This window comes from Mytilus trossulus, chromosome 12 (assembly GCF_036588685.1).
Source record: "Mytilus trossulus isolate FHL-02 chromosome 12, PNRI_Mtr1.1.1.hap1, whole genome shotgun sequence".
In the NCBI taxonomy this organism is placed as follows: domain Eukaryota; kingdom Metazoa; phylum Mollusca; class Bivalvia; order Mytilida; family Mytilidae; genus Mytilus; species Mytilus trossulus.
This window is the reverse complement of record NC_086384.1, coordinates 51,637,911-51,709,999: the sequence shown is the minus strand read 5'-3', so window position 1 is coordinate 51,709,999 and position 72,089 is coordinate 51,637,911. Positions and strand designations below refer to the sequence as shown.

The 72,089-nt window shown below is 32.9% G+C and overlaps 1 protein-coding gene across 6 annotated transcripts; it reads right to left on the bottom strand.

Moving 5' to 3' along the window:
* Nucleotides 1-20,873: 20,873 nt before the first annotated feature.
* Nucleotides 20,874-71,755, bottom strand: LOC134692799 (ATP-dependent translocase ABCB1-like). Of its 6 annotated transcripts, none has more exons than XM_063553348.1 (29): nucleotides 71,403-71,755; nucleotides 66,238-66,277; nucleotides 60,398-60,524; nucleotides 58,802-58,947; nucleotides 56,213-56,346; nucleotides 54,679-54,850; nucleotides 47,922-48,046; nucleotides 47,320-47,436; nucleotides 45,432-45,507; nucleotides 44,571-44,684; nucleotides 43,668-43,778; nucleotides 42,094-42,219; nucleotides 41,453-41,656; nucleotides 39,458-39,628; nucleotides 38,496-38,679; nucleotides 37,544-37,567; nucleotides 35,869-36,071; nucleotides 35,323-35,469; nucleotides 34,081-34,170; nucleotides 33,349-33,510; nucleotides 32,760-32,892; nucleotides 30,680-30,750; nucleotides 30,093-30,193; nucleotides 28,791-28,931; nucleotides 26,820-26,976; nucleotides 25,796-25,993; nucleotides 24,543-24,746; nucleotides 23,256-23,402; nucleotides 20,874-21,662 (listed from the first exon to the last, which is right to left on the bottom strand). In XM_063553348.1, the coding sequence occupies exons 1-29, from the start codon at nucleotides 71,498-71,500 to the stop codon at nucleotides 21,462-21,464; spliced, it is 3,924 nt and encodes a 1,307-aa protein (XP_063409418.1). In that variant the 5' UTR covers nucleotides 71,501-71,755; the 3' UTR covers nucleotides 20,874-21,461. The 6 variants fall into 6 exon arrangements, with proteins under 6 accessions (XP_063409418.1, XP_063409421.1, XP_063409416.1 ...); XM_063553351.1 differs by lacking the exon at nucleotides 71,403-71,755 and adding an exon at nucleotides 69,806-69,891; XM_063553346.1 differs by lacking the exon at nucleotides 71,403-71,755 and adding an exon at nucleotides 67,830-68,291.
* Nucleotides 71,756-72,089: the final 334 nt, after the last annotated feature.

The window sequence follows — 72,089 nt, the reverse complement described above, 5'->3', positions numbered from 1 at the left end:
AGCATCCCATCATTGTGTTTTTTGTATTATCCTTCATTTTTGCTTTGACCTTGTGACTTTTTGTGTTTCTTTGATACATATGACGTTGCTCTGAACGTAAACAACCCGCTATTTTGTTATTGTTCTATTATAATTTTCTTGTCTTTAATATTTATACTTTCAACGAAAAAAAATATATTTCCACCTGTGTGACGTTAACCTTCTGACTTCAAAGTCAATAAAACCACATATTTACCTCACCAAAAGACAGTAATTGTATAAGTTCAATAGGAATATAATTAAGAAACTACCTTATACCAAGAATTAATACAAAAAATTTAGAGTTCACTTAAAATTATATTCGGTAAAATGTTAAATAATCATCATCAGATGTCTGTAAATAAGCTTAATGCCTAGAACATTTCAGTCAATAACTTAATGCCTAGGCATTAGAGCTTAATGCCTTATTTCACTTATTGCCGCTGACAGGTCCGAGAACACAATTAATTCGCAGTGCATTTCTTTTAGAACATAAATGAAAATTAAAAAAAATCCCACCTGCGTTTTCTCAATGAAATATTTACAGTGTGTTGTACTACTTTTGGGACAAATTATATCAAAATTATAGAAAACTTCATCGTCTCTAACTCAAAATATGGACAATTTTGTGTTTAGGGTGTCTTGAAATCTTCTGACAGCTTCCGAAGTGCTAATTTTTAACCTTTTTCAGCTGGACCAAATCACTACTTTCCTGTAAAATTCTGGACCCAAATTATTTTACAGTGTTATTTCACCCCCCTATTTACAATTTGAGGCATTAATCATGGAGAAATAAATTTGAAAGGGGTATAAAAATTAATGGCAAGTAACCCACTGTTAACACTAAGGACTATATTCGTGAACAACGAAAACTCGGACCAACATATATAAACCATTTTGTGCTTCTGTGTTACATACTGTTTGTTTTAGTGATTTAGGTTATACCACAATGTTGAGTGCTGTGCCTCTAGTTTTGACATTTTTACCTATTATGTCTGGGGTTTTTTTGATCACGCATCGTTGTCATTATAATGGAATTTGGTGCGACTATTATACAAGTGAGAGGTTAGGCAAGCAATAAAACCAGGTTCAATCCACCATTTCCAACAATACCAAGTCAGGAGTATGACATTTGTTAACCATTCGTTTTATGTGTTTGAGCTTTTGATTTTGACATTTGATTAGTGACTTTTCGTTTTGAATTTTCCTCTGAGTTCAGTATTATCACCGTGTAGAACGCCACATGCAGGGTGTCGGCTATGTTGGACAAGGGGAGACAATTTCGAAGCAAAAAAAACTATCAAAGTAAGTTCAAGTATCAAAATGTCTTTTTTTAAGAACTCTTAATAACATATAATGTATTGTACGGAAGGAACTGAAACGTAATCTTTTTCCTGGAAGCAGACACAGAGCTTTTGATTTTGCCATTTTATAAGGGACTTTCCGTTTTGAATATTCTTTATTTTATGATTTTACTTTTAAAAAGTTATCTTTCAGGAAGAATAAAATGTTTTGTTTGTTATTACTATAGTCAGTTCATTTTATTGGAATTGGTTAATTATCTATTGAATTTTTAAGGCATAACTCTAAATGCAGCTGTGCAAAGCATGATTGTGAGTTTTGGGGATATGGGTGATCCAAAGGAAGATGACAAACGGCATAAAGATTTTAACGAGCAAGCATATGCTGAAAGAGAAAACATGTTTACAGCAGGTAGTATACTTTCTCGTGTTATAGTCAAAAAGATATACAATGTCACTTAATTTATTGTTTATCAAATAAATCATTGATATTGATAATTATTTTTCAACCAATAATCAATTCTATGCGTAACTGTATTATAGCAGACATTAGATCAAACCAGCATCAAATCATTTCACTTATATTTGAAACATTTCGGTTTTCTAAACTAAGTAAAGGATAGCCTTAACCATATTTGACAGCACGTTTTGTGATATTTGTTTTCAATGCTCTTCAACTCTGTATTTGGTCTTCTAATTTGTTTTTATTATAGCGCTATTGATGTATCTATTAAGACGCAACACGCGTCTGTCATTCTAAATCATAAGCCGAAACGTACTTCTAGCCAAACGACATGACTAAACCAAAATACTGAACAAACACAATTTGACGCTCGCTTTTAATATTGTGCACCGTATTACATATCATATTCTATAAAAATATAAGATTTATATCCAATCCAAAATGTGTCGTTTATTATACATATTTTACTTCTAAATGCAAGCTCATACAATATGATAAACTGCTAGAAGCAAACGTCATCAATTTCGCACAATAATCCTCCATCACAAAATTAACTAAATTATTTTGTATCACTGATAACATTTAAGGAAGACATGTACAACAGGGCATACGTCTTATTTTACATGACATTTATTCTAATATACAACTCGTATACTAATTCATTCAGGTGATGTCTTGCTATACAGACACTTATGTTTATGTGAGACATCACATTTTTTAAACCCGTCTTATAGAACCTACTCAAAAGTAGCAGAATGCTTCCTTTGCATAGGTGTTACTTTCACCGGACACATGAAAGTATAACATTGTTGTTTTCAATTAAAAATCATGAATAATTTGATTACTAAGTATTCTGGAATCACATAAAAGCTGAATGACTGGTGATCAGTGTTGAACTCTTTTTGGCCTGGGAAAGGCATAAGAAATATGTTTGGGTACAACATGATTACAAATGCTCCATCAGTCATAAATTTTGAACAGTGATAAGACCAAACTGTAAATATTAATTGGACCATCAACACAAAGCAACAAAAATGAAAAAAGTATCGATCTCAGAGTTTCGAAGTTACTAATCCGATTATAAATTGTTGCCAAATAGGGTTGCCACAGAATAAATAGCACATCATATGAATTTAAAGTAAATAAATATTCTATAAAAAGAACGCATGTGTATGTTGTTTAATATATTTAAACATCGACAAGATGAATCAAAATACCAGTTCATAGCTGTAGAGTTATAGTTTCTATTGCTTTAGAACAAACAGAAGACCAACCAAATGACCGTCAGCAAAACTTTGCTTCGGAAACAGAGGTAGAGGATACCAAGAACAAGACGTCTCCTAGTCGCGGTCCAATCTCATCAAAAAGCATAAACAAAGATCAGAGTGAGCTCGAACAGCCTTCTGAAATACCTTGCCTTCCATCGAGACAAATGAAAGAGAATCAACCAGAAATATCCGAAGAAAGACCACCGACAAATGATGAAGTTATTCAATTAATTTTAACGGCATGCAAGAGTGGTCAATACAAGATGAAACTGGTACCAATAGATTTATGGGATTTCGGGGGGCAAAAAATCTACTACATGACCCATCAATTGTTTATATCCAGCCGAGGCATTTTTATCATCATATTTAATGGAAGCAAAGATATAAACAAGGAAATATCAGATTTGTCATATCTTCCAGGCCAATATGGAAAGAGAACCACGGCAGGTAACATTAAATGGTTTTAGGGAAATAACTTGGTCGTATATTTTTTTGTAATTAATTATCCAATACTGACGTTCTCTTGTCCGTGCCTGCATTTCAGGGAATACAAATTTTGTGTTTATAACTATTAACATTGTTTTCTGACAGGGGCATATTCAATATATCTGATGACCTATATCTTCGTCTTCATATTTTAATCAAAAACATAAATGTATGTTCCAATCAAATTGAATATTCTTCTGTGGTAGTGAAAATGTTAGATAGATGTTTACGTTACTGTCACATTATTGAGGTCTATCCACCTTTCTTTGGAAACCCTGATACTGTTTGTTCTTATGTATTTCATCTGCCAAATTTTTTTTTATCGTTGTATAATGGTTTTGCAAGATAGCAATTAATAATTTGGTATATGTAAGACGCACACTTTTCTTTGTAAGAATTATTTAACCATAATATATGTCGCTTTTTTATTAGTTGCACTAAGGATTCCGCAATCCCTTTTAACTGAGTATCCATTTAGAACGTTTTAGTTATTTTCCTTTCTGTCATTGACATTATTTGTAAGTGCACCATATAAGATATAGAATTTTGTTATTGTGATTTGGGATCCCTTTTCCCCAAATTAAAATTGCGGTCGTTGTGGTCAATGGTCAACTAATGTAATATCCTTAATTTGGAACTTTCATTGGTATGGCTATTACTTAAAAACGCGATAAATTGTCGAATTAAGGTTTTTGTCTAATTGTAAATGACGACATGACACACCACCAATACATTTGAGTCGAAGTGCTCTGGTGATTTATATAGAAGTGAACATTAAAAATATGTGTTAACCATATTCATGAACGACATTCTGTCTTTTCATTTAAGATCCTAAAGCTATGACTTTCAAGTTCAGGTTATGGTTAAAGGTCGATTTGGTGTTGTAGATTTTTATCGTTGATTGTAACTGCTATTCAATTCAAACTTTAATGAACAGTTTTTTTTTAAATAAATCTAAATGTGACTGTCGGACATTATAGCATTTAGTCCAAACTTATTTCATGAAATGTTATAGGAGTTACTAAAACTGTAATACTAAAATTAATGAATAACTTGTTGCAGTTTTTAATTTCTACATGATTATGCCCTGGGGGTACTTTTGCATAATATTAAGGAAAATATGATATTCAAAAAGTTCAACTGAAAGTGATCTTTTCCATCCTGATTTACAAAAATCTTTTCTATTTCAATTTTCTTTTTTTTTTCATAATGAATTTTCTTTATTGTAACAAATAGACTTGCACAACATGTATGAACAAAGGTATACAGAATGGTATTTTCACACAAAAGAAGTATTTAATAATAAAACAGCAATTGAATATGTATGATGGTGCAATAATAGGTTGAACAAAAATAAATATCTTATAACATTAAAATCTTATGTGTTCTTGCAAAATACATCAGTTTTGTTTTAATCAAATTTAAACATTTATTATTTATTCAATGATAGGGGCCCAGGGACTCTAGTATTTGTTATATTCCTCTACAGAGAGGTTTTTAAATGAAATGTATTTTTCTAAATTTAAGTGTTCCTTTAAATAGTTTTTTAAAGCATTTAAATTTGGCACAACTTCTTGAAGTTTTGTTCGGTAAATATAGTATTTTGAAAGTAGAATAATCTTATTTTTAACAAAATTCTATTTATATTTTCATTCAAATCTTAAATCGATAAACAAGAGTGAATTTGATGGTTCAAACCACTTCATTTGATCCCTGGTCATTTTTTTTTGTGTGTTGAGTTTTTTTCGTTTCCTTTTAATTGTGTTATAAAATTGAAAATGACGCCTCTACTCTGATTTTTAATTTGTTTCAGTGTATTTGATGCATTGGGTGAATTCCATACTCACATACTGCAAAACATCAAAAGCAGGGTTTCCCAAAATCCTTTTTGCTGCAACTCATAAAGATTTGATCAGTAAGGTGAGTGTAAAAAAGAGGGACGAAAAATACCAAAGGGACAATCAAACTCATAAATCCAAAATAAACTGACAACGCCATGACTTAAAATTAAAAAGACAAACAGACAAGCAATAGTACAATAGTACATATTACACAATATAGAAAACTAATAATAATACTTTTATTCCAAAAGCAAGTACAGCTTATAGGATATACATTCATTTTTTGACAAATAGATTATACATGCACCATATTAAATAAACAGACATATAATAATAAAATGTTAACTACATTGAGATACATTAAATTAAGTGTATACAACAAAATTTCAGATATAACGCAGAGTATGAGATTCATAAAATTAATAAAAGTTAGCAGCGTAGTTTTTCCGCAAATTTAAAGTATTTACCAAGATTGTTCAGTTCTTTAATATTCTGTACAGATAACAATTGTATCAATTTATAAGTAGAGGGGTGTCTCCAATAATATTGTTTGATATGTTTTTCTCTAATGTCAGCATATTTATTACATTCCAATATAAAATGAAATTCGTCTGCAATGAAACCTGCTAAAGAATAAGCAACACGAACCCCACCAAAAACTAGGGGTGATCTCAGGTTCTCCGGAAGGGTAAGCAGATCCTGCTCCACATGTGGCACCCGTCGTGCTGCTAATGTGATAACAAATCCGGCAAACAGTCAAATTCGGTAGGTCACATTCATGAAAGGGGAGGGGATTGTAGTTGAAACGTTAGGAACATATCCGGTATCATTTGTGAAACGGTTATTTCATAACGGTCAACCAGCTCGTGATTTCATTCCTTGTGAGCAGCAATCCTCTATCAAGAAAATCATGATAGGAAATGCAAGCACGGGAATATCGTATCAATTAAGAGATACATACCCCGTATGCAGGTGCTGCTGGATAATGCTACTTAGAAATGGAAAGTTCATAATTGGAAAACTGAAATCATCTCTTATGTCGTAAAGTTATGTTTTCAACCGACCCTCATTGTCAATTTATAAATGTAAGTCAAGATATGAAGCCGACTTAACTGTATCTGTAGAATCCTTTATCTCTAGTTCGATGGGATAGATGCGTTCCACATAGTCACCAAATTTTGAATTATTTAGTGAAAGAACATCATCTATATAGCGGAAAGTAGATTTAAAGGATATTGCTAACTTCACATATTTCTTCTTTGGGAGTTCCTTTTATAACGTCAGCTTCATAATAATAAAGAAACAAGTCGGCAAGTAGAAGGGCACAATTTGTAACAATTGGAATGCCGACAGTCTGTTGAAAAACATGTCCTCCGAACGTAACAAATATGTTATCAATCAAGAAATCAAGCATCTTGATGATGTCAGTTTTGGAAAAAAATATGTTTGAATATTTGTTTAAATTCGCCAATCTCAATTACTTTAAATTCAGAAATAATTGTGATGATTTTATTTTTGCGAAAAATAAGACAGGGTTATAATCGCAATAATTTTACCTCGCATTTTTAAATTTGTTACTAGTATATGAATTAATCAGGATTTCCCTCAATATTCGAAATTAAAATCACATTTTAGTCTTAAATGACAAAATTGCAATAATAAATGCACGCTATAATTTTTAAATTTACAGTAAGTAATCGTGTTTCAATTAATTTATCTATTCCCAATTGAGAATGATTGTCAGCAAATCACACTGAATATATTTTATGCATATGTTATGGTTTCAGAACAAAAAAAAAAGTAATCAAATTGTTTAATTGGTTTTATAATTGATCATAGATCAAAAGCATTTATTCGTTAGTAAAAGGAAAGATGCCTATTTTAATATAGATTATCTGTATGCTATATGACACTCGTAATGCTGATGTTTGTAAGATAGTGTACAAAATTAACTTACATTACCTCATATTTCACAGGCTAAGGTCAATAAACATAAAGAGAAACTTACTGCTTCCATAGAAGAATTATTTAAAAATCATACTGGAAAAAATCATCTTCAGATCAATCCATTGTTCTTTGTCAATGCCAGAGACAAAGATGACCCGGAAATAGATCAGTTGCGCAAGGCCATAGTAGAAGTTGCATTTTCGCATCCAAGATGGGGAGAGTTAATGCCCACCGTGTGTGTTCCCTTAGATCTCCAGCTAATGGAGAGATCAAAAGAAGGCAAAAAAGTTATGGCAGTAAAGGAAATTGAAGAAATAAATGCTGCGAATGAGATGATGGTTCTGACGCAGTCGCAACTCACTACCTTTTTGAAGATACAGCACGCGCTTGGAAAATATATCTATTTCAATGAAGGACCATTGAACAAATTTGTTGTCATTGATCCAACCTACTTAGTTGAAGTCTTACGATCTGTTGTAACAGAAGAAGAGTTCTGGCCAAAAACAGAAGATATCAGAAAAATATATGTTTCTTTACGAGACAAAGGAATTCTAACAAAAACGGACCTATTAAAGTTATGGGAACAAGAAGAATATCGATCTTTGGAAGGCTATAAAGATTATATGATTAAAATGCTGATACACCTTGACATTCTTATCGAACCTAGATCCAGTTTTCTATCCGCGATTCAAGTACCTGAAAATGAGATATTTTATTTAGTGCCTTGCATGATCAAACAGCCAGCTAAAAGGCCAAATATCAAAGTAGATTCTAGTATTTACTTAGCTTATGCTTTCAACGAAGAAGTCATACCGCCTGCTTTCATGTACCGATTTCTTGGTAGCTTTATTTCCATGTGGAACATCAAATCTATGTTTACTGATAGCGCCATCGTTGTTGTTGACAAATGCCACGAATTGTTAGTATATGCAGACGGGAAAAGGCTGGTTCTTGAACTTGTTCACAAGACAAACAAGAAAGGTATCATCGCAACTGTTGCTTCTACTGTACAGGAGTGCTTGACTAGGTCTATCATAGAAATATCTAAATTTTATTGGTCGGCAACCAACAGCAATGCCTCACCTAATTCTGAGTCATCCAGTATGAAAACCATACCAGAGTTTTCATGTGTGATTCACGAGAAAAGAACGAAAGAACAACAGCGAATCATTCCATATACCATAGAGTTTGGTGTCAAATGTACTTCTGGTTTATGCTTCTTCCAACATAACCAATCAACAGAGAATCAAAACTACCGTTGGAAATGTCCACAACACAAGAAGCAACATGATACCAGTGATCTTAGACTATGGTTTGCTGAAAAGGGATTACATTTTGCAAATGAGGTACATTGATTTAGCAAATGTTAAGTATTGTTTTATGATAAGGAGCAACACCCATTTTTCTAGAGGTTATCAGAGGTTTGGTGATTAATCGCTCGAGTTTACATATAAAAATATAAGTTTAATCCTAAAAATTCTTGACCCAAACACATTTGTAATACATGTTTGTGTATTTTGATATTTTTAATGCTATTAAAGTCATATCCAAAACAATTAAAAATAAAGTTTCTACATACATACAGCTTTCATTTTATATTATTTTCTATCCCTGATTTTTTTCATACATTTTAACTAAACATGGCTATTATATAAGTGGAAGTTCCACTTTACAAGCCCGTTCAATATACATCTTGAATTGAAATTGCTTTCATATAGTGGAATATGTTACAATCAATTGCAAATGGTTAAACAAAAATCTATTTCACATTTTGAAACAGTTTATGTGTCTAATCTTATTACGACATATTCCTTTTCAAGATAATTAAAAAAAAATGAATGGATTAATATTTGTCTTAACGGTGTAAAACAATGATGAAGTTATATTTTTTCAGAATTGTGGATTGGTTTGTTCAAAGGCGTGCCCAGGTAAGACTTTGTATAATATAGCAGTACTAATTATCGAATGTAATATACATCATATTTTCATTTCTTATAAATAAACTCTTATTGCAGAATTATTATTTCCTTGTGAGAATCTTAAGTATTATATATATTCCTACACTTTTAAAGAAGAAGATACCATAAACTGTGGTTTTGTAAAAAATCTACGAAACTTCATTACAAGAAATCTTACCGAGCCAAAATAATAAACATATACATGAGCTGATGAGTGCATTGATGATTTAGCTCATAGGTAAATGGTACAAGCATATCAGGACAAAAACATGTTTATGAATATGTACCCTGTTTATTCAAGACCGTCACGCTGTGCCTAATTTTGAAAGTACTAGTTTAGAAGATTGGAGTCCGAAGAAAGACATGTTTCCCTTACTAGACCATTATTCAGATTCGAGTCGAGCATTCTTCGATCTTACTCCTATATTCCGCGTGGTTAGAAGAGAAGCAGTAAATAAAAATGTTTCTCAACATAAACACTTTTGGTAAATGCATATGAGGGTAAAGCCTTGGCTCATTATATTTAAATATTAATAATAACAAATCTCATTATTGAAACTATTTTCCCTCTACTTGACTGGTTCGCTTTCTCCTTGTATTGTATTTGAAAATAAAATTATGTAAAACCCATGCACTCTAACTAGTGCTATAAGCAGCTCGTGAATAATGAGAAAAAAAAGTATGCATTAGATACAGTGTGTTCATTCATGCAGTGAAATTTTGTTATTTTGAACTTAGCTTAATTAAATATCTTTTTTTCAGGTTTGGGAGAGTTGGAAATGGAACAGTGCCCTTCAGACCAACAAATTGGACGGCTTGTTGCGGGTTTAAAATTAGAAGTAGTTAAGGAGCTGTTTGTTCATCTTGGTATGCAAACGGATAAATGGGATGACATAGAACACAATTACCCAGGCTCAATAGACCTCAAAATTTTTGCTTTGTGGGAATGGAAACAAAAAGCAGAGAAGGCAACATTTGGTGCCTTGAAATATGCTTTAACTGAAGTAAATCAAGATTTCCACAAATTATGTGAAGTAAGTCAGTTAAAACGCTTTTTTATGAATATGTCATGGTGTTGTTTTGTTCATTATTACTACCTTAGTAAGTTAAACTTTATCTTGCCCGAATGAAACTTCTATCATCTAAATTAAAGCTCAACTTCAACTTGTTATGTGTAACTTGAAATCAAAAGAGTTACGCATAACACATTTTGATATTTTAACAACAAGCATATGAAGCAGTGTCCTTTAAAAGTTTTCTTCACTCTTTATCGTTGGAGTTGTTTAGGACAATATAAAATAAGCAAAGATTATCATGTTTAATCCATTATTTTCTTCAAACAATGATTGTACCAAGTCAGGATTATGAGTTATTTTCCATTCGTTTTGTTGGTTGATATATTTATATAACGCTTGATTTTTGTCACGTTTTATCGACTTTCCTCTTTAAGAATTTACCTTTTTCAAAATATTAGTATGTGGCATGAAATGTGGACGCTTCTTGATCTTCTCTCCTTTCCCCAGAATCAGCTATTGGATAATACTTTAAATAAAAGACACACATTTGGTGAAATGTTATCATGTCCATAATTCTATATTAACAAGTCAACCCTTAGGTAACGTTCTAACGATGTGCAAAGTATATGAATTTTGAATAAACTAAATATATATTTGCTAGCGACAAGAAACAAAAATAATATTTTAAGGTATGAATAATCACTAATTCAAAACTTCTTGTTGCATTTATACGAGTGAATGAGTGAATGTCTTTTCTTACATATGCCAATTCGTTTCGCGATGGGATATGGTGTTTATTTAAAACAGGAAATGAAGGAAAGAGTTTTGATAATGTACTTTTTTCAAAAGTGACGGTTCTACACAAGATACACATTTACACAAGACAAAAATTTGGTGGTGCAACATTTGTCATCATGTTCATAGTTCAATATACCCTAGTCAATCATTTGGTAGCGGTACAACGATGTCGATGTCGATGTGCAAAGTATACACATTTTGAATAAACTTAAGATTTTTTACAAGTGATGGTTTTTGTTTTTGGTCATATTTCATCTTTAAAGATGTGCAAGTTTTACATCTTTTCATTTATCAAATATCCTACTTTTTGGCGCATAGTTCGTAAAATTTGCAGTTCTCTTGGATTCTTAGACAAAACTTGGACTGTTATATACAGAATGATATGATCTGTTATAATAACTTTGTAAATAATTGTATTTTGTTTTCATCATTTTCATTTTCGTTAACGTTTCAAATTTTTAGAAAAGCTTAATTTTTCAGAAAATAATAAACATTGGACAATTTTTTTATAGGGTCAATATTTTAATTATCATTTGTCCCCAATAAGGTAATGTTAATGTGATTTAAATAGAGACAGATGAACCAGTAGTTTAACAATGTTTAAGAATATTTCCTTTCTAAATAATAAAAAAATAGTCAATGAAGAATCTGGTGAACAAATATGATAAACATATGTTTGTCAAAATACATTTCTAACGATATTACGGAATTTTATGGGGAACAAGACCGGAAGTAGCTATTGCATGAAAATGGTACTAAACCTATCAATTTAATATTTCAGGTCTTCAGAGAAGTGGAGATACCTTCTTGTAGTAAGTATTCGTTTCTGAATGGGTTTTTTTTCATTCCAGTTTTACGAGTATCTGTTGGATTCAAGAGTCCACTGAACAAATATGATGAACGTATCTCTTTCCAAATGCTTCATTTCGTTAATAAAGAATAGGAACTCATTCCTTTGTAAGTTCAACTGGCCCAATGGGCCAAGTGAGCTTTAACTCATCACTTGGCGTCCGTCGTTTGTCGTCCGATCACTTTTACAAAAATCTTCTCCTCTGAAACTACTGGGCCAAACTAAACCGAACTTGACCACAATCATCCTTGGGGTATCTAGTTTTTAAAAATGTGTCCGCTGACCCAACCAATCAACCAAGACGGCTGCCCAAGGCTAAAAAAAGATCAAAGGGGCAAAATGTAGATTTTGGCTTATATCTCTGAAAACAGTATTTAGAGTAAATCTGACATAAAATTGTTTATCAGGTCAAGATCTATCTGCCCTGAAATTTTCAGATGAATGGGACAATCCGTTGTAGGGTTGCTGCCCCGGAATTGGTAATTTAAAGGAAATCTTGCCGTTTTTTGGTTATTATCTTGAATATTATTATAGAAAGAGATAAACTGTACACAGCAATAATGTTCAGCAAAGTACCATCTACAAATAAGTTAACCATGACAAAAATGATCAGTTGAACCCTTAAGGAGTTACATGTATTGCCCTTTAAAGTAAATTTTAATCAATTTTTCGTAATTTTTTTGTAATCTTTTAAATAAATCTTCTCCTGAAACTACAAAGACAAATTTAACCAAACTTGTCCACAAACATCATTAGGGTATCGACTTTAAGAAACGTATCCGATAACCCCACCCATAAACCAAGATGGCCGACATTGGTAAAAATAGTTAATAGGGTAAAATACAGTCTTTGGCTCATATCTCTGAAACCAAAGCATTTAGAGCACATCTGACAAGGGGTTAAAATGTTCAATAGGTAAAGATCTATTTGCCCTGACATTTTCAGACCAATCAGGCGACCTGTTGTTGGGTTGCTACTCCCGAATTGGTACTTTTAAGAAAATTTTACAGCTTTTGGTTATTATCTTGAATATTTTTATAGATAGAGATAAACTGTAAACAGCAATAATGTACAGCAAAGTAAGACCTACAAAAACGTCAACATAACCAAACTGGTCAATTGACCCCTTAAGGATTCATTGCCCTTTATAAACAATTTTAACAATTTCATAAATTTTGTAAATTTTTGTAAATTTTTAAGGATATTTTCCCCGGTAACTACTGGGCCAAGTACATTATAGATAGATAATTGTACGCATTAAGAATGTTCAGTAAAGTAAGATCTTCAAACACATCAACATCACTAAAACACATTTTTTTAATGAATCCATCGGTGTCCTTTGATTAATATGCACAAAGACCAAGATGAGTGACACGGGCTCTTTGGAGCCTCTAGTTTAATTGAAACTAGAGGCTCCAAGCAGCCAGTGTCGCTCACTTGATATTATTGGATCAAAATATAATCTATTGTTTGATTTTATCTTCTTACAATCCATTTATCGTTTTTTAGTTTTCAAGGTAAAATAGTTTTGCTGATCATTTATTTCTGTTATTTTCTTTCTACCTATTATACTTTTAAGATATCAGCATAAAACAGCAGAAATTGGAAGAAATCGTCATAAAAGGGCAATACCTCAATAAAAAGTCGGCTGATGATTTCTGCCATGTTTTAATTATTTGGAGATCTTGTTAAACTGATCATTTTTATGTATTTAATTTTCTAAATATCTGTAATTGTATTCAAAATGATATGCAAAACAAAAGAAAAATGTCATTTAAGAGTAATTACGCAGGCAGGCCTGGGTTAATGGTAATTTGTAATTGTAATGCATTGTAATATTACATTTTTTAATGTAATGCAAAGTAATTTGTAATGCACATTTTCTGCATTACAATTACATGTACATGTAATGTAATGATTACTTTAGTTAAAATCAATGTAATGCCTCCATTACTGTACATTACTTTTCATTAAAAATTGGTAAAATACATAAAATGGAAGAATATTGTAAAATAAATATAAAAGTATTAACAAAAACAAAAGAAAGTATTGAATAAAATTATTGTCACAGTTAATTACTGTATTAAATAAATTCCATCAAACTTTAATACACACATTAAGGTAAGAAATATAAAATGGTGAAAATTATCAAGTCTTGATCTTGGTTTCTGATATATGTATAAAATGACATTGGGAATATTTTGGTGTTTGGTGGGCCATGAAAATTTTCGTAAAAAATTATTAAACAAAACTATATAGATGAATGGAAAAAATATGAATTCTATACACACCTAACATGTAATTCAATGAAAGATTGTATATATCAAACAACATTTTTACACCAAACTGTGGTTTGGGTCTGTCTGTGTTGTTATATCACCTAATTAATATCAAAATGTTTTTATTGCAATCAAATCTTCTCAACTTATGTTTGTCCTCACAGAGCCCTTAGGCATTTAACAAGATAATCCTTTAATGACACATTTATTATATCCCTTTGAAATTCCTTTATGATGTCTTAATGATTAAGTGATCAATGTTAGAAACAAAATTATATACATGTATAATATATATTTAATAATTTATTTATTTTTCACCACCACCTAAGAAACTTAAAAGTTACTTTTTCAGTTTCATGCCTCCTACTAAAATGACTACTCCATCAAAGAGTAGACGCAGGTTTGGTGCAGTACATGATGTTGACATTTACTTGTGTGAGCCATGTGAAGAAAATTTTAATTATGTCAATCAATCCACTGGAATACTGGGAGTCAAATTCAGTGCGCCTTTCTTCTTTGTCTAATACAGCTATCAAGCATTTAGCCATTTTCGCCACATCAGCTCCTGTAGAAAGACTTTTTAGTATTGCTGGAAAGGTGTACAACCTGATTGCTGTTCTCTTAGAGACAGCACGTTTGAAACACTTAAAGTGCAATGGACATGTTAATTAACCAGTATTTGAAGTCTATGTCACTTACACTGTATGTATATGTACATATACCCCGGTAATATTTATCAATATCTTTTTTTTGTAGTTTTTAGTTTTTATATTGAAAAAGTATTGTGTAATGTAATGCATTACACATGCAAAGTAATTGTAATGTAATGCATTACATGTGAGAAAAAATGTAATTGTAATCGTAATGGAAGAATCACAATGTAATTGTAATGTAATGCATTACATTGCAATGTAATGGCCCCAGGCCTGAACGCAGGTATAAGAAGTCATCTGGTCATGTTTACTTATTTGTAGATCTTACTTTGCTGAATAGTATTGCTGCTTACATTTATCTCTATCTATGATAATCTTCGAGATAATAACAAAAAACTGCAAAATTTCCTTAAAACGACTAATTCAGGGGCAGCAACCCAAAAACTGGTTGTCTGTTTTGTTTGAAAATTTCAGGGAAGATAGATCTAAACCTGATAAACATTTAGCACCTTTTTCAAATTTATTCTTTATGCTTTAGTTTCGGATATATAAGCAAAAACCTGAATTTTTTCCCCTATTTTCTATCTTTAGCCATGGGGGCAATGGCGGTTGGAAGGCAGAGTCGTCAGACACATTTTTAAACTAGATACCCCAATAATTACTGTGGTTTGGTAAAATTTGGCCCAGCAGTTTCAGAGGACAAGAATTTTGTAAAAGTTAACGGACGATGACTGACGGTGATGGAACCCAATTGATGAGAAAAATTCACTTAGCCTTTCAGGCAAGGCGAGCTAAAAATAGTATGATTTTCTTTTTTATTACTACATTCAATGCATTTGATGGTTATTTTATTACATATAGGTATAACAACAGAAGCATTGACAAACATTCCAGATGAATCTATATTAGAAAACATGTCAAACAGCATTGGGAATGACAACATGCAGCTGGGATTGGAACTGGGATTAAAGGGTGCAGAATTGCAGGACATTGCCTTCCAGAATAAAACAAGATTGATGGAACAAACAAGAGAAATCTTTAGAAGATGGAGCAAGCGTAGACAGCCATTGTCTGTTTTAGCAAGAGCCTTTATCAGAATCGATAAATTTGGCGTGTTTACCCGATGCTGTTCAAATTAGTTTTGAAGTTACTTTATTGAAGTTGTACAAATTACAGTAAAATTATTCAAACCATACATTTTGTAATCATATTGCTCTAATTTTCATGCTATTTTCACATTTTCTGACTGGTGTGAGAAAAATATTTCTAATCTCTAGTGAAAAATTTGTTCTCAGCAAATGATTGGTCGAAATTTTATTGTGACGTTAAATTTTCTTTGTTTCTTCGGAATTTTCCTATTGTGACGTCATGAAAAAAGGCGACCATGCCTGATGACGTCACATAAAAAGTACACAACTTTCTTCAAATCTTTGAAAAAAGAAGGATAAAAATCATTGGAGAAACAGATTCCACCACTATAACTCGTGTATTATGATATTTCTCCACTCTCGACAGTTAAATTTTAACTATTTAAAAAGCTCGACAAAGCCTCTCGCTTTAAATATTAAAATTTAACTGTCTCGAGTGGAGAAATATCCTAACACACTTGTTGCAGTTATGGGATCTATATGTCCTATAACACGTGTAACTTATATATATTATAGAAGATCGCATATAAACTTAAGGTATTCTATGTTGTGAGTTATATTTATATATATATAATAACAAATAATGTGTGTACAGCTAATTTTTTTCTTTTAATTTAAATGGAGAAATAGCAAGGAATTTAAGAAGTTATTTCCCTCTTTTTTGTGTCAACTGGAAATTTTCAATTTTTTAAGAAAATAAAATTAAAAAAAATACTTTTGTTTCCACATTACAAACAAAACACTATTTTTGTGTATGGCCTCTTTAATATAATGATTTTTTTATTTCAAAACTATGATATCTGCAAATATTGGGGTAATATAATAATTGAAGGACTTTATTATGCAAAGATTGAAGGACATTTAAAAAGAAATCGCATGGTGAGATATAATTCACTTGAAGTTTGGGTTACACCATTTTGTTTTCAAATCTAATGTTATGTTTTGTATAATGTAAACCTAGTTGATTTATACAATAAAACTTTATTCAACATTTAGTGTTCATTATAAATAGAAGAATGAGTTGTGGGGAAAACACCAAAGAGACAGAAACCAAACAATACAATCACCCTTAGGACATATAAGGGTCAACTTTCAATTTTCAACATGAACCTGATGTTTTTAACCAATTGTCAAGTTAGCAATCGACAGGAATGTGAAACAGTTGTAATAAATAAATTTTATAACCAATCTATCTTTTTAGCAAAATGTATATTCCATATCAATTTTTCTTTTCAAATTTCTAAGATATGTATTCTTTTAATAATCTTTATCAAATAAGACAAAAAATTAATGTGTGTTTTGTTCTATAAAAAGAGAACAAGAGTGCACATGCTGAAATGTCTCGCCTGCTTTACAAATCATAGATATTATTTTGATAGTCCTAAATATAAAGCTTTAATACAACTGTCACATAACTTAACATTAACCAAGATAACTAAACATTGACCAATGGACCATGAAAATGAGGTCAAGGTTAGATGAACAATGCCAGGCAGAAATGTACAGCTAACAATTCTTCCATACAACAAATATAGTTAACATATTGTTTATAGTTTAACAAATACAGACCAAAACAAAAAAAACTTAATACTGAGCAATGAACCGTGAAAATGAGGTCAAGGTCAAATAAAACCTGTGCAACTGACAAATAGATCATAAAATATTTTCATACACCAAATATAGTTGACCTATGGCATATAGTATTAGATAAAAAGATCAAAACTCAAAAATATAACTTTGACCACTGAACCATGAAAATGAGGTCAAGGTCAAATGACATCTGCCTGCCAGACATGTACACCTTACTACCATTCCATACAACAAATACAGTAGACCTATTGCATAAAGTACGAGAAAACAGACCAAAACACAAAAACTTAACTATAACAACTGAACCATGAAAATGAGGTCAAGGTCAGATGACACCTGCCAGTTGGACATGAACACCTTACAGTCCTTCCATACACTGAATATACTAGACCTATTGATTATAGTATCGGATATATGGACTTGACCACCGAACTTAACCTTGTTCACTGATCCATGAAATGAGGTAGAGGTCAAGTGAAAACTGTCTGACAGGCATGAGGACCTTACAAGGTAAGCACATACCAAATATAGTTATCCTGTTACTTATAATAAGAGAGAATTTAACATTACAAACAATCTGAACTTTTTTTTCAAGTGGTCACTGAACCATGAAAATGAGGTCAAGGACATTGGACATGTGACTGACGGAAACCTTGTAATATGAGGCATCTATATACAAAGTATAAAGCATCCAGGTCTTCCAACTTCTAAAATATAAAGCTTTTAAGAAGTTAGCTAACTCCACCGCCGCCAGATCACTATCCCTATGTCGAGCTTTCTGCAACAAAAGTTGCAGGCTCTACAAAAATCACAAAATTTACAAAATTGACAGCAAAGGAAATTTGGAAAAAATTAACAAAATTTTATAAACTTTCTTATATTAACATCTACATATTGATTTTTTAATTTGAATTTATTCAGATTGGTTAATTTCATCTTAAGAGAAAGTATGAAAAAAGTTTAATTGTGAAACTCTGATTTTTTTTCTCATGATATAAATAGGCCAAAAATGAGTAAAAAGTTATGAAAAATGGGAAAATCATCAAAATTTGGCACTTTCAAATGGCCTTAGCAAAAGAAGAAATGCACCACCATATGATTTTTTTTTTTTTTACAGTCATATAAACCCCCAAGATCAGATAAAGAAGATAAGTTTAATTCTAGAAAATGTTGACTCCTCAGAGGTGTACATCCTTAAGGTAATCATTATGTAATGGAGAAAAGATTGAAGAATTTTACAATATCTGCATTTCTTAGGGACAAGATAATAGTGCTTATCCCTTTTGTGTACATGATTGCATTGCTAGGTTTGTTCCAAGTTTTCTTATTTTTCCATTTGCCTCCATACTTCAAATCAGTTCAGAATCATTAAACAAACTAATTCTTTTACAATTTTATTCCTTTTCAATACACAACATTTATCATTATATTTATTATTACATGTACAGATAAAATCATAATTAAAATAAACAAGTAAACAATAGAAATGACACAATTATAATAATTGGAATAAGTTTTTAAAAAACCTTACAGTTTGTTCATTAGCACCTGACACATATATTGTCCAATCAAAGCACCAGACACATATATTGTCCAATCAAGATTGGAAAGTATGAAGAAGCCAAAAAACAAGATTTAAATGTAGTTGGAGGCCCCCTTGAAGGTTTTGTAGGCATCTAATACGTAAAACCCCATGGACATTTTGAAAAGTTGGCAGGTATGCAGCAGTTTTCAAGAATATCCAAATTGTGCTTTCTTACAATATTAAAAAAAATTAATATGAATAGGTGCATATACATATTTAAAAACACATTTGATCATAAAAATAGAACTAAAAATCACATTAAACCTCACTTAAAAATACCATTGAAGTATACTATCTGAAAAAAAGATCATTGATTATGTATTAAAACTTTTCTACTACCTTCTTAGGCTTCTAAACTTGAAGTGAAAAAAACAAACTTTTTGCAACTTCATTGTTTTGAGAAAATTAGTTGTTTGTGATTTATAAAGACATTACATTTCAAAGAAAGTACACAATACAGGTCACATTGACCTACTTTTGATATGTTTAGTAACTAATGGATACACAGTATGGCAGAACATAACTAATGGATACACAGTATGGTAGAACATAACTAATGGATCCACAGTATGGCAGAACACAAATGCATGCAACAAAATAAGTCTCTAATACCGCAAATTCAGAAATTTTTCTGAAGTTTTTATGACTGCAAGAAAACGCAACACAATATGGCTCCGATCATGAAAACATAATCTTATTTTTATATTTACACCTTAAAAATTTCATACAAAATATGTATGCATCATTTCCCAAAATCATAATAATTAAATATCTCATTCATTTGCATTGTTCAACAATATCAATAATAATTTTCTTAACTTACAATAGGTAATAAAATATCTGACATGTGCCAGCACATTTGTGTAGATTCCCAAAAATCTCTAATAATGCTTTAATTAAATAATACCCACTACCGGAGGGGTGAGCAAGGTAACAAATAAATCAAAACATTTTTTTTTTTTTTTATTAAAAAACTTATCTTAATCCAAACCATGCTTACTAGTATCTTTCATTGCTATCTTCCACTTTCTGTTTAAAATAGAATTCTGGATCTTCTAATTTTGTCATAATGAAACACCTTCAAAAAGTGGACAGGAGGACTTTCATTGGTTGATTTAATAATAACCAGAACAGAAGGTAGAACCCAAGTGTTGTCAGACCCTGGTAAGCAAAATGTAGACATAGGAACTGTATTTTAATGAGATCAGGAAAGGTTTCAACCATTATTCATTATTACAAGAATACCATAATTAAATTAAATAATTGATTGTATAACTTGAGAAACCTCGTTTTCATATGAGGTTGGAAATAGGATACCACTTATCAAATAACAACAAATCAAATAAGACCAAAAATAATTTTAAAAAAGTTGGATATTGCCAACCTACAGTTGTACCTACCCACGATAAAAGCTGTCTACGGAAATTTTTTAAGACAAATCATTTCAATTTTTTTTTTAAAGTCATTTCTTTTTTTTCTTGTATAAAACATGAAACATATGAGTTCTCAAGACATATTTGTCATTTTCAATCATTGCGTGATTTATGCTTATAGATTTCAATACATTTTATAAAACTTATGCAAACAATACACAAAATTTATGTTTTAATAACACGAACAACAAAATGCAGGATAGTGGTCATTTCATAAAACAGTTTTTAACATAATAAATATAAAAATAAGCCCATGATAAAAAAAAAAATAAAATTTCAAGAGAAACATGGCAATGATGAATAAACATTTTTACACTTTTGGTATTTAGCTGAATCATGTATCTAAATGACCTTAGATTTGCACCAATAACCTTCTGACATAGACCAATAATCACTTTTCAATTATCATATTAAATACTTTTAAATTGTGATGTCAAATATTACGGGAACTTGTATGATTTTAAGTAATGGTGGACAAATTTACATACAACTGTAAATACATCTATTTCATGGAGTTAAGTTTTGAAGCCTAAAATAAAAAATATTATAAGATTGTAACTAACAATACATATACAATGTACCAGTAAGAACAAAAATCCTGAAAATGAGGTCATGTAACCTTACTTTTCATTATATAACTTTTATACCCTTGTAGATTTTGAAAAAGAGTAGGCTAATGCCGCTACAAGGCAGCACTCGCACCTGCAAAGTGGAAAGGGATTTATATAAGTTGCAATAACTTGTTTCCAAATCCACTATTAATATATGTTTAAACTAACTTTTAAAAAGTACAAACAAATTAAAAAATCCTAAATATATCTTAAATACTATTTTATAAACTGCTGTGCACTAACTAACGAATTGTACACTCCTTTCTTCGCTAAGAGAGTCTGGTGGGTTCCACTTTCTACAATGGCGCCACTGTCCATTACAAAGATCACATCAGCATTCTGAATCGTAGAAAGACGATGGGCTATCACAATACACGTACGACCTTCTTGTGCTTTGTCTAATGCTTCTTGTACCAACTGAAAATAATAATATCAAAGTTTTTCTTATTTATATTACAAAAAAAAATCATGTGGGAGCTCGAGGGTGAGTAAGAAGGAACTTTAAAAATATCCGTACAACCAAGAATCATTTTTTAGATAATTTTGCATAAAGCTAAGAGAGGCATACTGAAAAAAATACCCATGACCCACATTCAATAATTAAACTTCACTTCTTACCCTCACACATACATTTAAATGGAATAGCCCTGATGTGATATTGGTTTTTCTCTTGTGACTACCTTATCAATGTTTTTTTTCAAACTTGAGGATGTAATTACTTTGAACTAAAATGCCATTTAAAAGAACAGTTAAAAGGATTGTTTATAAATCACAAGATGTGCAATAATTATCTTTCTTTGGTTTTTAGCCAATTTAGACTTTCCCATTCCACTTGATTCAATACTATTCCCTGACTTTCTCTCCCTCATTTCTATGTTCCCTTATCCTTGTATATTCTCCAACTATTCCAACAACCCTGACTCCTGACTTTCACCCCCTGACTTTTCCAACACCCCTGGGCCCTTACTTTCACTCCCTGACTATTCAAACAACCCTGGGCCCTAACTATTCCAACAACCCTGAGCCCTGACTTTCACTCCCTGATTATTCCAACAATCCTGGGCCCTGACTTTCACTCCCTGACTATTCCAACAACCCTGGGCCCCGACTTTAACTCCCTGACTATTCCAGCAACCCTGGGCCCTGACTTTCACACCCTGACTATTCCAACACCCCTGTGCCCTTACTTTCACTCCCTCACTTTTCCAACCCCCTCGGCCCTAACTTTCACTCCCTGACTATTCCAACAACCCTGGGCCCTGACTTTCACTCCCTGACTATTCCAACAACCCTGGGCCCTGACTTTCACTCCCTGACTATTCCAACACCCCTGGGCCCTGACTTTCACTACCTGACTATTCCAACAACCCTGGGCCCTGACTTTCACTCCCTGACTATTCCAACACCCCTGGGCCCTGACTTTCACTACCTGACTATTCCAACAACCCTGGGCCCTGACTTTCACTCCCTGACTATTCCAACAACCCTGGGCCCTGACTTTCACTCCCTGAGTGACTATTCCAACAACCCTGGGCCCTGACTTTCACTCCCTGACTATTCCAACAACCCTGGGCCCTGACTTTCACTCCCTGACTATTCCAACAACCCTGGGCCCTGACTTTCACTCCCTGACTATTCCAACACCCCTGGGCCCTGACTTTCACTCCCTGACTATTCCAACAACCCTGGGCCCTGACTTTCACTCCCTGACTATTCCAACACCCCTGGGCCCTGACTTTCACTCCCTGACTATTCCAACAACCCTGGGCCCTGACTTTCACTCCCGGACTATTCCAACAAAAACCAAAAAAAACTGGGCCCTGACTTTCACTCCCTGACTATTCCAACAACCCTGGGCCCTGACTTTCACTCCCGGACTATTCCAACAAAAACAATAAAACCCTGGGCCCTGACTTTCAATCCCTGACTATTCCAACACCCCTGGTCCCTGACTTTTGCTACCTCATTTCCATGTTCCCTTATCTCTGTCCAACCCCTCTTTTAAATTACCTTTTCACTCTCTGAATCTAATGCTGATGTAGCCTCGTCTAACAAGAGAATTTTGGGATTTCTAATCAAGGCTCTTGCTATGGCAACTCGCTGCTTCTGTCCACCAGACAGTTGTGTCCCCTTCTCACCAACTATTGTGTCATAACCCTGGAATAAAAAAATAACATAACTATTGTGTCATAACCCTGGAATAAAAAATTAACATAACTTTGTGTCATAACCCTGGAATAAAAGATTAACATAACTTTGTGTCATAACCCTGGAATAAAAGATTAACATAACTTTGTGTCATAACCCTGGAATAAAAGATTAACATGACTTTGTCTCATAACCCTGGAATAAAAGATTAACATAACTTTGTGTCATAACCCTGGAATAAAAGATTAACATAAATTCAAAACATAGGGTGCTCTATTAGAGATGAGATGAAATTCAAAACTTACGGTGCTAGATTACAGGTGAGATAGAATATGAATAAAGGTATTCATTTGTTAAACATTCATTAGACATCAAGGGAACAACACAAAATGACACATTTATGTCAACATTCAGTCTTCAAAATCTAAAGTTGTTTGGACTCTGGTGGATAACTGTCTACTTGGCAATCATACTATTTTATACATTTTCCCATTTGAATGGTTTTACACTAGTAATTTTTGGGGGCCTTTATAACTTGCTGTTTGGTGTTAGTCTTGGCTCTGTGTTGAAGACTGTACCTTGACATATAATGGTTTACTTTTATTAATTGTGACTTGCATGGAGAGTTGTCTCATTGAATTGGCACTCATATCATAACTTCCTATATCTATATCTTCTTATTTTCATAGAAAGGTGAATTGACAGCTGTTTGTAAACAATGCAATACTGACTGAAGCCAGATTCCCCTAAAATGTAAAGTTAACTGTGTCAGGATAAAAATGAAATTCTTTATACATTACTTAATGTGGTACCTAACACTACAGGGAGATAACTCTGTAAAATCAGCTAAACGCTTTAATTACGTTGTGTTGCTAAAAGAAAATTAAGCTTTTCAAAGGACAAAATAATTTTTTGTCAAACTGCTATATAACCAGTGTAATTTTTCTGATAAAAAGGTTGGTTCAAATTTTTTGAAATTTTTGTCAAAGGGTCAAAGTAAATACTTTGCCAAAATTTTAAGAAAATTAAACGAGCCAAATTAATTTTAGTTAAAGTGTTGGGTACCACCTTAAAATTTGAGGGAAAATTTCAGAAAAAAATAATAATATGGACTCATGGGGCTGTCATGAGACAGGCTAAACAACATACCATAGGCTGACTAGTGATAAACTCATGTATATTAGCATCTCGAGCAGCAGCAATAACATCATCCATTCCTGCTGTTTCCTCCAAACCGTAAGCTATGTTGTCACTGATACTACAATTAAACAGGATTGGTTCCTGACTGACCACACTAATAAACGACCTCATTTTGTGAAGATGTAGGTCTTTTATATCTATACCATCTATCATCTGTTAAAATAAGAAATAAGAAATATTGAGTTATTTCCCCTAAAACACATTTTCAGTTCAAGGAAATTTTGATTTAGAAAAAAAAGTTCTATGCAAAATATGCAACATTTATCAAAAGAGAATCCTTTGAACTTTAATTTTACTGTTCTGATTGTAACAGATTGTTTTTATCTCAATAATTCCGCCAGACCATTAGAATCCCTGATAAAGGGAGACAATTATAAATTCACTTTGTCCTTTATCCCCTGTCTGACCAACTACTAAAACTTGCAGATGGAATAATTTCTGTTGAAAGGAATGAATTATCCAGTGCTAAACAATATAATGACTGATAGAGGGTGACAATCATAAATGTTCTTTGCTCTTTTCCACTTTTAATCTTACCATCTAATATAACTTACAGACAGAGTAATTTCTGTTGAAAGGAATGATTTTCCCCAGCTATAAGAATCACTATTAAAGGGAGATAATCACAAGTTCACTTTACTTTCTGTCACTCTTCTAACCAACTACTAAAACTTACGGACAGAATAATTCCCGTTGGACAGAGACAGATTTTCCACCACCTATAAGAATCACTTATAAGAGGAGACAATTATAAATTCATCTTACCCTCTGACATTTTATTGGCAGGATAGTTTCTGTTAAAGCTGTTATCCTAATGCTAGCAAGTTAAAGGTTTGGTTGACTTGCTTGCTTTGTTTATATAATTTTTTTCTAAAGCATTGTAATCAAGATTGACATCTGCTATCAAAAGATTATAAGGGGTTCAGTTTGTATATGTTAAACTTATGTTATTAGAAGTTAAGCAATGTATAAAAGCTGAAGTCCTTCCTACTTATTGTTTGCAGATGTTAATCTGAACGACAATTCTTCAGCAAACATTTATACCAACAAAGCAAGCAATCCAACCAAACCTTTAACTTGCTAGCATTAGGATAACAGCTTTAACAGAAACTATTCAAGAGGGTAAAATGATTTTGTAATTGTTTCCCTTAGCATTAGAAAACAGCTTTAAAAGAAAACACATTCCTACTGTTAATACTTACAATTTCCCCTGACTCAGGATCATAGAACCTCTGTAAAAGGGAGATAACTGTAGACTTGCCACATCCACTCTGTCCCACAAGAGCCACAGTCTGTCCTGGCTCCACCTTCATATTAACTCCCTTCAAGACCTTTACCTCTGGTCTAGTTGGGTAACAGAAATTGACATCTTTAAACTGTATCAAACCATCCACTTTTTGCTGAAATAGACATTAAATAAAAGTGCAATGAACAAATTGTTTCTGTATTGTAAGAACACTATATATAAATTGTCTGCCTTATTCAAGATATCTTTTCTGAATGGCAGTCATTCTGTCTCTCCCTTTTCCCCATACCTTTTCAAATGGCATTCTAAAATTTCTGTACTTCATCTCCATCAAACCTACCTGGTTAAACCTTAATTTGTTCTAGTCCCACACCAAATAATCATTATATAATTCTTGTGGACAGTTGTCTCATTGGCAATCATACCACATCTTTTTTTAAATTATATTGTATTACTTGGATGGAGAATTGTCTCATTGGCAATCAAATCACATCTTTTTTATATTATATTGTATTACTTAGATTGAGAGTTGTCTCATTGGCACTCATACCACATCTTCTTTTTTATATTATATTGTATTACTTAGATGGAGTTGTCTCATTGGCACTCATACCACATCTTCTTTTTTATATTATATTGTATTACTTGGATAGGGAGTTGTCTCATTGGCACTCAAACCATATCTTCCTATATCTAAGCAATCACTCAATTAATAGTTTACCCAAACTACACAAAGTTTCAATGTGTTTAGAAAAAAAAAATGGAAATCTGCTAAAACAATCCTCAAAACTTCCCTGCAAATTTTTTAAAAGAATGCATTTTCACAAATATATTATTAACAATTTATTTGAAATCAAGGTGAACAAATCTACAAATATAATAAAGATGTTCAGGAAACCATTAAATGCACACAAATTGTGCTATTCATGAAAACAAACCATGATAAATCCTGTCAGAATAATGCAATAATATATACAAACCAGATAAGTTCCTCTTTTGGAGTATATATCTATAGACGGTACAGTGTCAAATGCTTTGAAAATTAATCCAGCAGCATGTTTTGCCTTTGAATACTCTGGCAGAAATGATGATGATTGTCCAATAACCATAGCAGTGAAGGCAATAGCAAAGAACACTCTAAAAAAGAAAACGAAATAGTTATACTGTGGAATCATTATAATTTGTACGATTCTAAATTTGGTGGATTTTATTGGTATGGATCAACCAGCAGGCGCGTAGCTCCCTATACGCCAACACGCAGTTGCGTGCACATCGGTTCGGCATGCAAAAAAAATTATTGCAAAATTAAAAAATTACAAATCAAATTTTAAAGGAAACACACATGTTGTCACTTTTTTAATTTATGAAATGTCATTAAATAACAGCATTTGGTTTCAGAATAGAAGTTTTATTGAAGATCATGCATGACGAAATCGGACAGTGTAACTTGTATCTTTTACAAGATTTGAATTTGTTATACGCAGTCTAACACATGTAATTTCGGAGCACATTTTACAGAGTACGGTTTATCTGTTTGGAATGAGATGTATCAATCTGCCTGAGATTTATCAGAACCCTTCGATATCGTTGAAATTATGCCATGGCGATGTGTTCGACGGACAGTACTAACAGAGCAACTCCTCCTGCAAACACGCCAAAACAGTATTGGAAAGTCTCATTATATTTTGCGTTTATAGACCATATGAAAATCGAATGCCTATGATAATGGAACTGGATAGTCATGTATAGTGGAGTCGCGTCTGGTATTATCAGAAAATCGCTTCTTTGTGTCGTATCTTCTTCCTCCTGTTGTAGGAAATATAACAAACCAACAAATCTCAACATTGTCAGAGACATACGAAACTGACCTGGTATGTAATTTTGACAATTCAATTGGGAGGTCGCTCGATGGCGAACACGTACACTGGTTTATAACATCTCGCGAGTGCTACCGTGGAGATCTATCAATGTACTATGTCTGTTTAAATCAAATGTACGATCACCAATGAACAATGACAGGTTATAATCGCTAGCATTACTGCATATGCATCGGGATAGTGTGAATATTGCCGACAAATAATAAAAGAAGTTCGTTTCGGCCTAGACCCGAAGAGCAGATTTTTGACAATTTCGAGTAAATTCTGTATTAGAAAAATGTGTAGTTTATGTTTTCAATTAACCATGATTTACTCTATTCAGCAGCTTTATAAATAGTTTTACATTCATAAATTGTTTATAAGTTCTATCTACATGAAGCTCCTCCATCAACTGTCCTATGACAGAAAACCGAAAAAAAACCCATTTTCCTGCATAAAAGGGTCCCAAAATTTTTTCGCTTCGCTCCCCTCGGCAGTAGTTGCTTGCACATCGTTTCTTTCTAGCTACGCCCCTGACCAGGAATTTAAATGTTCAATGACGCCCCTGACCAGGAATTTAAATGTTCAATGAAGCACTGTGTATTCATTTATTTTCGTTGGTACCAATTTTTGTTGATTGAGAAAAAAACTTACAGGTATGTGGATATTTAATTTAGTGGTTTTGCTGAAGTCAGCATACAAGCCATAAGAAAAATTGTCATTCGTTGAACATTTAATTTCATGGTTCAACTTTTCACACGAAATCCACGAAAATTGGTATCCAACGAATTATAATGAATCCACAGTACACGTTATATTTGTATGCAGACTTTGTCAAAACCATAAAAATCAAAGATCAATCAAAATATAGTGTTCCTTCAATCCATGAAAGTTGATTTCCACAGAAATAAATTAACAAGATCATATAATAGGGAACAATTGTACTAAGTTTCAAGTTGATTGGATTTCAACTTCATCAAAAACTACTTCAACCAAAAACTTTTACCTGAATAGTACAACAGATGAACAGACACACAGACCAGAAAACATATGCCCATAAATGAGGCATAATAACACCATTTTGGCTATACTAACTTGAACACATTATCAGCAGTCATTTCTCCTATCTCCACTTGCCATGCACCAAATCTGAAGGCACCAGCATAGGTCATGAAAATAACACCTTGACCTAAACCAAATGCTATTCCATACCAGTGGGCTTGCTTTATCATAGATCTGTAAAATAAACAAATAACAATGAATGGGGGCTATGATTCTTTGGAATTTCTGACCAGTTGATTAGTAATATTATAAATAACTTCTAAAGTCTGCAACAATTGTTGCTATTATTGCCTTCCATCTAGAGATTGAGAATTAGGGTCAGTTTAGAACTACATTTTGCTTTAAAATAAATTTCTGTACAGCCACATTCCAACAGCAGTCACATATGAAGTATACATATAAAGAATATATCTTCCAATACAATGTATGGAGGTTTGTATTTCCTACCATAATTCCCTTGATGGAAGGTCTGTTGTCATCTGTTTATGTAGTTCATACATGTTTCGTGTTTCTCGTTTCTCGTTTTTATATGAATTAGAACGTTGTTTTTCCCTTTTGAACGGTTTTACATTAGTAATTTTTGGGGTCCTTTATAGCTTGCTGTTTTGGTGTGAGCCAAGGCTACGGGTTGACGGCCCTACCTTGACCCATAATGGTTTCCTTTATATATGTTATTTGGATGAAAAGTTGTCTCATTGGCACTCATACCACATCTTCCTATATCTTTTGATTACAAGAAGGCTAGTTTAGTTCATGTTTTGGAGTTAGTGTGAAGCCCATTTTCATTGAACTAGTACACATTTTTGTTTTAGGGGCCAGCTAAAGCCGCCTGTGGGGTGGGATTTTCTAGCTGTGTTGATGACCCATTGATGGCCTTTGCCCTTCTGCTCTTTGTTTGGGTTGTTGTCTCTTTGACACATTCTCCATTTCCATTCTCATTTTCTTTTCATCATGGGTTCTTAATTGTTAAGTTGATGTCATCCCTTCAAATATTTTAAGGACAGATCATTTTAGTGAACCTTATGGAATATCTCTGTCACATAAATATTGTAATGTTGTAACAACAACCCTGTTCTCCTTTCCTTCTTCGACATTACTGAATACATCTTATCACATGATGTTTTACTTGCATGGGCAACACGACAGGAGCTGCTAGTGGAGCAGAAACTGCTTACCCTTCCTGATCATTCAAGGTCACTAATGTTTTTTTTTCGTCAAGGCAGGTAATAGATTATAACTAAACTGCTGTGAAAATAAATATTTTTGCTGTGCTTGTACTGATTTTTGTGTCATTGATGGTTTTCACATATCCTTTGTTTTTCTATTATACCTTACCTTAGTGGTCCCACAAGAGAATGTGAATATTCATGATAGAAATGTTTCTCTGTGGTCAAGGACTGGACAGTTCTGATATTCTCAATAGTTTCTGCAGCTGTCTAGAAAAACAACAATTTGGAGACATTTAGAAAATATTTCTGTATAATATTTGTGATGTATCGTCTTTTATGAATTAGGCAATACTCACTACCCAAAATATTTTAGTGTAATACAATTTCCCTTGTGTATATAATTCATGATAATTGTTGAATTTAGCTACAGCAAGCATATAAATAATATTCAATTTAAAATGTTTAGTTCTCTTACCAAAATTATCGATGTTATTTTCATCTATGCATCTGCTTAACTGTTCACAATAATCAAGACTTCTTTCATTAAAGACTTATATAATGTTATGTTTAATACATTCAGTATGAATAAACCTAGATGTTGAATACAAGTAAACAAGACAACAATAACATTACAACGATGAGGCACATGTAATCTGTAAACCCCATCCTTTTGATAATTATCATATATGTTATGAAACTAACAACCAAAAATGTTATTAAAATATAAAGTTTTTTTTTTATTGAATGGTATACCTTCCCAGCTTCCTCTAGTTTGCCTTTATCTTCCTCATGTCTTCCCTTTAAAACTTTTATTTGTAGACTACCTAATAAAATACAAACAATATGTGTTATACGTGTGTTCACAAACAATATGTATTTTACCTGTTCATAAAATGTATTTTACATGAGTTCACAAACAATATGTATTTTACGTGTGTTCACAAACAATATGTGTTTTACGCCTGTTCACAAACAATAAGTATTTAACGTGTGTTCACAAACAATATGTATTTTACGTGTGTTCACAAACAATGTGTTTAACGTGTGTTCACTATCTTACATGTGTTCATAAACAATATGTATTTTGCGTGTGTTCACCAAAACAATATGTATCTTACATGTGTTCACAAACAATATGCATCTTAGGTGTGTTCACAAACAATATGTATTTTACATGTGTTCACAAACAATATGTATTTTACATGTGTTCACAAACAATATGTATTTTACGTGTATTCACAAACATATGTATTTTACGCCTGTTCACAAACAATATGTATTTTACATGTGTTCCCAAAGAGTCATTGTGTTATGTTACTTATGTGTAATGGTAAAAGAAGTGCTGTTAAGGAACAACAACAAATAATTTATTAGAGCCCGACCTCTTAAAAACATTTGATATAAACACAATATAATATGGACAGATCAATTTTCAAAAGAACCACTCTATAAAGAGTTATATGAGAAAATGTAAAACACACATTAAAAACATTTATATAACATTTATAACATATACTCTGGGCACTCCGGCTTCCTCAAACAATAAAAACTTGCCACAAAATAGCCGAAATGTGGTGCTTAAAAGTGGCATTAAAACACCATAAATCAAATAAAATCTATAACATATATCCATATATCTTAGCATAAAACACATGCAGGATTTTCTTGCTGTGTTGAAGCCCATGGGTGACCTTGGGCTATTGTCTACTCTTTGGTATGGTTGTTGTCTCTGTGACATATTCCCCATTTCCATTCTCAATTTTAAACCATGAAGGCAGCCTTCTGTCAAACCATTTCAAGAGGACTATTTCATCCAAGAGGTATCATTGTTTTAGAAGTAATAAAAGCAATGGTCAAAGCTCTGCAACTCTTTCAAAAATATGAAATTGACACAAAATTTGAATTTTTGAGAAATAAAAAGATCCTTTTCTACTGGAGATATTCCAAAAACTAGATGTGTCAAAGCGACACAAATGGCCACGTCCCAAAAAGTTGAAAAATCTGCAATTTCAATATAAACACATGTGAACACAAACATGATGGTAGTCTCACATATCAAAAATCAGCTCAAAATCTGGAGGGGAATAGAGAAAAAAATCTGTATAACTGTGATTTCAATAATTTATCAAAGTCCAAAGCGAAAAACAAGCGGAGAGGAACGAAACTTAAACTTGATCTGTAACTCATTATGGTTAACTCATATACCAAAAATCAGCCCAATATCTTAAGGCGTTTAGAAAATAACTCTGTATAATGGTTTGTTGCGGAGTGATGGAGTGACAAGAAGACAGAAAGATGGAATTTCGGAATTTCGCACAAGGATAAGACTATATGGCACCGACAACTTTGTTGCGGGCCATAAAAAGGAAGCGTCAAGAGGATATAAAACAATGTATAACCATGTATAATTTCTGTGCCATTTTAATCTCTTGTGGACAGTTGTCTCACTGGCAATCATACCACATTTTCTTTTTATATAAACAAGGAATTTTTTGGACCATGAATGAATGGAAATTTTCCGAAGACTTTTCACATTACACTATAATTCCTGTCCAAAAAGTAAAAACTCAAAAATATTGAACTCCTGAAGAAAATTTAAAATTGAAAGATCTAATCACATGTCAAAATCAAAAGCTCAAACACATCAGATGAATGGACACCTGTCATATTCCTGACATGGTACAGGCATTATTGTATGTAGACAATGGTAGATAAATAATTGTTTTATAGCTAGCTAAACCTCTCACTTACAATTATGGAAAAATCGTAACTGATGGCATTTATCCATAGTGTGCCTCAAACTTAAATCCTAAAAGTCATGTAACTAACTTACTTGCAAAACCAATTACTGGTACAATGCCAAGTACAACAAGAGCTAGAGCCCACCCATAATAGAAGGCTATAACCAGGGCTGCTACCAGTCCAAACAATGACTGGAAAACCATTCCAATTCTCACACCAGTTGCCTGAAAATAATAAAAATTATATTTAGTTTATACATATTTATTTATAAAGGATTTGGAAACAAATTATTGCAACGTATAATAATTTCTTTTCACTTTGAGGGTGTGTGTGCTGCCTTGTAGCATCATTAGCCTGCTCTTTTACAAAATCTTACTAGAGTGTCTTTAAGGTGCAAGAGATATCATATGGCTCTCTCTCTTAACATGGGTCAGCCTTTTATCGTCCCCTTCCAATGGACTATCACTGTTTCCTTAAAAGATCATACTCCCAAATGGTGTCAAGGGAGAGCCAGAAATTCAGTCCCTGAAATTTTCTCCCCAGAGCAGGGATCTGACAAGGAATCTTTGTGTTAGTAGTGACCAATAATTCTTTTAAAAATTCTGTGTATTTTGATCTCTTGGAAAGAGTTGTCCTGTTGGTAACAATCATAACACATCTTTTTTTTTATAATAACTTACTGTTTTTACTAGGGATGCATCTGTAGCCAGTCTAGTTGTTAGAGCTCCGGTGGAGTGGAACTTGTCATCATAGAAAGCTATATCTTGTCTCATGTAGGCATTAAATGTACCGAGCCTGAGACGCTGAGTTAATCTTTCACCAGAAATACCAAAACTAGAAGCCTTAAAGATTACAAAAATAAATATGTAAAGGTAAGGAAGAAAAATATAAAAAATCATCACAATATCAAAATCAAATTCAGATCTTCTTCCTTCATTTTGAGTATATAACACTTCAAAAGGAACAGCAAGAAAAATTTTAAACCTCTGATTTTTTATAACAAGATGTGCTTGGAAACAATTTTTTTTTTTCATGAGATCTATCAAACAGATTATGAACTATCACAATACATAATTACAGTTGCCTGTCAATTATTCTTAATTTCTACTACCCTGTTAATAAATACAGTGGGATAATTCTGATATATTTTTGTCAACATCTATGTCCTTTGATGTCTTGTGGATAGTTTTCTCGTTGGCAATTATACCACATCACTTTATCTTATCATAGCACAGACACTTCGAATACAAATTCTAAATTTTAGAGACAAGGACTAAACCCTTGATCTTGAAAATTATATTTTTTAAACTACCGCAAGATAACCCCAGGACTGTTTTTTTATTTAATATAAACATTATGAATGCAGAAAGCTATATTTTTTAAATCATCTGAAGTTGGCAATAACCTCTTACCTGTACAAAATAGACCAGAAAGTTTATTCCTCCAAGAGCCAAAAACATCATGCTCCATAAAAGTCCATTATTTCCAAGCTCTATGAATACCTGAAAAAAGATATTAATATAGTTGTTTATAAATAATAACATTTGCAGTATATATATAAAATGAAAGAAGTAAATGAAAATCTGGTTTTTTTTATGGTCATTTATGGATAGAAACATTTTCTTCCAAAGTATATTCAAATAACTGTAAATTCAGAAGTTATTGCAATAAGTTAGTATAGCAATAATAAGAACTTGCATCCTAATTTTTTTTTACATGTAGAGTGGGGTGCCCATGTTCGCCATGGACACAGTTTCGCCGTTTTGTGATTTTGAGGTGTAAAAACTTCAAAAGATGGCTTAAATGGAAGAATTACGCCGGTAAATCAAATTTTAATAACAAATATGATTAATTTTTAAACTAAGACCAAATTTCGGCACTAACCGCAATTGACCGAAAAATGGACAACGATTTTCTGCCAATTTCCTGAATGAAAAACACGATTTCAAAGAAGTGTTTCTTAGTAATTCTTTGACCGATTGCCCTAAATTTCACAGTTCTTTAAAATTTTAAAATGTCTGCTTTTCATCTATAATGAATTTGATTTGATAAACATTGTTTAAAGCTGCAGTTATTTGGTTATAAATAAATATGTAAAAATGGTGAATATGTGTCCCCCTTTGACAAAAAATAAGCAAATTTCAAACACCCTTTATAATCAAACTTTTCAGATGATTTTTTTCCAATAAACACGTTTTCAAGGTAAGAAATGTTTTGTATTTGAAGTTATCTTCATATAGAAATATCAGTATACTTCAAAAACATAATGACTTGAACATAAACTGCAGAAAACATGAAAAGATGTGCTGAAAATGAGCACCTCACTCTATCTGTATGCAGATTATCCTAAATCTTCTTACTGATATTATTAATTTTAAATTCTATGATTTGTTTAATTTTACCTATGTATACATCCTAAAAGTCCAAAAAATGTTCATAATCATCGTATTTTGACAACAACTGCAAAATGTTTTATCTTTGGAGCCTATAACGCAGGCTCTTGATGTGATTTGTTTTAACTAGCATACAGACTTTTGAGATTCATTTAAGAACAAAATTGTATAATATTTTATAATATAGGTGAAATTCAATGGCAAAGTTTGCCCAATGTGAACTTTGACCTTTGTCTATCATTCTGGATATTATTCAGTTACCTTAATCATTTCTCCAAAGAATATAGCAAATGCTGGCATCGTACATCCAGCTACACACGAAGCCATAATCCCAAGGACAATAAATGCACATTCTGGTTGATTTTCATGGATCATACGGAAGTACTTCGGTGGTTCATATTCTTCTTGCTGTAAAATACAAATCATATTTGTAGAAAAATAAAATACATTTGTAATAAGGATATGTAAATTTACCATAAAATGTTAACACAAGAAATCAAAACCTACTGTAAATTCAGGAATGATTGTGTGCATTTATTATTGTGATTCTGCCATTTTAGACTGAAATGGGATACTCATTTTTGTTATATTGTGAAAATCCTGTTAAATTCATAAAAAAATTGAAAAATGTGAGTTTAAATTATTGTGATTAATCCATATCGCATTTTTTCACAATAATAAAAACCTCGCCATAATTTCTGAATCTACAATATTTTGTGACATACAGACAAACTAGGGTAAACCTGAATGCCCCATTTACTTAGCAGAAGACTAACTGGGAAAGAAAGGCTTTGCATCATATCTTACTTCTTCAGGTTCCTCCTCTTTGTCAGTTTTATCCTTGCCATCAGACAGTCCTGATGTCTGTCGGGAGAGTTGTCGTGACAATTTTTGTGGTGATTTGTCATCTGATGATGTAGATTTCATTCTTGATCTTTGTCGTTTAACTGTTTGATCTGGTACAGCATCTGCAGCTTCCTCTTCCTCATCCTCATCTAGTGCTAACTCAGCTAGAAATTTAAAAACAAACAATTATATGGCTTTAAAATTCAATACCAATTTCATAAAAATTGTTCTTTTGTTTATATATTTGGATTGCATATTTTCTTCAAATCTGTGTTAAATCTTTACTTTTACATTTAAAATATTGTTATTGATAAAATTGAAAAAAAAAATAGTTTTGCCTTCTTGATGTCAAGATGTTAATATTCCCATTCAATATTAAAATTAAAGAATTTCAAAAACATGAAAATTCAAAAAATGTTCAAGGACCTGTTTTTTGGCACCAAAAACCTATCTTTAAATCTAATGTCATACACATTTTATATAAAGTCTTCTAAAAATGAGGACACAAAACAAAAAAAATATAAGGGTTTCACAGAATCAATCTGCAGTGTCTCGCTTACTTTTGCTGTTAGTTTGATCTTAACAAAAATGGGGAAAAGGTTTATAAAAATTTCCTTCTAGATACTATTTTTTGATTTTTAGAAGCTTGTGTTCATGCTGGTTAAAACTCCAGGATGGTTTTATGAATCTTATAAATGTTTTAAAAACTATAACTGCAGACTGTATATATGTAGTGTTAACTGGAAGAAAAACTAAGTCCATTTGTAAGTAATATACGAAAACAGGAAATAAATTTTAACAAAACTTCTTTCTAGATATTACCGGGTAGCTTTTTATCACAAACAAGCTTCTGTCAAAGTTTGGTACAAATCCAGGATAGTTTGAGAAAGTTATTAAAAATGTTAAGTCAATTTAACATTTATAAATATTAAATACAGTAAAAAATTGGAGGAAAATAAGGGACATTCAAACTTTGCCATGGAAAAAAAAAAGAAGAAAAATGACAAAAAGACAAACAGTCTACAAAATAATACATAGAAAAAGTAAGAAAACCAACCCAACGAAATCCAGGGGTATCTCTGGTAATAAGGAAGGATAAATAGTTCCTGCTCTACATGCAACATGTATCACATTGGAAGGAAAAGGTGGAAATTTCATGAAATCTAAGGACAATTTAGGTGTGCTTCATGTATGTGATTATTTGGATGTCTAAAATGTTTGTACATTATACATGTATGATTCATGCAGGCAATCAACAAAGAGTCTTTTCCATTTCTTAATTTTATCCATTTTTCTCTCTATTTTTCAGTAAAAAATAATGAGTTTGTATGCCAAACAAAGATATAAGGCTACTTAATGAGGACCGATAACTTTGAATAAAAATATGTTCTATGGATTCACTTAATTTTCGTGGCTATTAATTTTTGTGGTTAGAGGAAAAGTTGTATTTTCCTGGATATTTGATTTTGTGTATTTGGAGATAAATCTATTGGAATTCATACAAAACTGCAAAATGAGGAATAAGGTTCCCTTTGGGCCTAGGAAAAATGAAATTTTACAGAATCATGCAATATCACAATGCAACAGCTTGAAGATAATTTTTATGTATGTGCTCAAGGGAAGTAACTGTACTCACCATCCTCACACTCATTTTGAAATCCTGAAAATACGTTATCATTCTTAGATATTAACGATTTTTCTAAGAGATTTTAAATAATTAATCATTCTGATGATCTGCTTAATATTTGCCACTTGATATCCACCACAAATACATCTTCTTTTTTGTACAAACAATGTTTTCCTTAGATTTTCTTATTCATTTGAAGGTTGTAGTCTGATATTTAATTTCCATTTAGCAACTTTTCACAAAATTCAGCATCAGCACAAGAATTGTGAATAAAAATTAAATCCTGCTTATAACAAGATCAACAAGTAAAACCAGGTTTTTACTAAACCAGTTCAAAAAGAAACTTATCATCCCAACATACTGTGCATTCATTTATTTTCTTTGATACCAATTTGCGCGGATAGAGGTAAGCATGCATTTTTCGAGGATATTTCAGACAATATTTATGTATGGTTAGTCTTTATATACTGCAACTCTTACAACAGTTCCAATTCAAATATATAGGGTAAAAACACTGCACCTTTGAATTATATCTTCAAAAAGCTCTAAAGTTAAAATTGTTATGGGGAACAAGTCAGAGACAACAACCCAACCAAATAGCAGACAACACATTAAACAAATGGATAAAAACTGTTATATTCCTAGATTGGTACAGTCATTTTTTTATGTAGAAAATGGCAGATTAAATCTTGTTTTGTAGCTCATTTAATGATTATATATATACTGTGGATTCATTTATTTTCGTGGGTACCAATTTTCGTGGATTAAAGAAAACTTGCATGTTCGTGGATATTTAATTTCATGGTTTTGCCGAAGCCTGCATACAAGCCTATAGAAATTTTGTAAATCATGGAACATTAAATTTCATGGTAAGACTCTACCCACGAAATCCACGAAAATTGGTATTCAACGAATAATTAAGAATCCACAGTACACACATATATTTAAGTGTAAAACCTACCTGTATCTTCATTAACCAATGTCTGTGCAGTGACCAGTGAATGATACAGTCCTTGTTTGTCCATTAAGTCACCATGAGTTCCCTGTTCTATAATCTCTCCTTTATCCACCACATATATAATGTCTGCTTTCTGTATGGTGGACAGACGATGTGCTATCACCAAGGTTGTTCTTCCCTGTCTTGCCTAAAATACAAAAAAATCAAAATAATTGTTTGTTTTTCTTGCCAAACATGTGTATACTAGTTAAGGTGGTACCAAACACTTTCACTAAAATTAATTTGGCTCGTTTAATTTTCATAAAATTTTGTCAAAGGAAAATATAAAAAAAAATAAAAAATTGAACCAACCGTTTTGTCAGAAAAAATACACTGGTAATATAGCAATTTGACAAACACCAATTTTGATCATTGAGAAGCTTAATATTCCTTACAACACTACGTAATCAAAACGTTTAGCTGACTTTTCAGAGTTATCTCCCTGTAGTGTTAGGTACCACCTTAAAGCATTAAATTGTGTTCAGCATGCTATGAAATGGTATTTCAAAACTTCTGAATTAGATTTATTTCCAGGGTTGTACATACATAAGCAGCATGATGGGTGTGTCATGTGGAGCAGGATCTGCTTACCCTTCTGGAGCACTTAAGATCTCCAGTTTAGGTGGGATTCATTCTGCTCAGCCTTCAGTTTTCTATGTTGTGTTTCGTGCTGTTTGTCTTTTGGTCTTTTTCTTTTATAGCCATGGCATTGTCAAGATTATTTTCAACTTATGAGTTTGAATATGGATTTAGTATCTTTTGCCTTTTTTTTTAGATATTTTGTTTTTAAACATTTGGTTAAAGCAAACTTAAGCTAAAGAACAGATGTACAGACGGACAAGGGTAAAACTTAATACCCCTCCACAACAATAAGGGCTTAGAAAAAGAACATTTCTGTATTAAGAGTATCATATATATAACTAAACCTTTTCTAGGGCTTCCTGTACAATGTTCTCACTCTCAGAGTCCAATGCAGATGTAGCTTCATCCAGCAATAATATTCGTGGGTCTCTAATCAAAGCTCTGGCAATGGCTACTCGTTGTTTCTGCCCTCCCGATAACTGAGCTCCACGCTCTCCAACTAGTGTGTTGTAACTCTAAAAAAGTATAATCAATAAACTAAAGGAAATTGAATAAGTTTTGTACAAGTTGGGATAGGCAACAAAGTTCAAATAGTGTGGTAATGTATGTTATATGGGTTCACATTGTGTGGTTTTGTATACAGTATTGGGTTTTCTCATTGTTGAAGGACATATGGATTCCTGTAATTGCTTACATCCACTTCATTTGAACTTTGGTGGATACTTGTATCAGTGACAATCATACCACATCTCCTTAGTAAAATGCAGTTTTATGGGTGATTGCCATAACAAAATGCTTTCATATAGGACTATTCCAAATAAAACAATATGGAGATATTGTTTTTTAATGGGATAGCCCTATAACCACATGAAGAACAAGAGGCTGTCACAACGACAGCAAACGGATTTCTCAACATTTTTTGTGTCCTGGCAATATCAAAAGAACCATAACTGATGAACAGTGAAAGTAAAAATTGTCAATATCAAATTTGACCTCCATTTTGTCATTAGTATCAACATATTAAAATTTGAAAAGCTTAGGTTAAATGGGTCATGAGTTAAAATGCAACAACATGAATGGAAATGCCATTTTTTTATCTTTCAAGAACCATAACTCCTGAACAGTAAAAGTCAAAATCGACATTATTGAACTTGACCTCCATTTTGTCATCAGTACCAACATATTAAAATTTAGGAATATTTGGTTGAACAGTTCATGCATAAATGCACAGACACGACTGGAAACACCAATTTTCAATCTTTCAAGAACCATAACTCTGTAACGGTATAAGTCATAATCGTCATTATTAAACTTGACCTTCATTTTGTTGTCAGTAACAACATATTAAAATTTTAAATGCTTTGGTTAAATGGTTCATGAGTTGCACAGACAACATTTGGTTACTGCCCAACCGCCGTACATCCCCAAATCAATAACTGACATTTTTGTCACAAAAATCCAGTTAAAAACCTACAATCTCAGTAACTGCAAATGGAGCATTACAATATGCATTGTGAATCCAGACTAAGTTTAAACAAGAATGTGTCCTTAGTACACGAATGCCCCACTCGCACTTTCATTTTCTATGTTCAGTGGACCGTAACATTGGGATAAACACTCTAATTTGGCATTAAAATTAGAAAGATCATATCATAGGGAACATGTGTACTAAGTTTGAAGTTGATTGGACTTCAACTTCATCAAAAACTACCTTGACCAAAAACTTTAACCTGAAGTGGGACAGGCGGACAAACGGACGGACGAATGGACGAATGGATGCACAGACCAGAAAACATAATGCCCCTCTACTATCGTAGGTGGGGGATAATAAAACAGTAGGTAATGGGACACACTAAGAACAAGAATGTGTCCACAGTACACTGATGCCCCACTTGCACTATCGTTTTCTATGTTTACTGGACCATGTGATTGGAATAAATTCTCTAACTTGGCATTAAAATTAGAATGATCTTATCAAAGGGAACACGTATACTAAGTTTCAAGTTGATTGGACTTCAACTTCATCAAAAACTACTTTCACCAAAAACTTTAACCTGAAGTGAAACAGACGGACGGTACGACGAACGGATGCACAGACCATGAAAACATAATGCCCCTCTACTATCGTAGGGGTATTTTTCTTTGATTTCCATCTTCTATAGAGCTAGTATTACATTTTATACATAGTCTAATTTTTTTTATCAACATTATAATATCTGCTTGTTTCTATGCCTAATCTATGAGCTGACATACGATATTTACAAATGCATGGTTACTATATATAATTTACAGATCTATCTATATAAATTTGTAACATAATGACTATCAGTATTTGTTACCTGAGGAAGACTTTTTATGAAGTCATGTGCATTGGCTTGTTTGGCAGCTTGTTCTATTTCTGTAATGGTTGCATTAGGATTCCCTAGTCGGATGTTCTCGGCAATGGTGCAGCCAAACAAGACTGGTTCCTGAGAAACCACACCGATGTTCTGTCGTAACCAGTTCAAATTTAAATCTTTTATGTTGTTACCATCAAGTAAAACCTAAAAAATTATTATGTTAGAACTGTTAATATGAGTAAAAGTTAAAAGTACGTTTACATTTTGATCCTTTATATATAAAAAAATAAGATGATGTGGTATGATTGCCAATGAGACAACTCTCCACCAGAGATTTTAAAATATTTAGGTCACCATACGGCTTCAACAACAAGCAAAACCAATTGAATCGAGGAAAATTGGCAAATTTGTGGATATTTTTAATTTCATGGTTATGTCAAAGTCTGAATTCAACCTTATAGAATTTGCAATTTGTGTAGTTTAATTTCATTGTTCATCTGTACCCACAAAATCCACAGAAATTGGTATCCCATGAACAATGATGAATCCACGTTATAACAATGTCCACTTCAAATACATTTAGTACTTCCAGACAAGGTAAGATTTCTTGTTACTTCTCCCCCCTAATAATAACTACTTACCTGTCCTGCATCTGGGTCGTAGAACCTCTGTATGAGATTAACTATGGTAGATTTACCACAGCCACTGGATCCTACCAAAGCTACAGTTTGTCCAGGTTTTATTGACAAGTTGAAATTAGTCAGCACCTATAAAATACAAACCAACTGGTAAACAAAGTAAATACAGTGATAACATCAACCAGATTATAACCCCAAAACATAGGTAAACAAGTATCTTAATGCTTTGTTTTTGCAAAAATTTGGATTTGATCTTTAATGATACTCTGTTTTATTCATTCACTAACTGACTTGGCTGGTTCAAAGCTGAAATTATTGATTGTATAGACTCCTGTCGATTATTTAAGACTTCATTTTGACCTCTAGATTTATTTTGGCTATTTTTGTATAGGGTTTCTATTTAATTGACATTTATCATTCAATCATCCTTTCAATAAAAAGTGTACAGTTAACACAAAGCAAGAAACAAATGATTTATGATAATCGTCTTCTAGTTTCTAGCTTCTGTCACAGTTCAATTTTGGGTCCTCATCACGGTCCATGTTTAGGTCATGTCCATTTCATTGAGAAAAAAAGTTAATGATTGAAATTAAAGAAGTAAATGCATAAAATTCAGATCACAGGATAAAAATAAACAGCTGCACTATGAGAGCATGATACGCCCGACGTCTTGTGTGGAAGTTTTATGCAATAATCATTAATAGTTTCTGAGAAAGTTTTAAGCAATAACCATATATTGTTTTTGAGACACGGCGGGACATGTGAAACCCCCAATTTTTTTAATTTTTTTTACAAAAAACTAAATATCACTAAAACAAAATTTTGAATCAAAACCAAAAAGTATACAGATCTTTAGATTAATATAACAAAGAAGTGTGTAAAGTTTTAAGCAATAATCATAAATTGTTTTTGAGATACTGCACAACATGTAAAAAAAAAACTCCCCCTTTTTTACAAAATACTCAAGAACTCAAAAATGAAATTTTGAATCATCACCAAAAAGTATACAGATCTTAAGATTTATATAACAAAGACATGTGTAAAGTTTTAAGCAATAATCATAAATCGTTTTTGAGATATGGTGTGATTTGTAAAAAAAAACTCCCCCTTTTTTACAAAATACTCAATAACTCAAAAATAAAATTTTGAATCATCACCAAAAAGTATACAGATATTAAGATTAATATAACTAAGAAGTATACAGATCATCTGACCATCATAAGAAACAACTATGTTAAGTTTTATGAAATTTGGATAAGTCGTTCTCAAGTTATGGTGCGACATGTTTACGCCGAACCGACGGACGGACAGACAGACAGACGGACACGGGACATTTGTATACCATAATACGTCCCGTCAAAATTTTGACCGGCGTATAAAAAGGGAAAAAGGGAAAATAAAAAATTGTGTAAGCTCGGACCCTTTAAAGACTGGAATCTATCTCTGTACTGACCAGCGATCATTATTACTCCCAAAATGTAGCACTAACTGTATTGGACTGTCTACCAAACTTCTTGTTATCTCCAGTATGATAAGTTCATATGAACACAAGTAAGACAAGGGGAAGTAATAACTACCTGTACATCTTCTCTTGTAGGATAAGTAAAATTCACACCAAGAAACTGTAATGCTCCTTGTATTGACAGTGGGCGTTGTCCTTTCTCAGAACTGGCATCTATTTCTGGTTTCTGAAACATGACATTGGTAAATAATTACAGTTGTAATAGAATAGATGCATATTTTTTTACAACAGCAAATATCATTGTTAAACATTGATTAAGATAACAGTTTTGGTTAAAATTCATTTACAACTTTTCTAAACTCACACTTTTAGAAATCGTGTGGGGACATTCGTCTATCATTGAAAGATCTTATATTGATCTGCAAATGTCTATTTGTTATTGTAACTGCTTATAAACCATTAGATTATATCTGCACAAGAGATATCACTGTTTCGTTAGGATAACAACAAAATTTAAAATGTGTTAATTTGCGTGTTTTTTATTGATTTAAGCCTTCCAATTGATATTTTATAGTGTGTCTTTCTAAGTTGTGATGTTATACTATTGTTTCAGAAAAGGGAGAAGGTTTGGTACCATTAAAACATTTAATACCGCTACAAATGTTTGCACCTATCCTAAGTCAGGAATCTGATGTACAGATGTTGTCGCCTGTTTATGTAGTTCATACGTGTTTCTCGCATCTTGTTTTTATATAGATTAGACAGTTGGTTTTCCTATTTGAATGATTTTACACTAGTTATTTTGGGGCCCTTAATAGATTGCTGTTCAGTTTGAGCCAAGGTTCTGTGTTGAATGCCGTCCTTTGACCAATAATGGTTTGCTTTTATGGATTGTTACTTGGGTGGAGAGTTGTCTAATTTGAACACACACCACATCTTCCTATATTTATATATACTGTAAAAACCTACATTCTGACCTCTATACAGAAGAAATTTCGTTAAGTTAAAGTTCACTTACTCTGTCAATGATTTCATACACAACAGCTGCAGCCCCTTTGGCTGTTACAAAGGAACCAATGTTTGGTGCTGCATTTCCTATTGAGAAACTACCAATCATTACACAGAAGAATACCTGAAAGGAAAACATATCAATAAATTTAGCATTTGTAATGTTCATTTTGATTGGATAACGTCACTAATTTGCATGGCATCAATTCACAATTGAAAATGTACCAGCAAGCGCAGATGACATATGACAGATTTTAAATGTATGTTTTAACATTGTTTTCTATCAGTTTCTTTAGAATGGAGACAAATATTGTATTTAAAGCTCCCACGGCATCAATTGGTGATTTGATGGTCACAAACACTTGTTTACTGGCTCTGCTAAAGAGTTGCCAGCAAACTTAATTTGCAACTATCAAATCACCAACAAAGTCAATGTAGTTATTCTCAAGATATTGAGTCTGGGAGACACAATTTATGCCCCTGCAGATGCAAATCTATATTTTAAAATAACTATAACATTGAACCACTTATACCCTAAAATGACATAGTTCAACTATCTCCCAGAAGCAAATACTAATAAATATCAAAACCCTGACCAAATATACTACTTCAATATATTTACAGACAGACAGCAGAGTGAATTCCTTGCATTAAAACTGTAAGAGGAGTTGAGCTGAATAACTATATATTATAATGGGACTGACGGAAGGATGGACAGACTGAAGGACAGACAAACAGGGGTGAAACAATATGCCTGCCAACTTTCAGTTGCAGGGGCATAAAAAAAAACAAGTCTAAAGGACAACTTATAATAAGGTCCCCCTACAGGACATTTAGGTCCTACATTTGTTCCCTGGACTATTATACATACTGTAAGGACTGTTCCAGGTGTGATACCCTCTGCTCCGTTAGATGTAATGTATTCTTTGACTTGTTCATTTCCGTACCTACAGAATAATAACTAGAATTATATAATATGAATAATACTGTGAATTATACAATATGAATAATACTGTGAATTATATAATATGAATAATACTGTGAATTATACAATATGTATAATACTGTGAATTATAAAATATGTATAATACTTTGAATTATACAATATGAATAATACTGTGAATTATAAAATATAAATAATACTGTGAATAATACATTATGAATAATACTGTGAATAATACAATATGAGTAATACTGTGAATTATACAATATGAATAATACTGTAAATAATACAATATGAATAATACTGTAAATTCATTTATTTTCAAGGGTATCAATTTTTTTCCATTACTAAAAATTGCATGTTCTTGGATATTTGATTTCAAAGTTTTTTCAATCTCAGTAAATAGAGCCTATTGAAAATATGTTATTCATTGAACAATTTGACATGGTTCGCCTGTATCTATGAAACCCACGGAAACTGGTATCCAACGAATAACAACGATTCCACAGTATGTTGAGGACTATATGCTAGAACTTCAGATAAACTGTGGATTCATTTATATGTATGAGTACAATAAGGTAAGCTGGCCTTTATGTGGATACTAGATTTGGATTCATTTATATATGTGAGTACAAAAATGTAAGATGGCCTTTATTTGGATTCATTTATATATGTGAGTACAATAAGGTTAGATGGCCTTTATGTGGATACTAGATTTGGATTAATTTATATATGTGAGTACAATAAGGTTAGATGGCCTTTATGTGGATACTAGATTTGGATTCATTCATATATGTGAGTACAATAGGGTTAGATGGCCTTATGTGGATACTAGATTTGGATTCATTTATATATGTGAGTACAATAAGGTTAGATGGCCTTTATGTGGATACTAGATTTGGATTCATTTATATATGTGAGTACAATAAGGTTAGATGGCCTTAAATATGTGGATACTAGATTTGGATTCATTTATATATGTGAGTACAATAAGGTTAGATGGCCTTTAAGTGGATACTAGATTTGGATTCATTTATATATGTGAGTACAATAAGGTTAGATGGCCTTTATGTGGATACTAGATTTGGATTCATTTATATATGTGAGTACAATAAGGTTAGATGGCCTTAAATATGTGGATACTAGATTTGGATTCATTTATATATGTGAGTACAATAAGGTAAAATGGCCTTTATGTGGATACTAGATTTGGATTCATTTATATATGTGAGTACAATAAGGTTAGATGGCCTTTATGTGGATACTAGATTCAATGGTTTTCCAAAGTTTTCATAAACTTGCTTATCTCCATGAAATCCATGAAAATTGGTACTGTTAATTCAGAAATTATTGAGTGCATCTGTTATTGCGATTTTTTCAAGAATGTAAACATTGCAATTTCAATTATAGCGATTACTTAACAATCGGCATACTGATCTTTTGTATCAGTTATCAGATTCCTAATCGCATTAATAAAAACCTGGAAATAATTTCTGAATTGACAGTATTCCAAGAATAATCATTATGAATCCACAGTATTTTGTAGATCTTAAGTTTTTGGTTGATGTGTATCAAAAATTTACAAGCATGTTATCATTGATACTATGCTACAATGACAATGTATAATCTCTAAACAACACCAAATAACACACCTTTAAGAAACATATTGTTTAATCACTAAACCTTCACACGCATGGTGTCAAGTTTCTAAGTTAAAGGTCTGTTAACATGGAAAACTATTGAAAGACAATGTATAATCTCTAAACATCATAAGCTTCAAATTTTGAAGGTACACACAATTTCCATGGCAACTTACCAAAATGACAGTGCGTAATCTCCAAACATCACAAGATATAAACTACCAAGCAACAAACCAGTTACCATAGATTTCTTTATACCTATTTGTTTTGTTTCTTCCAAAGATTTTCCGTATCTGAAATAATATATTCCAATGATATTATTAATACATACAATGTCAATCGCAGTAAATGACATTAACCAACAATCATTTCATATTATGACATAATAACATTGGCAATTAGTCCGTCCAAAGGTGACGATAAATGGCTGACCCGTGTAAAGAGAGAGCCATATCTCTTGCACGTAAAAGACACCCTAACTGTAGATATTTAAAAAAATTATGTTTATGGCAACCCTCTCACCCGCAAAGTGGAGAGGGATTAATATAAGTTGCAATACCTTGTTTCCTAATCCACTTTAAATAAATATGTTTAAACAACCATTAGCAATTGTTCCAAAAAAAATGTATGAGAAAAGGCACAAATTTGAAACAATTCTTTAATTATAACCTCTAATATTCAAATTAGAATCTTTTTCACCACTGTTTTATTTCGTTTAAAACGTGCTGTTTGTGAATCAGGTTTTGCGTTAAATTATGAGTTATCTGCCCTTATATACCTTTTCACTTCCTGTTTTTGACCATTAAATGATACCACAGTTCTCATACAGGATATAACTTCTTCTGCTACACTGCCAGCATCAGCATATAAGGCTTGTTCTCTTTTGGCAAAGTTTTGCATCAGCTGAAATACAAGAGATTCATTTGAATATTTCCATCAATTCACTTAATCAGCTACATCAAAAACCAAATTGATATTATTTTCAAATTTAGCCTTTACATTATACCTTGATTAAATTCAACTTATACATACTGTAAACCAACTTATTTTCGCAAGGAAAATATTGTGAATTTAACATGAATCGTCATGAATATGTAAAACTTAGATTTTTTCTAACCCAACGTCATGAACTAAATTTAAGAATGGCGAAATTTAATGGTCACAAAATGGGCTAGACAGGGCTAAATGCGAAATAAAGTATCCACGAAAATAAGTTGGCTAACAGTATATGAATTCGACTGCAGATTGTAGAAGAGTTAGTTGCTAAAATTTGTTTTCTATGAAATGTTTGGTTAATAGACTGTTAAATTATCATTTGTATTTAAGTCTTTGTATGGCCATATTTCCTCCGTTTTTTTTTAAGCTAAAGAGAGGTAGAATCTACCGAAATGAAAGTCAAATTCAATAGTCAAACTCAATAGTAAAAAAAGAACATGCAGAAAACAAAAAAACATCAAAAGACAAAGAGCAGTCTACAATATACAACAAGGAAAACTAAAGACAAGCAACAAGAACCCCACCAAAAACTGGCGGTAAATCTCAGGTAAATCTCAGGTGCTGTAAAATTTTCAATTAATTAAAAATCTTATCACTCAAAATACACTTATGCATTAAACATATACTCCCTAATGAAAAATTAGCAGTCAGTATATATATAATAGCCTCAACTCATAAATGAAAAATAAGCCCCCACTTCAGTTTTTACATAAATATACTCACTGCTGAGAAATAAGCACCTAGAATAGTCACACCAACTTCAGTTTATACATACACTTATCATATACTTGTATAAAATATCACTAAAATTTTACAGTTCAATAACATTTGAAAATTTCAAAAGGCTATGAAAGAATTACTAGGTTTATTGACCAGATTCTTAAGTAGAATTTCCATAGCGGGCTGATAAAGGTACCTTTATTGACTGCTTCCAGAATGTTATCACATGCCTTTCCGTTAATTTTCGTGACGTTTATCACATGCAACTTCGTGCATTTCCGGAAATTTAATTGAAAACGACAACAGAACGTGGAAAACGGCACCGAGTGATAAGACTGTTCCCAAACTAGTTGAGGAGCAAAAATGAATTAAGAAACACTTGTTGTGAAAGACATAAGAGGTGACAATATTATTGAAGAAAATGAAAAAACAAATAAAATGCTTGTTTAATCAATTATGAAACAATCAGAGTAAAGAACTTGTTTTGGTTGTCTGTAAAGACAAACAAAATTAAATTTTAATAGTTCTTGACTGTATATCTTCTGCTGAAGTATATGATAAAAAGATCATTACCTGTCATTTTTCATATCAGACCCTTTATTGGCCCTCGTTCATGATATCAGCCCTCGAGCCTGCAGCTCTTGGGCTGATATCACAACCTTGGGCCGATAAAGGGTTTGATATGAAAAATGCCATGCAATAATCTATACATACTCACTGCTTAGAAATAAGCAGCCAGAATGGCCAACACCCACTTCAGTTTTTACATACATATACTCACTGCTGAGAAATAAGCAGCCAGAATAGTCAACACCCACTTCAGTTTTTACATACATATACTCACTGCTGAGAAATAAGCAGCCAGAATGGTCAACACCCACTTCAGTTTATACATACATATACACACTGCTGAGAAATAAGCACCTAGAATAGTCAACACCCACTTCAGTTTATACATACATATACTCACTGCTGAGAAATAAGCAGCCAGAATGGTCAACACCCACTTCAGTTTATACATACATATACTCACTGCTGAGAAATAAGCACCCAGAATGGCCAACCAACACTTCAGTTTATACATACATATACTCACTGCTGAGAAATAAGCAGCCAGAATAGTCAACACCCACTTCAGTTTATACATACATATACTCACTGCTGAGAAATAAGCACCCAGAATGGTCAACACCCACTTCAGTTTATACATACATATACTCACTGCTGAGAAATAAGCACCTAGAATAGTCAACACCCACTTCAGTTTTCACATACATATACTCACTGCTGAGAAATAAGCAGCCAGAATGGCCAACACCCACTTCAGTTTATACATAAATATACTCACTGCTGAGAAATAAGCACCCAGAATGGCCAACACCCACTTCAGTTTATACATACATATACTCACTGCTGAGAAATAAGCAGCCAGAATAGTCAACACCCACTTCAGTTTTTACATTAATATACTCACTGATGAGAAATAAGCAGCCAGAATGGCCAACACCCACTTCAGTTTTTACAGATATATACTCACTGCTGAGAAATAAGCACCAAGAATAGTCAACACCCACTTCAGTTTATACATAAATATACTCACTGCTGAGAAATAAGCACCCAGAATGGTCTACACCCACTTCAGTTTATACATACATATACTCACTGCTGAGAAATAAGCACCTAGAATAGTCAACACCCACTTCAGTTTTTACATACATATACTCACTGATGAGAAATAAGCAGCCAGAATGGCCAACACCCACTTCAGTTTTTACAGATATATACTCACTGCTGAAAAATAAGCACCAAGAATAGTCAACACCCACTTCAGTTTATACATACATATACTCACTGCTGAGAATAAGCACCTAGAATAGTCAACACCCACTTCAGTTTATACATACATATACTCACTGCTGAGAAATAAGCACCCAGAATGGCCAACACCCACTTCAGTTAATACATACAAATACTCACTGCTGAGAAATAAGCAGCCAGAATGGCCAACACCCACTTCAGTTTATACATACATATACTCACTGCTGAGAAATAAGCAGCCAGAATGGCCAACACCCACTTCAGTTTATATATACATATACTCACTGCTGAGAAATAAGCACCTAGAATAGTCAACAACAACTTCAGTTTTTACATACATATACTCACTGATGAGAAATAAGCAGCCAGAATGGCCAACACCTACTTCAGTTTATACATACATATACTCACTGCTGAGAAATAAGCACCTAGAATAGTCAACACCTACTTCAGTTTATACATACATATACTCACTGCTGAGAAATAAGCACCCAGAATGGCCAACACCCACTTCAGTTTATACATAAATATACTCACTGCTGAGAAATAAGCACCCAGAATGGCCAACACCCACTTCAGTTTATACATACATATACTCACTGCTGAGAAATAAGCAGCCAGAATAGTCAACACCCACTTCAGTTTTTACATTAATATACTCACTGATGAGAAATAAGCAGCCAGAATGGCCAACACCCACTTCAGTTTTTACAGATATATACTCACTGCTGAGAAATAAGCACCAAGAATAGTCAACACCCACTTCAGTTTATACATAAATATACTCACTGCTGAGAAATAAGCACCCAGAATGGTCAACACCCACTTCAGTTTATACATACATATACTCACTGCTGAGAAATAAGCACCTAGAATAGTCAACACCCACTTCAATTTTTACATACATATACTCACTGATGAGAAATAAGCAGCCAGAATGGCCAACACCCACTTCAGTTTTTACAGATATATACTCACTGCTGAAAAATAAGCACCAAGAATAGTCAACACCCACTTCAGTTTATACATACATATACTCACTGCTGAGAAATAAGCACCCACAATGGTCAACACCCACTTCAGTTTATACATACATATACTCACTGCTGAGAAATAAGCACCTAGAATAGTCAACACCCACTTCAGTTTTCACATACATATACTCACTGCTGAGAAATAAGCAGCCAGAATGGCCAACACCCACTTCAGTTTATACATAAATATACTCACTGCTGAGAAATAAGCACCCAGAATGGCCAACACCCACTTCAGTTTATACATACATATACTCACTGCTGAGAAATAAGCAGCCAGAATAGTCAACACCCACTTCAGTTTTTACATTAATATACTCACTGATGAGAAATAAGCAGCCAGAATGGCCAACAACCACTTCAGTTTTTACAGATATATACTCACTGCTGAGAAATAAGCACCAAGAATAGTCAACACCCACTTCAGTTTATACATAAATATACTCACTGCTGAGAAATAAGCACCCAGAATGGTCTACACCCACTTCAGTTTATACATACATATACTCACTGCTGAGAAATAAGCACCTAGAATAGTCAACACCCACTTCAGTTTTTACATACATATACTCACTGATGAGAAATAAGCAGCCAGAATGCCCAACAGCCACTTCAGTTTTTACAGATATATACTCACTGCTGAAAAATAAGCACCAAGAATAGTCAACACCCACTTCAGTTTATACATACATATACTCACTGCTGAGAAATAAGCACCTAGAATAGTCAACACCCACTTCAGTTTATACATACATATACTCACTGCTGAGAAATAAGCACCTAGAATGGCCAACACCCACTTCAGTTAATACATACAAATACTCACTGCTGAGAAATAAGCAGCCAGAATGGCCAACACCCACTTCAGTTTATACATACATATACTCACTGCTGAGAAATAAGCAGCCAGAATGGCCAACACCCACTTCAGTTTATACATACATATACTCACTGCTGAGAAATAAGCAGCCAGAATGGCCAACACCCACTTCAGTTTATACATACATATACTCACTGCTGAGAAATAAGCAGCCAGAATGGCCAACACCCACTTCAGTTTATATATACATATACTCACTGCTGAGAAATAAGCAGCCAGAATGGCCAACACCCACTTCAGTTTATACATACATATACTCACTGCTGAGAAATAAGCAGCCAGAATGGCCAACACCCACTTCAGTTTATATATACATATACACACTGCTGAGAAATAAGCACCTAGAATAGTCAACACCCACTTCAGTTTATATATACATATACTCACTGCTGAGAAATAAGCAGCCAGAATGGCCAACACCCACTTCAGTTTATACATACATATACTCACTGCTGAGAAATAAGCAGCCAGAATGGCCAACACCCACTTCAGTTTATATATACATATACTCACTGCTGAGAAATAAGCACCTAGAATAGTCAACACCCACTTCAGTTTATATATACATATACACACTGCTGAGAAATAAGCACCTAGAATAGTCAACACCCACTTCAGTTTATATATACATATACACACTGCTGAGAAATAAGCACCTAGAATAGTCAACACCCACTTCAGTTTATACATACATATACACACTGCTGAGAAATAAGCACCTAGAATAGTCAACACCCACTTCAGTTTATACATACATATACTCACTGCTGAGAAATAAGCAGCCAGAATGGTCAACACCCACTTCAGTTTATACATACATATACTCACTGCTGAGAAATAAGCACCCAGAATGGTCAACACCCACTTCAGTTTATACATACATATACACACTGCTGAGAAATAAGCACCTAGAATAGTCAACACCAACTTCAGTTTTTACATACATATACTCACTGATGAGAAATAAGCAGCCAGAACGGCCAACACCCACTTCAGTTTATACATAAATATACTCACTGCTGAGAAATAAGCACCCAGAATGGCCAACACCCACTTCAGTTTATACATACATATACTCACTGCTGAGAAATAAGCACCCAGAACGGCCAACACCCACTTCAGTTTATACATAAATATACTCACTGCTGAGAAATAAGCACCCAGAATGGCCAACACCCACTTCAGTTTATACATACATATACTCACTGCTGAGAAATAAGCAGCCAGAATAGTCAACACCCACTTCAGTTTTTACATTAATATACTCACTGATGAGAAATAAGCAGCCAGAATGGCCAACACCCACTTCAGTTTTTACAGATATATACTCACTGCTGAAAAATAATCACCAAGAATAGTCAACACCTACTTCAGTTTATACATACATATACTCACTGCTGAGAAATAAGCACCCAGAACGGCCAACACCCACTTCAGTTTATACATAAATATACTCACTGCTGAGAAATAAGCACCCAGAATGGCCAACACCCACTTCAGTTTATACATACATATACTCACTGCTGAGAAATAAGCAGCCAGAATAGTCAACACCCACTTCAGTTTTTACATTAATATACTCACTGATGAGAAATAAGCAGCCAGAATGGCCAACACCCACTTCAGTTTTTACAGATATATACTCACTGCTGAAAAATAATCACCAAGAATAGTCAACACCCACTTCAGTTTATACATAAATATACTCACTGCTGAGAAATAAGCACCCAGAATGGTCAACACCCACTTCAGTTTATACATACATATACTCACTGCTGAGAAATAAGCACCTAGAATAGTCAACACCCACTTCAGTTTTTACATACATATACTCACTGATGAGAAATAAGCAGCCAGAATGGCCAACACCCACTTCAGTTTTACAGATATATACTCACTGCTGAGAAATAAGCACCAAGAATAGTCAACACCCACTTCAGTTTATACATACATATACTCACTGCTGAGAAATAAGCACCTAGAATGGTCAACACCCACTTCAGTTTTTACATACATATACTCACTGCTGAGAAATAAGCACCCAGAATGGTCAACACCCACTTCAGTTTATACATACATATACTCACTGCTGAGAAATAACCACCCAGAATGGCCAGTAGAGGTGTCAGTGACATCATAACTAAGGTCATCTTCCAACTTTTATAAAATCCAATGGCAAATCCAGCAAAAAACTGAGCTACGAACTGTATCAGAAGACTTAGCTTGTCTCCTATGCCTTCTCTCACTCTTTCTAAATCACTGAAAAAAAAGAGACAAGACATAAAATGTAAATGAATAATCTGATTATCTCCCTTATCATCTTTAGAACTTAATTCTCTCACCTTTAATGTCTTACTAAATGTCCTTTGCTACTCCCAATTTCTCTTCCTTTTCAAAATCAAGTTATTTTTAGGTGCCTTTTTTACATAGGTCAATTTTTGAGCAATTACCTACCTAAAGTGAAACAACTGTATTATGTGGTAATAAGCATTGTGAATAAGTTTAATAACCTTTGGTTGAGGCAAACTCAAGTTAGAGAACAGAATCCGTTTTTTTCAATATCTCCATGGGGTTTTTAAGTGCATTTAGGACCTTATACTCCTCTTATATTGTAATCAGTGATTTGCTCAATTACTTTAGTATCTAAATGAGTATGTATGAGTGAGTTTAATACCCTCTTGACTTATTTGAATAGATATAGGAAGATGTGGTGTGAGTGCCAATGAGACAACTCTCCATCCAAATAACAATTAAAAAAGTAAACCATTATAGGTTAAAGTACGGTCTTCAACACGAAGCCTTGGCTCACACCGAACAACAAGCTATAAAGGGCCCCAAAATTACTAGTGTAAAACCATTAAAACAGGAAAACCAACGGTCTAATCTATATAAACAAAACGAGAAATGAGAAACACCTATATATTACATAAACAAACGACAACTACTGTACATCAGATTCCTGACTTAGGACAGGTGCAAACATTTGCAGCGGGATTAAACGTTTTAATGGATCCAAACCTTCTCCCTTTTTCTGAAATAAAAGCATAACATCACAACATAGAAAAATACACAATAAAATGCCTGTTTCAAGGTGTTCATGTTATATAATAGAATTTCAAAATCCAGGTCATAACCATTAACCCTATTAATTGGGATAGTTGGCAAACCTGGGGTTTAAGTCATAAAACTTTGCTCAGTGCTTGGATATGCTGCACAAAAATCATGCTCAAAACATAAAATCTAGCATTTTGAATGGTCTTTTTTTTTAGTGCGAGTACAAAAAACTGACTTGAAAGTTTTGACTTCAAGGGCTGTTACTCCATATTTGTACTGCTGATATCTTACTAAGATAATCTGGTGGTCAATTCACCACTCTGATGTTTATCAAACCAGCCGATCTCCTGTCGTACTTACTCAGATAATCTGGTGGTCAATTGACCACTCTAAAGTTTATCAAACCAGCCCATCTCCTGTCGTACTTACTCAGATAATCTGGTGGTCAATTGACCACTCTGATGTTTATCAAACCAGCCGATCTCCTGTCGTACTTACTCAGATAATCTGGTGGTCAATTGACCACCCTGATGTTTATCAAACCAGCCGATCTCCTGTCGTACTTACTCAGATAATCTGGTGGTCAATTCACCACTCTGATGTTTATCAAACCAGCCAATCTCCTGCCGTAATATAGCTTGGAAAAATTGTTTTCTAATCTTGTTTACTTGTCTCTCACAGGCTGTCATAAAACATGCAATCTGAAATTTAAATATCACTGATGTTAAATTCCCTCTATAAATTAAGGTGTTTTACCAGTTGTCCTTTTCCTTTGACTTACTTTTTAATTTAATTTTCAAATGCGTAACTCAAAAGAAAAAGAAGTTGATTATGCATGATTATAATTTTTTTAAAGATTTACAAATAAACAGAATATCAAAGACATCTACCAGTCCGTAACTAACAAAGCCACCATTTTGAATTGTTTTTTTTTTAAGGGTATGTAATTTCTCCAGAGGTTTTTAACAAGAAAGTCGTGTTTTGAGCCTCAAATTGGACTGGTAAAATATGAATCATGCTTGATTGATAACTGATGTTTAAACTATTTTTAGCTCTCTAATTGTCTATATCATGGCTTCCAATTTTTGTATTCCTTGAGGATTTAATAATTGATTGATTAATTAATGGTGTTAAATGCCACTTTCACAACTATAGACTGTACATGGGTAGATAGTTTTTATTGTTGGGAGTCTGGTGAGACCCCTAAAGGACATTTCACATTGTAGTCAAACACACCCATGTGCATGGCTCCACTCAGTTTTTTTTTTTTACCTATTATGTTTGTTTGTTTTGTTTACACATGGTTGTCAATAAATTTTAAAAAAAAATGCTACTGTCATACAAGTTAGAGGTTGAGATACATGTAGCTATAAAACCATTTCTACATGAGGAAATGTCTGTACCAAGTCAGGAATATGACAGTTGTTTTCCATTCGTTCAATGATAGGTTTGAGTCATTCACTTAGGGACTTTATGTTTGGAAAATTCTTGAAAGTTAGGTATTTTTCTTATTCTACTTCTGTTCACAAGCTCAGAATTTGACTGGCTAGTGATATACAGATGAACTACTTAGACCACTTGTCCAAATGTGTAAGGAAGCCCAATGCAGGTAGAGACAGGCCAGAGTACCTGAAGTGAACTATCAAACTTGAGCAATAAAACATGCATCTTAGATCGGAGTCTGCTTCAACTTTCAACTACTAAACCCAAGTGTTACCTTACAAGCACCCTCATTGAGCTTCTGATTATACGATTACTTGGTTGTTTTCATTACTGATTATACGATTACTTGGTTGTTTTAATTACTGATTATACGATTACTTGGTTGTTTTCATTACCGATTATACGATTACTTGGTTGTTTTCATTACCGATTATACGATTACTTGGTTGTTTTCATTACTGATTATACGATTACTTGGTTGTTTTCATTACCGATTATACGATTACTTGGTTGTTTTCATTACCGATTATACGATTACTTGGTTGTTTTCATTACTGATTATACGATTACTTGGTTGTTTTCATTACTGATTATACTACTTGGTTGTTTTCATTACCGATTATACGATTACTTGGTTGTTTTCATTACTGATTATACGATTACTTGGTTGTTTTCATGACCGATTATACGATTACTTGGTTGTTTTCATTACTGATTATACGATTACTTGGTTGTTTTCATTACTGATTATACGATTACTTGGTTGTTTTCATGACCGATTATACGATTACTTGGTTGTTTTCATTACTGATTATACGATTACTTGGTTGTTTTCATGACCGATTATACGATTACTTGGTTGTTTTCATGACCGATTATACGATTACTTGGTTGTTTTCATTACTGATTATACGATTACTTGGTTGTTTTCATTACTGATTATACGATTACTTGGTTGTTTTCATGACCGATTATACAATTACTTGGTTGTTTTCATGACTGATTATACGATTACTTGGTTGTTTTCATTACCGATTATACGATTACTTGGTTGTTTTCATGACCGATTATACGATTACTTGGTTGTTTTCATTACTGATTATACGATTACTTGGTTGTTTTCATTACTGATTATACGATTACTTGGTTGTTTTCATTACTGATTATACGATTACTTGGTTGTTTTCATTACTGATTATACGATTACTTGGTTGTTTTCATGACTGATTATACGATTACTTGGTTGTTTTCATTACTGATTATACGATTATACGATTACTTGGTTGTTTTCATTACTGATTATACGATTACTTGGTTGTTTTCATGACCGATTATACGATTACTTGGTACTGATTATACGATTACTTGGTTGTTTTCATTACTGATTATACGATTACTTGGTTGTTTTCATTACTGATTATACGATTACTTGGTTGTTTTCATTACTGATTATACGATTACTTGGTTGTTTTCATTACTGATTATACGATTACTTGGTTGTTTTCATTACTGATTGTTTGATTACCAGACTGTATTTATGATTATCTTGTTTAAAAAAATAATTATATAATTTTGTGATGATATTGTCGAAGGTTGGTGGCTTTCTTCAGGCACTCAGGCTTCCTCCACCAATAAAAACTGACCGCCACAAAATAGCCTAAATGTGGTGTTTAAAAGTGGCGTTAAATTTAAAACACAAAAAAAAAAAAGTACCTGTAAATAACCAGAGAGTAGTACTACTCCACCAATGATTAAGTAGTATAAAGCATATGTTGTCATCTTATCTTCAAAAGATTCTACAGTAACATTAGGATTGTGTGTGGAATTTGGGCCTGGAGGTATCAACGAGCCATTTGGTCCTGTAAAAAGAAAATAAATAATTACAAGATCTCAATAAAACTAGAGGCCTTTAGGAGCCTGTGTCACATCTTCATTTATGGCTAATTGTTTCGAGAAAATTATCCTGAAAGAGTAACAACCTAAGCTGACAATTAAGATCATATGACTTAGTGTTGATCTTATACTGCTGATCATTTTTTATGTTAGGCGTAAATGGCTAAAATGCAAAATATTGGTAAAATTGTCTGTAAAAGAGCATCAACTCCAAATATAAAGCTAGGAGACATCAGACTTATTAGATGTTGTATTGATAATCAACTTTCCAAACAAAAATTATTATAGTTTTTCAATTAATAGAAACAAACATTTTTGGTGTCAGGGACAGCTCTCAACATTTTGAACAATTTGGCCTCGATCAGATATTCTCTATTCATAGTGGTTTTCAAGGTAATTTTATGGCCTTTTATAGCTGACTTTGTGGTATGTTTCATGGTTGAGAGTTGTACAGCTATCTATAGATGTTAATTTCTGCTTCATTTGGTTTCTTGTGAAGAGTTGACTCATTGGCAATCATACCATATCTTCTTTTTTATATAAAATGTGCAGTTTACCCTAATGTTTTTTTATCCATGTTGGCAATATTGGTTTGCATACACATTTTAAACTAGATAACCCAAATAATGATTGTGGCCAAGTTTGAGTAGAAATTAGCAACTATAGGTCAATTTACAGCCTTCAACAATGAACAAAACACATACAATAAAGAAAGCCATAAAAAAAAAATGAAATGACAAATGTAAAACATGTAAAAGAAGAAAGCTATCATCCTGATTAATGTACAAAACAAAAAATAATGAGAAACAAATTTCATATACATCAATAATGGTTAATTTTAAATGTTACCATATAAGATCTAGAAGATGTGGTATTTTAGTGCCAATGAGAAAACTCTCCATCCAAGTCGCAATCAATACTTAGATGTGTCAAAGCGACACCAATGGCACTGTTTCAAAAAGTTGAAAAATCTGCAATTTCAATGACACATGTGGACACAAACATGATCGTAGTCTCACATATATCAAAAATCAGCTCAAAATCTGGAGACATATAGAAAAATGTCCATATAACTGTGATTTTCAACAATTTTCAAAGTTGTGAACCCTTAATTTTGGCAAATATTAGCGGAGCGGAACAAAATTTTAAACTTGATCTGTAACTCATCATGAGTAACTCACATACCAAAAATCATCCCAATATCTGAAAGCATTTAGAAAAAAAGTCCATAAGTCCAAAGTCTGTAATTTCAGCAAATTAGTGGAGTGGAACGAAACATAAACTTGATCTGTAACTTATCATGGTTAACTCACATACCAAATATCAGGCTTATATCTATATTTAGGTCAAAGCCTTCAATCATCAACAAGTAGCCAAAGCTCACACCAAATACATGTATATATATCCTTAAAGTACCTGCTACAAAAGTGTCTGTCATCTGACCCATAACAATGGACAAAACTGGCCATCCAGCTCCATGAGCGAGTGAAAACAGGGAACCAAACACGATACAGATTGTGTCCACACATGTAGCATAGCGGAACTGTAAAATAACAAAAATATATAAATACAAACATGTACATCGATCAATAATATACAGCTGATTCATAGCCTCTTTTGGGAAGAAACCTAGATGTTTGGTTTTGTTTACCTACTAGTTCCTAGATATAATATCTTTGTTTCAAAGCATAGAGTCAGTTACAGTACTTTGCAATTTTACCAGCTAGTTTACATGCAGCTGGATAGTGGTCAAAGTGATTTTTCAGGATGAACCAAAGTGAAAGAAGGGGTAGTGCAGAGTTTTAGTATAATATCAAATTCTTAGAAGATCAAGGTATCAAAATGTTAAAATACCATATAGCAGGTTATTTTTGCAGGGTGTAAATTTTGGCAGATAATGGAGAACAAAATCCCAAAAATGAAATCTGTCAATTTAAAGTTGTACATTCAAAGATAATATTGATAAAAGTTTTTAATCTTACAAAATAAATTTCCTTATTCAATGAAAATAGTGAGTTTTACACCTGGGAATATAAATGGATATTGGATTACACAATGTCAACATCATTTTCAGTGGAAGGAATCAACCTCAGTCATAGATTCTTATTTTATGTTCATCAATATGTGATAACTAGAGGCTCCAAAGAGCCTGTGTCGCTCACCTTGGTCTATGTGAATATTAAACAAAGGATGCATTTGAATTCATGACAAAATTGTGTTTTGGTGATGGTGATGTGTTTGTACATCTTACTTTACTGAACATTCTTGCTGCTTACAATTATTTCTATCTATATTGAACTTGGCCTAAAAGTTTTAGTCGAAAATGTTAGTTAAAATTTACAAATTTTATGAAAATTGTTAAAAATGCACTATAAAGGACAATAACTCCTTAAGGGGTCAATTGACCATTTTGGTCATGTTAACTTATTTTTGGGTCTTACTTTGCTGTACAATGTTGCTGTTTAAAGTTTATCTCTATCTATAATAATATTCAAGATAATAACAAAAAACGGCAAAATTTCCTTAAAATTACTAATTCAGGGGCAGCAACCTAACAGCAGGTTGTCCGATCCATCTGCAAATTTCATGGCAGATTGATCTTGACCTGATAAACAATTTTACTCCCTGTCAGATTTGCTCTAAATGCTTTGGTTTTTGAGTTTTAGCCAAAAACTGCATTTTACCCCTATGTTCTATTTTTAGCCATGGCGGCCATGTTGGTTGGTTGGCCAGGTCATGCCACACATTTTTTAAACTAGGTACCCCAATAATGATTGCGGCCAAGTTTGTTTTAATTTATCCTGGTAGTTTTAGAGGAGAAGATTTTTGTAAAAGATTACAAGATTTACGTAAAATGGTTAAAAATTGACTGTAAAGAGCAATAACTCATAAAGGGGTCAACTGACCATTTTGATCATGTTATTGTTTTAGCCACTAGCACTTTGCAGAGAAAAGAAAATTGGTTCTTTCTAGTTAAAATGAAATCACAATTTGTTTAGGCACATACTTAAACATGTTTATCTCTATCTATAATAATATTCAAGATAATAACGAAAAACAGTAAAATTTCCCTAAAATTACCAATTCAGGGGCAGCAACCCAACAACGTGTTGTCCAATTCATCTGAAAATTTCAGGGCAGATAGATCTTGAACTGATAAACAATTTTACTCCCTGTCAGATTTGCTCTAAATGCTTTGGTTTTTGAGTTATAAGCCAAAAACTGCATTTTACCCCTATGTTCTATTTTTAGCCATGGCGGCCATCTTGGTTCATTGGCTGGGTCATGCCACACATTTTTTAAACAAGATACCACAATGATGATTGTGGCCAAGTTTGTTTTAATTTGGCTTGGTAGTTTCAGAGGAGAAGATTTTTGTAAAAGATTACTAAGATTTACAAAAAATGGTTAAAAATTGACTATAAAGGGCAATAACTCCTAAAGGGGTCAATTGACCATTTTGGTTATGTTGACTTATTTGTAGATCTTACTTTGCTGAACATTATTGCTGTTTACATTTTATCTCTATCGATAATAATATTCAAGAAAATAACCAAAAACAGCAAAATTTCCCTAAAATTACCAATTCAGGGGCAGCAACCCAACAACGGGTTGTCCGATACATCTGAAAATTTCAGGGCAGATAGATCTTGAACTGATAAACAATTTTACAATACTGTCAGATTTGCTCTAAATGCTTTGGTTTTTGAATTATAAGCCAAAAACTGCATTTTACCCCTATGTTCTATTTTTAGCCATGGCGGCCATCTTGGTTGGTTTGGCGGGTCACGCCACACATTTTTTAAACTAGATACCCCAATGATGATTGTGGCCAAGTTTGGTTTAATTTGGCCCAGTAGTTTCAGAGGAGAAGATTTTTGTAAAAGTTAACGACGACGGACGACGACGACGACGTCGGACGACGACGGACGACAGACGCCAAGTGATGAGAAAAGCTCACTTGGCCCTTCGGGCCAGGTGAGCTCATAAAAGGTGTTTTAACTATATTTAGCTCACTTTGTCCTTTCCTTTTTCTTTTATTCAATTGCAATCATAAATACACATGTAACCAAATCATCATGATCATTGCAAACATTTTAACATTCTACCTGTATATAGGTTAAATTAAAATTGAGAATGGAAATGAGGAATGTGTCAAAGAGACAACAACCCGACTGTAGAAAAAAACAACAGCAGAAGGTCACCCACCGGTCTTCAATGTAGCGAGAAATTCCCGCACCCAGAGGCATCCTTCAGCTGGCCCCTAAACAAATATATACTAGTTAAGTGATAATAAACGGCATAATATAGGTGTCTTTAACTGATAACAAAATATTGAACTTGAACTTGTTATATGTACTATACTCTAATATTGCTCCTGTTGATATCTATAGCTGCTAATCAATTTCAGACAAGATTTATTACATGGATAAATCAATTATAAGTCATTTGTCAACCTACCTACATGAGTAACATGACCTATATATAGCTTATCTATTTGGTTGTAAATTTTTTTAAATTCTATTGTGAAAACATTTAATAAGATATATACATAATCAATAACTAAAAACATTAAATGATTACCGAAGTTTCCTATATAATTTAAATATATATTATAACTTCTGTGGCGGATCCAGAACTTTTTGAAAGGGGGCCTACCAACTGACCTAAGGAGGCCCACCAACTGACCTAAGGGGGCCCACCAACTAACCTAAGGGGGGCCAGCTCCAGTCACACTTCAGTGATTCCTTATATAATCAACCAAATTCCCCCCTGGATCCTTCTATGAACTTATTAAGTTTTATAAGATTTTTTTCTGAGACAAATGCTTATGCTAACTACCAACTGTCTCTACCTTTGGGTAGGGTTTTGGCTGATCAAAATATTTTCAGGTGTGGCCTCAGTCTCAGGTCAACCATGGTCTTCATTTTAGCCTGTGATGTTATCTTCATAAAATGGCTTTACCCATATAATACCCAATGATTTATTGTAACAAATATTGTAACTTAGTGGCTTAGAGGCAATGCCATAAATTAAGTAACAAAACAAAAATATAAAATTATGAAATGATTGTTACCCACACAATATATGTATTTGCCATAACCATTTTGTTTGTTTTGCAAATAAAGAATTATTATTATAACATAATTTAGAATTCATTAAAAAAAAATTCTCAAGTTATTTTTAGCCATTTGATATATAAAATTTCCAAGATTTAATCATTTAATTTTCAGCAACAATGCTTTGAATATTATCATGATTATCCTAACGCAAAGTTTGATCATCTTGTACATGTTGTAGTACAAATTCTTTCATACTAAAAATTTTAGGGGCAACAAAATTTGACTGGAATGCACATTACAGATCTAGAAGAACTCTAAAATAATAACAACTTTAAAGTAATAAACTGCTTCGCTGAGCACAGCCTGATACAACAGCAGAGGTCAAACCCTGAACAGTTAAGGCAAATTTAGACACAATATTCAAGATTGGTACTTTTTGACATAATATAGGTTTCTGACACACAAAAAAAGGTGGTCAAAGATCTTTTTTTTTAAATCTATTGCACAATACTGCATATGCATTTGAAGATTGAACCCTTAAAAAAATTGGGGACCCAATTACCCACAAACTCAATCCCAGCCTTCCATTTGTGATATGGAACCATGTTGTACAATTAATTCTAAGTAAAATGTATTTAATAAAAGAATCTAGCTGTATTTTTTTTTATCAAATATAAAATTTAAATTGTAGAAATTGGTTGTAAATCAGGGAAAGAATTGAGTAATTTATGAATGTACATGTAAACAACCGGTTACCCACTGTGACCCTGCATATTTAAAAAGTAAAGGTGATATCATTCAATGTTTATCAGTGACACAATTTCATATCATATACTAGGTGGCTTTAATCTCACCTAAAATGAATCAATTGATACAATATATTGCACTAGATTTTAACCTTTCTTACAACATTTCCTATATTTAGCCATGATTTCATCAACTTCCAAAGGCTAGGCACATACATTTATGTATCAATGACTAAGTGGTGACCTTATTCTTACATTTTTGCACTTGATTAAAATTTGGTCCTGGTTTAGTAAAATGTTTATTTTAAGATGTGACTGGGGTCTCTAACAAGGACTACATGATGTCATCCCTCTTAAAGTAAATAACAATGATGATTCAAGCCAGATAATTACTACAGTTTATTCTTACACTACAGTGTTATGGATTTTTTTTATTTTGGCAGCCTAGTATAAATTTGTCCCTTTACATATATTCAAACTTCTTGATTTACTTTTTTCAATTAAATATTCTTTTATGTAGCTCATATTATTTTCAGATATCAAAAATAAAGTATTATCTTCAGAGAGAAAAACATTTCTCCTACAAAATTACTGGTTTACTAGTTTTGTTTTTACATTAAAAAAAATTACAGAATGGGGGTTAAAAAATGTCAATTATATTGATTGCAATTTCAGAGTGCTATCAGCTGTTTTATCCTTTTATATGTTTTAAAACAAATTAAGGTCTAAGTCAAAATTTGTATCTGATATTTTTAATTCATATGAATGGATTATGATTTTGACATAAAATATATCTATGGGTTGTGATTTTTGCAAGACTTCATATATGATGGGGATAATTCCAGCCTATGCATCTGGACACAAAATTCCATGTTGATACAGTTAAGATGCCTTCCCCTTATGCAAAGCTTTATCATAGCTGATGCAACAGAGATTGTATCCTCAAACGTAAAAACAGGTTCCAATTTGTTTGTTTGTTAGAGCTTTCAATGGTAAAAAGAGTATACACCTATTAGATAAAAATCCAACCAATAAAACAACCTTAAACATAAGAATCAGATGCTTTTAATTTTTGATACCTAAGCTTTCATAACTTGATTATATCTTGACTTAATATTAACTTTTCTTCACTGTGAGCCTGAGCAAAATTAAACAATTATTTAATCATTGAATTGTTACAAAATTGTACAAATGTAGAAACCTAAAAAAAAACCTTTGGAAGACTAATTGTAAATTATATACTAACTTTAAAATCCTCTATTTCTTTTATGCAATAAGACTGAATTATCAGAGGGTCCAAAATTTGAAAAAACGAACATGGGCCACAAACTCAGCAACATGTAAATAGTCTATGCATTAATCATGAAACTCCATAAAGGGTCAAGTGATTTTTTTTAAACTTCCTCCCCCTTTTTCATTCCTTTAATCTGATTTTAATTTGACTTACCAATTGTCCCAGTGTGGCTGGGGGCGGTCCATCTGGTTTTCTGAAAAATAAAAACTATGTGAATAGATCACCACTTTAAAACATCTTTAATGTGAAATGATGCTATCTATCTTCTCACAGATGATAAAATGTTACAATGATAAGCTTAACAAAGAGAACTTTCAGCAAAAATTGCAACTTTTACTGTTTTTTGTTATTTTTTTCTTTTCAATCTAAAAATGGTGAATGTTCTTTAAATTCAAGCCATGTAACCGTTTTCATGTTACCCTCTATGGAATTCACCCATGTACAAATCTTAAAGCCAGGCTGTCAAATGGTTCTCATGACTTTCTACATGATTCTTTTGGCCAATTCTATTTTTCAGCACTTTCTGGCCTCCAAAGACTTATTCACCACAACCCCTCCCCCTTGTTACATAATCATATTCATGGGAAAGAAATAAGTCAAATAAATTTATAATTGAAAAGTACAGTCTTACCTCATGACAACCTTTAACCTTTCAATAGAATTCCCATATTTCTGACAATTAAAACATAATGTTTCTTAAGGCCTAGATAATCTATAATCAGCTGTATTTCCTTGCAAATTTACTTGATGAATGTTAATATCTAGTACGTTCAGACTTCTGTAGAATTTCCCAATAATACAGAATATCTCAATGAATGACTGTATCACTTGTCTGAGAATTGTTTCCATAGAAACCAAAAAATTACCAACTTTGATTAATCATTTTGGATTATATTGAATAAAGTTAAACTTTTATTTGCCATGTCAGATCCCAGCTTTAAAGTCATATGAAACGAGTGACTGGTGAAAAATAATGTTTATCCAATTCTTGAACCAATAGATACAAAAAGATGTGGTATGAGTGCCAATGAGACAACTCCCAATCAAAATAACAATTTATAAAAGTAAACCATTATCATAAACTTAGTCTTTTTTGTCATTTTTATAAACGCAAATATATTGTATAATCTTCAATTTTGTTTTCTCTCGGTCTGATTTATCAAATATGGCAGCTCATAAAATGCCATGTTTTGTCTCCGAAGTTTACTGTTTGACACGTAATAGTAAACAATCAACAAAAAGGATGGATATTGAGCACGTGTTTAACATACATGTACAATCAGATAATAGTTTATTTCAGTGACAGACCCATAATTATATTTCAACATGATCAGGAATATTAAAATAGATTTAACATTTTTGTAAGAACAACATCTTCACTGTATGAAAAATATTCTAAATATATAATATTGATAAATACATGTATATCTGACAGAAAAAGGTCTTGTCAACATCTGAAGAAAATAATTTGATAATATTAAAAATAAGTTTCAGTAAAATTGTGGTTAGAATTCCAAAGGGCTAAAGAACAGATTTTCTAGCATATTTTCCTTTCCCTTTTAATTCAGGACTGTACTATGTCCAATGTTGGATCCAGCCATTTTAAAAGGGAGGGGGGTTCTAATTACATGTCCCCATTCAAATGCATTTATTGTCCAAAAAAGGGGGGTTCCAACCCCAGGACCCCCCCCCCCCCCCCCATTTCTAGATCTGCACCTGCAGGGTCCAAAATAGTATAACTTTACCCATCATTTTTAGCATCCTTGTCTTTCCCTTCTGTCCCTTTGTCCATGCTTTCTAATGATTTTTCATCTTTTTTTACACCATTTTTAAATGCTTCACTTGGTCCTCTTTTTGTATCATCATAAGAATCAGATTTGTTTTTTTCATCATTTTTCTGATCAATTCCATTTTCAATATTTGTTTTCTTCACATATTTTAACTTAACATTATTTTCCATCATACACCACTTTCAGAATCGTTATTTTTGTTTGATTCAAAATTCACACACATGTGCTATGAATACTGACCACAACTATATGACAAAACTGGGCTACGTCCTTTGTGTTTATATTATGATAATGGCGGTCAACCTTACGAAATATCACTTTAAATTTCTGAGATAAGACACTTCACAGCTGAGGCATGCATAAGTGTATCAACTTTTATTTATCACCTTTTCGAAAATTCTTTATCAACAATTGTATTAGGGAAGGAAATTAATATAAAACATTGTATGTAAAAAATCTCTATTGCAAATATATATACTATTTATCAAAGTCCACTAGAAGATATTTTACTCTGTGGTAGTTGCAATCATATAAACATAACATATTGGATTTGGGGATTTGCCACTTTATATAATGCTTATACATGTAGTTGACGGTGAAAATAAAGTGTAACAAGAACATGTTGTTAGTACAAGGATGCCCCACAAATTTTTTATGTTCAGTGGACCACGATATTGGGGTCAAACTCTACTTTGGCATTTAAACTAGAAATATATCATAGGGAACATGTGTACTCAATAAAGTTTCAAGTTTATTGGAATTCAAGTTCATCAAAAACTACCTTGTCCAAAAACATTAACCTCCTGAAGCAGGACACAGACAGACAGATGAATGAACAGATAAACGGATGGACCAACCAAAAGACGCACACAGAAAACATAACACCCCTTGGTGTGGTATAAAAATGGTTTGTGGCAGCAAGCCACCTGTCACAATGATAACAATCAGATGGTCATAATTGTAGAGATTTAGGAAAATGTAAATTTGGTAAAAAATAATCATTGATAAAGTAAGTCATTTTTAAGTCATTTAATCTTTGACATACAATTTTTTTTCAGATCTCTGATAATATTGATGTAATGTTAATTTCTGTAAACAATTTTTGCCTATACCTACAATAGTTTTAAAAAAAATGGAAGCATACTTTAAATTTGTCAAAAATTTAAATTCAAAGACAAAAAATCACATCAGCACTGATGTGACCATGTCAACTTTAATCATTTTCAGATATTCAAATATATTTTAATCAAAGAAAAGGCTAAATGAAGATGACCAATGATCATTATAATATTGCTTAAAACAGGGACTTTCTATATAAGTTCCTGCTTAAAATATTTAATTTGCTGACTTAATTCTTCAACACAAGCAAATAATTTCAATTACATATTTCATCTTGATATTGTTGTAGAATGAAAACAATGACAATCTCTGAAAAAATGTGAGTATGACATAATATGTCTCTGTCTAAAATATTTAATTTGCTGACTTAATTCTAATTCTACAACACGTATAGATTATCAGGTTTTCTACACATTAATATCATAAAATATCAGCCGCGAGCAACAATGTGAAACTTTTTGGCGAGTGATGTTAGAGAACAAGCTAAAACGTTTCACATTGTGTCGAGCGGCTGATATTATAATATAAGTTATATGGTTTGCCACTGACCACCTACGGATCCAGAGGGTTAGTCAGAGGCGGATTTAGGGGGGGCAGGGGGCCCAGCCCCCCCCCTTTTTGGGAAAAAATTGGTTGCTTATATAGGGAATCACTGAAGCGTGACTGGAGCGGGCCCCCCTCTTAGGTCAGTCAGTGGGCCCCCACTTATGAAAATTCCTGGATCCGCCACTGTTAGTAAAATCCATAGGGGGTGAGGCCGTAGGCATACCATATAATTCTGATTATGCCACAGGCACTTGTCTCAAATATACCTTTAAATAACATTTATTTGGGCGATCCTGTCTTCACTTCAATCAAAAATTGTATGACCGAAATGGAAACATGTGAAATCTTCAACCGGAAACCTTTAAACTAAATTGCGGAACGAGTTCGGCCTAATTATTCCGTACGTACATCAGTCGTATTTGATAAAATATTCCAAAGCAATGTGAGTGACAATGACTGATCTATCCTTCGAATTAAAAAAAGGGGGCAGCCACTCCCTTTTAGGTCAGTCAGTGCCCCAACCCTCTTTACAAAAAGTTTTGGATCCGCCACTGTTAATTTTCACGTCAGGCTCATCGGCTCAATATATAACCCGAGAATATAACCAAGGATTTGTATAGTAATTTAGGTCTAATTTACTATACAAATCCTTGATATAGCCTGGTATGCTGCTAAGAATAACTTCAATTAACCAACTGATTCAAAAATAAGCAAGTATCTACTCTAAAGGTCATGCCGACTTTGAAATCGTAAAATATCATAATCTAGCTAGCCTAACCAGAGACATATAATACATATATGTCTCTGGCCTAACGATATACTCACAGTAAGAAATTGAATAATTGATTACTTCCATATTGTTCAACATTCGCAGCGGAGACTACAACAAACATTACCCCTTCACTTCGTTTCTTGTAAAATAAGGACAACACTGAGAGGTTCCCAACTGAAAATGTGTAAACACACCGTCTTAGACAACTCTAGGCTAGCAATTAGGAATTTTCTCAAAATTTTCTGGCCCTTAAAGTGACATGTTTGACACTGCATTTACTTTCTGTACGACAGTTATAGTATGATGAACAACAACTTAGCTAGTACATGAGATATGCACTGGTTATAAGGACGAGAATATACTCTCATTTTCTTATTACCTATTTGAGACAAGAAAAAAATCACTATACAAGCCTTCTGACAACTATACGTGTGCACTGCTGCAGTAGAGTATGGCATAATCTTGGTCAAGCTGGTATAAAGCGACGATAAAATAGAGATTTTGGAGGGCAAATTCTTACTGAAGATGACGAAAACGTATGATTCAGTGCAGTAATTATAGTTGAAAAAAACATACCCAGTCTTACACTTATGTGAAACTAACGGTCAAAAGGCACGGCAAAGATTATTGCACAACAGCAAAGACAAACTGAGACCGAAGTCTGCAAAATCAAAGTATAAAACTGTATAGTAAAAAGATCAAGTGAACCCATTCTTTGAAGCCATTATTTTTTTTAAAATCTATTATTTGATAAAAAAAAAAAAAAAAAGAGCGTATATGGCTGTCAAGCGATATCTTTCAATGCCTAAGCAGTGGCAGATCGAGAAGGGGGTTTAGTCCGGGAGTTGGATCCTTCTCCCATATTATTTTTGGACGATCAATGCATTTGAATGTGGACATATAGTCGGACGCCCGCCATATCCTGGGATGGGAATCCCCTTTTTGTAATGGTTTGATACGTCCCTGCTAAAAATACAAAGGCAGTTCGTGATAGCCACCACGACCGTTACACATCCCACGATTAGAGCTAGCATCCTAAATTATGAACTTTACGCTTATAATAGTACATGTTTTACTTCATGTTAACTTACTTCTTTTCTTTGTCCTTCTTCTTATCGCTGTCTGTGTATGATTCCTGCTCGTCACTTGCGTCACCCAGGAGAGGTTTTTTTTCTTCGCTTTTACTCATTTTCTTGATAACAAAATATCGCTCGGACCTGGGACTATTATACTAACAATAAATTATGTCCCAGCTCTGACTATAACGGAAACTCCGTACAGAACTTTATACTGTCGAATTGTAAATCCGAATTTAAAAACAACCGTAATTTGTCATTATTTATATTTGACTATTGCATAAGAAATGAAATCAACTAGTTAGTGTGTCCTTTGCACCCAACGTCATTACACACACTGTCACTGTATAAAAAGGATATGATATTTTCTTATTTACACAGTTTACCTATTTTATAGATGAACATAGTTTTCGACCTTACGATTCAGTCGACTGAATACAACAATCAATGAAATCATTACCAAATATTGAAAAAGAGTGAATACAAACAATGCATGTGTTTTGGGTATAAAAAAACTATGCTGAACACGACAGAAACCTGGTGTGTAGTATGAAGTAAAAGTAGATTCCATTTTAAAATCAACCCTGAAATGATTTATTGCATATACTCTACATATAAATCCTGATAGCCAGAATTAAATTAAGCACCATAGCCGGCTTTTTTTTCTTTTCTTTTTTTTTTTGGGGGGGGGGGGGGGGGGGG

Coding starts and splice junctions, on each gene's coding strand:
- LOC134692799 (XM_063553346.1), bottom strand. CDS start 68,047: ATGATGGAAAATAATGTTAAGTTAAAATATGTGAAGAAAACAAATATT. Junction 47,437..47,921: donor CAAAAACAGGAAGTGAAAAG/GTATATAAGGGC, acceptor ATATTATTTCAG/ATACGGAAAATCTTTGGAAG. Junction 45,508..47,319: donor GATTACGCACTGTCATTTTG/GTAAGTTGCCAT, acceptor ATTATTCTGTAG/GTACGGAAATGAACAAGTCA.